The following is a 72,089-nucleotide window of genomic DNA, read 5'->3' on the forward strand; positions in this document are numbered from 1 at the left end:
TAATTTGGAAAAGGATGTAATAATTGACGAGAGCTTATTTCTTTACAAAGGCCCATTCGAATGGATTCAATACATTTAAAACAAAAAAGCATTTGGTACGATTTGGTATAAGACTACAATCTGTGTGAATCCTCCTCCGAAAATATTTGGAATATCATAACTTATACGGGAAAGGATACAAAGTTTGACAAACAATATAAAGATCTTCCAGTGTCAGCACGTATTCTTATGTCGCTAATGAAACCTCTACTGTCAAAAGGTAACTATGTGTCTACAGATAACTTTTATACATCCCCTGAACTAACTAACTAATTGAAAATTTATTAGCAGTTCGCACAAATACGCATGGTACTATCAGAATGCAAAGAAAAGGTCTACCACCAGAATTGAAGAAAAAATTTAAGAAAAATGAAGTTATCGCGATGATTTGTGTGCTGTCAACGCTGCATAATGCCGAAATGGTTACTGAAGAAAGGCTAGGAAAGGAAATAAAAAAACCTAGAATTGTTCAAGACTACAACAATACTATACGTGGCGTGAAACTAGAATAGCGTACAACTAAAGTGTTTGTTGTGTGCATTAAGGCAAAGGATGTATCCGGAAAGAAGTTGAGGCGTGAATCAAGGTACTACTGTCCGGATTGCGATGTGGGAATTTGTTTGACACCCTGCTTCAAGACGTATTATATGTAACTAACTAACTGAGCTCTTCTAAATAAATACTTTTTGATCATCATCCACAGCGTGCATAAAAATTTTTGTTGTCTAGTTTGCTATGAATGGCTTTTAGATGAAAAACGAACATATACTGCTCTAGGCAAGGTAGACAACAAAAACTCCAACCAAAAACCCATTAACGAGATCGCGGGTTAGTTAATATACATATCTTTAACTGTTCAAAAAAAAAAGACACCAAGCAAAAATCAACGTTTTATAACATTTGTGAATTCTGCAAGAAGTGGAGAAGCAAGTGCATTAATAAAAAAAATGGGTTGTTTTGGGACTGTTTTTTGAAAAATAAATGGTTCGTTAAGGGGTTAACTAAGTACATAGTTTTAATTAACCCTGTAGAAATAGATATTCGAATGATACATCGTTACAAAGGCGATTGGGAGACCTTTTAAGTGGGGTGTCCCGTGACCACGGTTAGAATTAAAAAAAAATAGAAAAAAAGAAAATCCGTTTTTCCAATTGAAATTTACAACTATTATCACTCGGCAAATCTGAAAGTAAGACTTAAAATATTTCTCAGTAAATTAATATAATAAAGTATTTGGAGTTCGGTTCTGCATCGATAACTATAATGTTGTACTCAATGTGGGCTCCGAATATTTTTAACATTAACAAAGTTTAATGTAAGTTATAAATTGTGAATCTTAGTGATATATTGGAATAAACTGTAAGTGTACAAACTCTTTACATAATATCCAGTTAAATTAGCATTCAAATCAGCAAATTGCAATTATTTGTTATTGTTGTCAATAAACAAATCCAGTTTTACCAGCAAATAACCGCTTTTAGTAAAGACCGATATACCTGTTTTAGCAGGTGTACAGAGTCGGACTTACTTTTCATAAACGTTTATCGAAATGAATTTAAACATGGAATCACACAACAGTTCTACAATACAAGACCATCAAAAACAAATAAACACATCACAGTCATACTCATCGGCAGCGTCGAGAGTGCAATTTCCTTTAAAGTCCCAAGCAATTATCTTTAGTGCCTTAGAAAACACCAAACTTCAAGACTACCTTCTCCCACTTGGAAATATAATTCAACCGAAGAATATAATCTTCTCTTCTAGATTGTCTAATAATCGCATATGTATGTATTTATCCAATAAACAAATAGTGGACGATTTTATGAATAATCATGGTCAAATAGAAATACAAGGTGAAATTGTCAGAGCAAGAAGGTTAGTTACACCAGCGGAACGACTTGTGCTCTCCGGCGTGTGTCCTTCAATACCGCACGACTTGCTTATCAATGAGTTACAAAAAATCGGCATAGTTCCTGTCTCCCCCATGACCTTTCTCAAAATAAGTGCTTCTATGCCTGAATACAATCACATCCTTAGTTTTCGAAGACAAATCTATATCAGTCCACACAATCTAACACTACCAGAGTCATTTACTCTTGTTTTTGACAACACGACATATAGAATATTCATTTCTCAAGACAGTTTAGTTTGCTTTAGATGCAAGAAGCCAGGACACATCGCTTCACAGTGCTCCGAACCACTAGCTCAACTAAACCCCAACCAAAACAATGAAGCATCGGTATCCAGCGCAACAAATATATCCTTGCAAGTATCCAATGACATAAGCCCTTCTCAGTGTGAACAAATGCCTATTTCTAATATCCCGGAGATACCGAACAAAGTAGATGCATCAAATAAGGACAGTCACATAATTAATCAACCAAAAAGAAACTTTGATGAAATTATTTCACCTGAAGCAGATCCATCTTCAAAAGAATGTAACATTTTTCCACCACCTAAAGTCCAAGCAAAATCTAAAAAAGCTAAAATTAGTTCAGCAAGCACTTCTGAATGCTCATTTTCTCTCTTACTTGACCCTGCTAAAAACTTCATAGAAAATCACCCTCTACCTTTCCCTCTAAACGTTGATCAACTTAACATGCTCCTAATGAATATCACGGGGTCAACAGATCCTATAACTACAATTAAAGAATATACCACAGACCTATCAGCTTTGTCCGATATGCTCAGTCAAGTTTATCCCCATTTAAAGGAAAGATCCATAAAACGTAAATTCACGTCCATAAGGAAAAAAATCTATAATTATCTTAACAGTGAGACATCGGAAGCGGAAAGTGACACATCTCAGTTAAGTCAACATTAAATTCAAGTCTCTACTTCAGTGGAATATTGATGGTTTTTTCCATCGCCTTGCTATGCTCCATCATCTAATTGGTGAACAATCTCCTGATGTAATATGCCTACAGGAAACTAATCTGAATACCCCAAAAAAATATAACTCCAACCAATATGACTGTTTTCGCAAAGACAGGATAACAAATAATAATTTTTCTTCAGGCGGAGTAGCCACATTAGTAAAAAAATCACTATCGGCGAAAGAATTTCCAGTGACTACAAATCTGGAAGTTGTAGTCGTGGAAATACAATCATCAAACAGGTATTTTATTTGCAACGTTTACTTACCCTCCAGTCGCCAAGTAACGTACAACGATTTAAAGGAGTTATTCAATCAAATACCATCCTCTCGCATCATCGTGGGAGATTTTAATAGCCATAATATTATTTGGGGCTCCTCTTATTCAAATGCTAGAGGAAAAATTGTCGAAAATATAATTTCAGATTTTCAATTGAATTTTCTTAATGACGGATCTCCAACCAGATTTAACATTAATACCGGAAATTCTTCAGCAATTGATCTAAGTCTTTGTGACCCTGCACTCACACCTCGATTATTTTGGGAAGTTTTACAATACACTTATGGGAGCGACCACCATCCTATAGTAATAAAAAACTCTATGGCTCTGACCCATGACGTTTTCATACCCAGATGGAAAACTGAAACTGCTGATTGGTTAAAATTCGAAAATTATATCGACAACTCAATGCCGAACTGTAAAATAGCTGAAAGCATTGATGAATCCTTACACAATTTGAATAGCATTATCATAAGTAGTGCTGAGCAATTCGTTGGAAAATCAAAAAAGACAAAGAATAATCAGACTCCTGTACCTTGGTGGAACTCAGAGTGTGGAGCAGCTATTAGAGCAAGTAAAACTGCATTTAATAAATATAAAAGACATAAAACACCTGAAAATAAAACCATGTTCAAATCACTTAAAGCTAAGACACAACTTATTATAAAACAAGCTAAGAAGGCTTCCTGGTCCAAGTATGTTTCAGAAATAAATACCTCAACTCCTGTCAGCGAAGTATGGAAAAAAATAAGAAAAATTTCTGGTCTGAAATACACGCCAATGATTTCTAAATTAAAAGTTGACAATAGGATTTCAACTTCTCCTCAAGAAATAGCTAATACCCTAGCTGAATCTTTTAGAGAAATGTCTTCAAACAGTAACTACAGTGATACATTCCTTGAAAGGAAAATAATAATAGAGAATACTGATCTTTTTGCAAATGACAATTTAAATGATCCATTAGATCTACCTTTCACTTTTGAAGAACTGGAAAATGCTTTATCCGAATTAAAAAATACTAGCCCGGGCCTAGACGATATCCCGGCAATATTTCTAAAACATCTTCCTTACTCAGCAGAATTATTTATTCTTCAACTTTTTAACTTAATTTGGCAAAATAATAAATTTCCATCAATTTGGTCTAAAGCTATTATATTACCTTTTTTAAAACCTCAAAAATCAATCCTAGAACCTGACTCATACAGACCAATCAGCTTAACATGTTCTATGAGCAAATTGATGGAAAAAATGGTAAATCTTAGATTAACGTGGACATTAGAATTATCAAATCGTTTAGTTCCGGAACAAAACGGTTTCAGACAAAATCGTTCGGGCATTGACAATATTCTTGATCTAGAATCTGACATTCATGAAGCGCTAGCAACCAAACAACATTGTATTGCAATATTTTTCGACTTGAAAAGGGCATTTAATACTTGTTGGAAATTCAATATTCTGAAAGAACTACATTCATGGAATATTCGTGGAAATTGCCTGAAATTTATTAAAAACTTTCTACCAAACCGATCTTTTTGCGTAAGAGTACATAATACTTACTCAGAGGAGAAAAGTGAAGAAAATGGAACACCCCAAGGATCAGTCCTAAGCCCTACTTTATTCTTAGTGGCAATAAATAATATTATTAACAACCTTACTAAACCTCTAAAGGCTCGACTTTTCGCAGATGACCTTGTTGTCTATATCAAAGGAAATAACACCGAATCAATGACAAACGCTTTGCAATGTTTTCTAAACCAATTAGAACAATGGTCTCTAACAACCGGATTCAAATTTTCAGTAACAAAAACATCAGGTATACTCTTCTCCAAAAAGGTCTCATCAATGCCCCCTACATTAAAATTATACAACACTACGCTACCATTTAAACCAACGGCAAAGTTCTTAGGTATGTGGTTTGATCAAAAACTTACTTGGCAAGAACATATAAAACAAACAGTTTTAACATGTCATAAAAGACTGAATCTAATGAAAACATTGGCAAACCGAAATTGGGGATCAGATCAGGAAACTCTGTTGAGAATATATAAAACACTAATTACATCTAAATTAGATTATGGATCAATTGCATATGCATCTGCTTCAAAAACACTACTTAAAAAACTTGACAGCATACACAACGCTGGTATTAGAATTGCACTCGGAGCCTTCCGGACAACTCCCTCCGAAAGCATACTGAGCGAAGCCGGCGAACCACCTCTAAATTACCGAAGAATGTACTTAGCTCTAGCGCATGCTACATCTATAGCCTCAAATATAAAAAAACCCCTCTACTGTAATACTTTTAGTAACAAATATATTAATTATTACAATAATAAGCCCCGTGCTCCCAAACCTTATTACGAGAGAATCCGATTATATAGCTCCAGACTGAACATTCAATTCCCAACAGTATTTCAAACGAATACCAATAACTATCTACCTTGGACTATTGATCAGCCCAAAGTCATTACAGCGTTAAGCATATATAATAAACATGAAACTAGTCCTATTATTTTTAAAGTTAAACTAAATTCAATCCTAGATCAACAATACAATGAGTGGATTAAAATTTATACAGATGCATCCAAAGGGGAACTTGGCGTTGGAGTAGCAGTGGTAACCCCAAATGACACTTTTCAATTTAAACTTCCTCTAAATTCAAGCATCTATACTGCAGAACTATTTGGTTTGCTCAAAGCCATCAAGCAAGTAAATATTAAAAACATCCCTTGTTGTCTAGTCCTTTCTGACTCTCTCAGCGCAGTCAAAGCTATGCAAAATGTATACCCTAAACACCCCATTGAGAAAATTATCAGGGCCGAATTAATGAAAGCTCAAGAAAATTTCAGAAGAGTCCACTTCCTATGGATACCATCTCATATAGGCATAGAAGGGAATGAAGAAGCAGATACTAGTGCGCGTAACGCTATCACCAGTGACGTATCAGAAACAGAGTGTCGGAGTATCGCAGGCGATCTAAAAATTTATTTCAAAAATAAGGTGTTAAGTGCGTGGAATCGGGAGTGGAGTGACTCTAGTTCGAAACTCAGAACCATCAAAAGCGATATTTTTTCATGGAAGTGCACAGCCAGAAGTAGAAGATGCCAAACTATTATTACACGTCTACGACTTGGACACTGTAGGTATACTCATGCCTATCTCTTCTCAAATAGTGAACCACCAAAATGCGAAGCATGCAATACAGTAGACAGTATAAAGCACTTCTTGATAGACTGTCCTAAATATGTAAATCAAAGACAGTTTTACAATTTGCCAAATAACCTGAAAGCACTACTCAACAAAAGTTTAGTTCCGGACAATTTATTAGGTTACTTAAAATGTATAAATATGTTACACAAAATTTAACTTAATTAATTGTTACAAATGTTCAATTGTTCACAAATTGTAATTAATTGTTACAATGATTGACTGTTACAAAAGTTAATTTAATATTATTACAAATGTTACAGGAGCGTCGCTAATAACCTTTGGGTGGATGCGACTTTGTTTCTTTAAATAAAAAAAAAAAAAAAAAATAAAGTATTGTCCACTTTTCTTGTAGTAGGTATATCCAAATGTTTAAAAAATTATTTAAAAGTGCTAGTAATGTAGGATCATGTTAATAATGTACTCGTATTTATTACGTCAAAGGTATCATAATGTTTTAAATTGCCTAGGAAATCAACGGTAATAAAGCAATAAGCGATGTAGAAACTACTAAACGAGATAAATTTTTATAATTGCAAATTTATTCAATTCTCTCTATATTTTATCTTAAATTTACATCCATAATTTGATTGCAAGCGACATCAATTAAAAATAAAATATAGCGGTTGAAGATCATAACAGTCATCCTCTTTTGTGAGTTTCAGTCCATATAGGTATAAAAGAAAATTAATTAACAGAAAATTTTAACCCGAGAAACATAATATAATCCAAATGTTAGACAGTGTATAAAAAAGTAATTTTGCTGGGATACTGATAATACATATAGACATTGTTGGTATGTTGAATCAATCTAGTAAAGGAAATACTAACCTCGTTGTTTATTACGACAGATTTTCAGCGTAACTGACATTCAAAGTCACCGATCGGTTCAATCCTTGTTACTGAGAGAACGGTTCATTTTACACAAAAAGGGTTAATAAATGTTTTCGTTTAAAATTACCTTAGCCACATTTTTTATTTGAAATTATTTTTTACAGCGTACTGATTTTTGGTAAATCTGTGCGGTAAATACGATTTTTTCCGTCTTTCCCCCTCTACGAGGGGACGATTTAAGGGGAAGCCAGTGGGTAGAAATGGTTAATTTTTTGCGTTATTTATGCTGTACCAGAATTGACATTCTCAGCAAAATTCAACCGGTTCCGATGATTTTTAGGGGTCAAATCTCTGACGACTGAACTATGATAATTTATCCTTTCTACACATTTTTTATTAATCTATTATTCTGTGGCTTTCTTTATTTTGTTTTTATTAATTTCTCTATATTTTTCTGTATGATTCTGTATAGTCCTAATATTTCTGGTCTCATCGACATTTGTGTTTCTTTATAATCTTGATCAGATATTTTCTTCCCGTTGTTTTTAGTCATTCTTCTTCTTCTTTTTCTCGTGCCTTCTCGACTTTGTTAGCAGCGCGCCTTAAAAGTTCAATCGAACTACACCCGAACCATTCACGTAGATTACGAAGCCACGATATTTTTCTTCTTCCCACACTTCTTTTGCCCTTTATTTTGCCCTGCATGATATTTCTTAAAAGTTCGTACTTTTCACCTCTCACAATGTGCCCCAAGTATTCCATCTTTCTAGTTTTTATCTCATTTAGAATTTCGCATCTTTTGTCTAAAGTTTGGAGTACTTGCGGTTAGTGACGCGGTCCATCCATGATATTCTGAGAATGCGCCTATAGCACCACATCTCGAAATCTTCGATGTTTTTTGTGGTCAAATGTTTTAGTGTCCAAGCCTCTACTCCATACAACAGGGTAGAAAAGACATAACACCGCAGCATTCGTATTCGTAACTTTATATTGATATCACGATTGCAAAAGAGTTTGCGCATTCTATTAAAGACTGATCTAGCGATTTCTATTCTACATCTAATCTCTTTTGTTTGATCAGTATCGTCTGTGATCCAAGCACCTAGATATGTATAACAGGACACACGCTCAATCGTTGTATTGTCTATTACAAGATTAGCTCTGATGTTCTTTGATTTCGTGATTACCATAAATTTAGTTTTTTTTCAAATTAATTTTCAAGCCGTAACTGTTACAGTATATATTGAGACTTTGAACGAGATGTTGTAGTTCTACTAGCGTTCCCGTTAGGAGAACCGTATCGTCAGCATACCTTATATTCTTGATCGTCTCACCATTTATTATCAGACCAAGATCTTCTTCCTCGAGTGCTTGTTCACAAATAGCTTCACTATACAGATTAAATAAAAGTGGCGACAAGATGCATCCCTGCCGGACTCCTCGACGGATTTGAATTTCTTCTGTTAGCCTACCCTCAACCTTCACATTTGCTGTTTGATTCCAATATAGGTTGCATATAATTCGAATATCTCGGCTGTCTATATTTTTCTTTATTAGAATTTGTCTTAGTGGTTCATGTTGTACTTTGTCAAAGGCCTTTTCGAAATCAATAAAGCAGGTGTAAATTTCTTGGTTCATGTCTAAGCATCTCTGTGAGAGAACGTTCATTGCAAACAGAGCCTCCCTTGTACCCAGCCCTTTTCTGAATCCCATCTGAGTGTTACTGATGTCTACGTCTAATTTCCTATAGATCCTATTATGGATTATTTTCAGGAACAGTTTTAGAGCATGACTCGTCAAAGCTATCGTACGATATTCGCTATTTTTAGTCATGTATCTATATAATTAAGCTAGATTGGCGGTGCTTTGAATTAGGGTTTCCTCTTCACTGAGATATCATTTATTTCTTCTTGTACTGTGTGTCGTAGTTGTTTATTTTTAAGCTGGTTCAAATTTATTGATAGCATGGTTAGTTTTGTTATTTTCTTTGGCCAACCTTCTATCATAGAGACTACCGGATTATAATCGGAACTAAATCAGCTCCAGGTTTAATTATAGTATATTTAAGTATCTCTTTTTCACAATGATATATAGTCTGTTTATTTTCTTATTATTATTTTTTTAATATTAAGGCTATGTCCACGTACATAGTCGCTTGGGGGAAATTTGAAAAAGGCGTTTGTTGTAACTAAATCTTTAGTTTGACAAAATTGAAGCAAACGATATCCTCTTTCATTCCTAGTACCTAATCCATATTCGCCAACATGCTCACTAACCCTTTACCCTGTTATACTTTGGCGTTTAAATCTCCCATTATTATTATTTTAATGTGTTCTTTATGTGTTATTCCCATCACTTCTTTCAAGCTGTTATAGAATTGTTCTATTTTATCATCGTATTTGTCGGCTATAGAAGAGTATATTTGTATAATTTTTATTGTGTGTCTTATCCTTCAGTTGTACTAATATCAGACGCTCTGTGAAGAGTAAAGTTAATTACAGCTTTTTCCCATTTGTTTAAGATAATGATTTCAACTCTATATCGATAGGTTGTGTTGTCATTACCAGCATAATAGAATATACTATTAGTGTTTATTGGCTGAATGAGTGTATTGTAAATTGATGGAGACGCCGGAGATCTAACTCGTTTTAGTTTCAGGCAACTATTGAGTTTTCCATGGTACCTGTTATGTTTTTATTCCATGTGTGGTGCACCACGAGGCTCAGGAAATTCCACCCATGTGGTTAGGGTATCTCCCACCAAAACATGAACAAGAAAACATTGATAACGCCAATAAACTAAAATAAGAAACCTTGTGTTAGCGACTACATAAAATTTTAAACATTTCTTTGCCAGAAGTTTAACAATTATACAAAAAAAGCAGATAGCAAGGATTAAACGAATAGAATAATTATTAAATAAATTAGTTCAATTACATTAAAAAAGGTCAGAGGTCAAAAAACTATTCATAAGAAAGGTATAAAAAATTATTATTTACCAATATATGAAAGGTTATCAAAATGTACTCAATCCAGAAGAGATTTAATAATATAAATGTATTTGCGAGAAGAAATTCGCTTTAAATAGATAACAAATGTGCATAAAAACATTCCTTTCCATTGAAGCAAAAACTGACATGACATGCCAACTGACAAACCAGTTTTGTCACTTGGAGTAGGGCCATCATAGACATTTTATAGCGTGTTTTAAATAAATTCTAACAAAACCAAAATACTAGATTTCCGCGGATGTAACGACCTTGTTAATTAAACATTACAATAAGGAAAGACAACGGAACTGATATAAACTTGAGATAAAAAGTACAAGATAATTCAATTCAGGAAAACTTGACGAAAAACGTGAATGAATTAAATTTCATCGCAACAAAATTAATAAATCCCTAATTAAATATACCATTTTTGGTTCACCCAATACTTTTATTCTAACAGTCGCATGTCCCCCCTGTTAAATAAACCGTGCAATTACCTTTGAGTTCACGACATTCCGCGACAAATAAGTTCTTAGAATGAAAGCCCATTCACTTCTTATTCTTATCTAGTCAGCGTAGGTGCAAAGTCAAGAAATGGTACAAACATGGACACCACCCGATCTATCACAACCTTGTGCTGTTCATACTAATTTAACAACCTGTCAACCTTCGACTTTCTTGTTTTTGCAATTAGTGGCGAATTTATTCGGGTATTCACCGGACGCGAAGAATAAATACGGATACGATTATGACTTTAGTTCGGGATTTTCTTCGTGGGATTTTACAAACCCTTATGATAGTGCCAAACCGAAACAAGAGGAGTACGATTTTATCATTGTTGGTGCCGGAAGCGCAGGATGCGTTGTAGCTAACAGACTGACAGAAATCGAGCATTGGAGGGTAAGGATATTTTGACAAAATACTCTTTAATGCCAGAAATATCGCGTATCAAAAATTATTATTAGGTAGTGACTACTCAGTGTCTAATTGAAAACAGAAGCCCGTGGGTTTTTATTGCGATAGGAAATGTTTCTGGAGTTAATAATTAAACTTCATATGTACTTGCTGGATTGTCCGCGCTGTTTTTTTAAATTTTAAGCGGCAATTTTTCATTTTTTTTTATCTTATAAATGACGACATCAGAAATTATCTATTTGGAAATTTTTAGAACAGTTTGATTCTATTAAAACAATATATTTCTTAAGTAAAAAATCATTATTTATTAAATAATACATTTCTTTGTCAAGTAAAAACTTCGACATGGAGATTGACAATCATCATAGCCACTATAGCTTTCGAAAAAACTACTCTAAAAGGTGGTTTTGAGCTGTAGCTACAAATTTTTTAAGGTTGTTTTTAGTGAATATTCGTCATATTCTCATTCCTTTTCACCTCTATTTTGCTTTTAAATGATATAATTGATTTCATTGTATTAGTTTAAATTATTCTATTCCTTTTTAAATTTATTTTCCCTACTTACGAAAGCTTCTCCGTTCGTAACGTAATCTGTCTATGAGATCTTCAGAATACTTCTATACGTTCACATCTCAAATAACAAGTGATCACGATTCCTAGTGCAATGTACCAAGATTTTATCTCCAAATTCCATTATCATGCATCGATTTTCTTGGAATTTTAACAGTAAGTAAGGAAAACCTTGGAAGCAAAATCTACTGTATGCTTAAATGCGCTTGTACCTTAGGGGGTACCTAGGGGGTACCTAGGGTACCTAGGGGGTTGAATCCACCTAACTGGAAGGTAGTAACCTTTATTATGAAAATAATCTCAAAAATCGATAAAATAATATATTCTATCGCAAACATATCCATTATAGTATTTTCGAAACATCAATATTTTAAAAATTATTCGTGATTATACATTTCAATTTTTCTTACGTTTTGAATAAATTTTTCACGAATAACAATTTTATCAAAAAAAAAAAAAACTATTATTGAATAAAGTGCTGCTTACAAAAATAAAAGCGAGTTTTTTATTTTAAAGGTGATAATTTTGTATTTAACGAAAAAATTTTAAAAACTAAACAGAGAATACTGAAAAATTTTACTTGAAAAATTTGAAGATACATAAAATTTGTTGTATAATACTATTTTCTACTTATCCTTACTTTTGTTACATACAAAGTGTCCCCGTTAAGATGGGCAAAATTCCCTCACTCTCAGAATCCAATTTTTTTAATTTTTTTATATTCTATGTGATTAAAAAATAAGGCAATGTGCAATTTTAGTCGGCTACCCCCCACCTTCCACTCCCTATTCCTCCTTAATTCTTCGTTTTTATTATTTTTTTTAGCTTACAAAAAATGAAAGCGAGTTTTTTATTTAAAGGTTAAAATTAATTTTGTATTTAACAAAAAATTTTAAAAACTAAACAGAGAATAATAAAAAATTTTACTTGAAAAATTTGAAGATACGTAAAATTTGGTGTATAACACTATTTTCTAGTAAAAAAATCCTTAGTTTTGCAATCAATTTAAAAATTTCCAAAAATTCAAACGCATAGATGAGGATTTTACAGAATGTTTGTATTTATTATAGACCCATACGTTGAGTGTACATAACCTAAAAAAAGCATTTTTTTTTTCAAAAAAACGGTCCTGCAGCCATTTTCAAAAAAACTTTTTTTGGAGATGGCTGCAGGACTAATTTTTTTTCATTTTGTATATTTGCTTAAAAACTATATCTCTGATTTTTTCAGATTTTTCTGTATGGTGTGCCATCTTCATAAATCCGAAAAATACTGTTTTTTAATAGGTTTTGGGGGACTTTCTCCATTTTATAGACTTCCAAATATCTCAAATCCCCTAAAAACCAGTTTTTTTTTGGATTTTTCGAAATCTAAACAAACGGAAAAATCTAAAAAAAAATCAGATATATAATTTTTGCTTTAATACATAAATTAGAAAAAATTGTCCTGTAGCAATCTTCAAAAAAAAAGTTATACGCTTTTTTCGAAAATAAAATGTTAGGTTGTGTTGATGTCTAAATATATTTAACCCGGGAAAACCCCATGTTTTTAGGGGAGCTTGAAGTTGTTTTTCGCAAATTGTTAAATGTTCTAAAGGCCTTATTTAATTTAGGATACATATAACTCAAATTAAAAAAATTTAGATATATAGCTTTTGATAAAATACACTTAATTTAAAAAAACATTGTACCTGCAGCCAAATCCAAAAACGAGTTATGGGCCTTTTTCGAAAAAAAAAAAATGCATTTTTATGTTAATATACACTCAAACTACGGGTCTATAAAAATAAAAAAATGCACTATGTCTTATTTTTTAATCATATAAAAAGCAAAATTTGAGAAAATTTATTTAGGTTGGGTTAATGTCAAAAAATACATTTAATCCTTCCAAAATCCCTAAAAACTCTGAAAAACATAGGTTATTAGGGTTTTAAAGGAGGTTCGCCCAATTTTTGAACCAATTTAAGGCCTTATTTAATTAAGAATAAACACAAATTATGAAAAACCTTGATTTGATTTATTCTGAAGTCTATGAAATGAAGAAAATCCCCCCAAACCCTTTAAAAAACAGTTTTTTTCAATTTTGAAGATGGCGCATCATACGAAACAATTATAGTTTTTCATCAAATACACAAAATGAAAAAAAAAACTGGACTTGCAGTTACCTTAAAAAAAAAAGTATACGCTTTGATTAAAAAAAATGCATTTTAAGGTTATGTATACTTAACCTAAAAGCTTTTTAAATTGACTGCATCTCTCTTAAAAAAATAAAAAAAAAACAAAAAATTTACGTTCTTGGGAGTGGGGAGTGTCGGACTAAAATTGCGCTGAGTTTTATATTATAATAGCATAGAACGAAAAGAAGTTAAAAAAAAAATTGAATTCTGGGGGTGAGGTCATTTTGCCTATCTTAATGGGAGAGGGGTAACCTTTTTATATATCTTCGATAGTTTTGTACGTCATTTCAAAATAAAATGGTATTTTTAAAACTGTGAAAAGTATTTGTAAAAATTTCAAAAGTAATTTTTTCAATATAACCATTTTTTTCATGTAAAGTGAATTTGAAATAGATAACATTTAATTGGAATCAGGGTAGAAATAGCATGAGTAATATTTTGTTTTTTTCTTACGAAAAAACAAGAATTGACTTCATTTTTATCACACACCTTAGTGCACACGCCGAAAAATTCTACAAAGTCTTATTTTAATGGATTTTTTAAGTACTTAAAAAAATCTACTATAAATTTTTCGAGCAAAATTCATGCGTTATTTTATGTTGAGTTTTAAAATTTTTTTTAATTCAATTATTTTTTTAATAATAATTTTTTTATTTATGTTTAACTTAAAAAAGTTAAACAAAAGAAATATTACATTAAATAAAATCACATAACTTGATGTCTTTTAAATAGGTTAACACTATTGAGATTTTTTTGATGCGAACTGTTTTGAGATCATCATCTGTGATCCCATGGGATCTTCTTTCTTCCATGAATTGCAGATAATAAAAGAAGGATATGTTTAACAGTCAGTGGATCAGAGCAGTGCTACAGCTTCGAGATTAATATTTAATGCAATTGGCTTAGCTTCTGGCTCTGTTCTTACGAAGATAGGTACTCCGCCACTGACCTGATGTACTATTCTGTTTTCTGGGAAATTTTGATAATTTCGAAGATTTATATTGGCTTGTTAAAGAGGAGTTTCTTAAAGACGAAAGATCTTAGGGCATTATTCATTTATTAAAAGTTTTAACTGTTCTAAATTGGTATAAAACCCATTAAAATTCCATCGTGGTTCATCGGTTTATTTTGTGGAAGAGAGATTATTGGGCTTTAGTTTCTTTTTTAACCTAGTGCTATTATTTTTTTAATTAGAATTATGATTATAACAGTAAACAGAATTAAAAAACTTATTTAACTTGGTAGTTTCATTTAAGTAATGTTTTAAAATTATTTTAGGATGTTTGACATATAGTGCGTTTTTCGGAAAGTCACATATTTCATTGTAGTTTAGGCTAAATGGTGGTAGTTTGTTTTCTGTTTTGTTTTTAATTGACTCTAGAGAAAGCAAAAGATCTTCCCGGGAGTTTCTGGTTAACTCATTTTTTACTTTTTCATTAGTTTGCTTACTAGAGGAGAAGTAAAGATCGGCAAATCGGTCTATGGAATATTTTTGATAACGTCTGAAGAAGATAATATGTTCCTTTTTAGTTGATTGGAGACTTGTATAATAATTGGAGATGGTGTTTTTTTCTACCGGAATAGGATCGCTGATGTTATGGGATTTTGATGTTGGGATTTTTATGGACGATATTTCAGTTATATTATTTACAGATCCTGTGATGTTGTCGTCAGTTTCCATAGCTGTTCTGTTTGGTTATTAGATGCATTTACTGTAGTTAATATATTTTAAAAGTTTCTGGGTATGCATTAGAAATGGTTAAATAAGCTTTGTCAAAGAAATCTTGTTCTCTTTGTTTATTATAGGCATTTAGTGTAGTTAATATGTTTTTGGAAGTTTCTGGGTGTGCATTCGAAGTGATTGAATTAGCTTTTTCAAAGCATTCTGCTTCCTGATGACCAATAGTCTTACATTTTGTACGGTTAATATCCTTCTATAGAAAGGTATAATCGGTAAGTGGTATTCTTATGAGAGATAATTTAAGAATTAGGAATAGATATATTTTTTAAAGATGGGAAAATAGTTACATTCTAAAACTCAAGATATGGTTGTATTCGCTTTCAGACATTCCTACTCGTAGAAAAGTCATTTTTTAGACGGCGTTTACACCCATATTATGTAGTTATTGTTTAATAAACGTGTTTGGAACAGTAGGCAAGCATTTGCTATTACAAGTCCCCTGAGCTGGGGTGATGAGTCATCTGGAAGTGTTGGCGATTCTGGAAGCGAAGGACACGTTAGGTAGACCCACTAGTGAACCGACGGCTATGATATACTCATGAACTTTGTTTCCTTCAACACTGGAAAGCACTATAGCTTGATCTTTTGTTGGATCATTAAATGTATTGCCAACACTGGAATATGAGATGTGAGGGGAATTCATAGTATTATTCGAAGTCACGACTTATTAATATCAGAGACGCTGCAAGGTTACCCTGTTACCGTTTCAAAAACTCGTATTGATCCTGACCCAAAACTTATTTTTTTTTATTCCTTCGGTATTTTATAGGTTATATTGTTAACAATATAAATATTTTGAGGTTGCTGTGGAACTCACGTCACGTTTGGTAGGTTCACGCGAAAGTTGCATTATAACTTTTGTTGATCAAATTATTTCTTTAATTGCTCAGACAATCGATAAACACCTTTTTACCGTCGAGGTTTCCCTTCTCACCAATAACCAACTTATTACATATTCAAGAAGAAGGTTAAAAAATATTGGTGCCAATCCGTCGTCTTGTTTAAGTCATTATCATCTTCATAGCCTTGTAGTTTTGTTCTATTTATTGTCTCATAGACTTGATTAAAGTCTTTAAAGGTATAGTAAATGTCGTATAGGTATAGTCATATTCCCATGCTTTGGCTAGTATTTGTTTGACTGTTAAAAGTTGGTCATTAATAGATATATTTTGCCTAAACCATGCTTGATATTCCCCATATTTTTTTTTATTATTTGCAATGATTATGTCTCTTAAAATATGTGTTTATAAAATATGTTATTCTATTTTAAATTTTGTTTTTTCTTTACTAGTCAGTGAGTCAAAATCGCCTTTGTATGACTCTTTTTATAAAGAAAACAAGAAAAAGTTATCGTCAAGATTTTTGAAGACAAGATTTTTTACTAAAAATTTTTAATCTGATTCTAACATACATTTTCTCCTGTGTTAAAGTAAATCTTACTCTTAGTGTCAATCTTATGTTATTACCTGTTTTGGGTCCTTAAAGATGCATATCGCATCATATATTTTCTTGTTAATAGTAGTATAAAAGTATAATAACATGTTACAAAATAATATAAAAAGTACTCTGATAAAAAAACGAAAACTCTTAGTTTATTCGATATTCGATATAAGTTAAGTCTCTTAACTTAACTCTTTGCATACTGCACATGTACGTTCTCTGCACCAAAACTTATTGCATGTAGAGCAGGAAACAATCGTTTTCCGATCCTTTTCACACTCGCAAACGTGGCATCTACCATGTACTTTTCCATTCGTTGGATTGTCGCATGTCGTCTGTGTTAGGAATATTACATATAGCCTTAATACGTAATTTCAGATCTCTGTTTAAACTTTTTACTGTCACTACTGTCACTAGGACTAGAAGATGCTGATCTATAAGAGAAAATGCTAAAAGATCCAAAAATTTTCTACTAAGCCTTTTGCCTCCACCAGGGTTGTTACATGTATGAATCACTAGCGAATTAATGCCTGTGATATTTATTATCGTCTTAAAAATTACCATGGACTAACGTCTTGTTTTTCTCGAAACATAATAGGAGGTGGACAGCTGATCAACGATGTGAACCTTGCCTTTTATATTATTATTAAACGTCAAAATTTAGGCTTTATAATGTTCCACTGTATATTTATCTATTGCGCCGTCATCATGCAGACTTGAAACAAGCAATACAACTTTCTTCTTTTTGGGTATATTTGGCACTAAGGTACATGTATCGCTAAACGCGAACATACTTGATTTTAGGAGATGAGATTATTTAAGTAATTTAGGGGGCAGTTCCCTTTTGTTCTTTCTAATGGTTCCCACAACAGTCAATTTAAATTCTTTTTTAAAACATCGACTAAAGGAATGTTAAGAAACCAATTATCTGAAATAAAGTTGAGACCAGAATTCTTTATTGGCGCACATATTGTTTTTATCGTCATTTGGGGAATTGTCTACAGTAAATGGGCCATCTGGTTCACGACCAACATATAGCTTTTCATTTATGATATAATACTTTTTGGGATCACGTAATCTAAAATTTTAAAGTCCAATACATTGCTTGAAATACATTGTATCTAAAGTCAGTTCCTTAAAAAAAACAGGAAACATTTCATCGCGTGTTACAAATTCCGAAGGGATAAATCTCGATTTATACTTTTCTACGAATTTGTCAAAAAACAATCGGATGGCCGCCTTCTTACCCAGTCTGCTACGTTCTTCACTATTGACCTTATTAGTAAATCTAATGTATCTCAGAAGATACCGAAATCGTGATATTGATATAAAACTAGTCTAAATATTTCGATACCTTCACCATTTGTTTGCCATACAGTGTGTCCGTAAAGTATGGAATAAATTCGATACTTTCTAAATGGAAAGCCTTTTTAAAAAAATCTGAAAATTCTGTCGATTTTTAGGTTTAATGTTCTACATTTTACAACAAAATTTCATTACGAAAGGTGATACACATTAAGGTGATGACGTCATCGGTTTTATTTGAATCTAACACCCTATATTTTATGACATTTTTATATCGATAAAAATGAGCTGATTCCTAAAAAGTATAATATTCGGGTTCTAATGGATATAATTTGAAAGATATGCGTTTAGAAAATAAATTATTTATTATGAATTGCAAAAAAGTAGCCTACTACTAGTTTTTAGTGAAATGTAATTAGTTTTAGTAACGTTCAATAACAATTAAGTAGTACCATAATTATTTATATTATTTTGTGAATGTTCTGTATTATTGCTTAGAATTAATTTCAAGTAGAAATGAATTTGAGTGTAAAGCAAAGAATTTAAATACTCATGATGATTGGGTATGGAGACAAATCGCGAACTCAGATGGAAGTGTGTAATTTATTTAATGATAAATATTCAGAAAGACCCATAACGCAGTCAACAATTAATAAGATTGAAAAGAGATTTTGAAAAATTGGTACCATTGAAAATGCACGCAAATCAGGTCGTCTCTCTGTAAATTATGATACAACATTAGATAGTCTATTTGCTTTTAAAAAAGATGAGCACACTTCTGTTCGTAAGGTTAGTAGTGATCTCGATGTTTGCATCTAGAAGATTTATTCTTTCTGAATATTTATCAACAACGGTACACAAAGTAATAAAACTTGAAAAATTGCAACCCTTTAGATGCACACTTGTACAGGAATTACACGAGAATGATCCAGATAAAAGAATACAATTTTACGGAACAATAATAAATAAATGTAACCGAAACCCTCTCTTGGTTCAAAATATTTTTTCTGATGAGGCTACATTCACGTTAAAAGGAGGGTCAACCGTCAGAATTGTTGATACTGGGCAAAAGAAAACCCAAACTGAATGCGGGAACATCATAGACAATACCCGCAAAAGGTAAAGATGTGGGCTGGCATTGTAAGAAATATAATCATCGGACCCTACTTTTTCGAAGGTAATTTAAACGGGCCACCACACCTTCAGTTTTTAAGGGGTTATCTCGTACCTACTATAGTTAACTTATTCCCCAGTAGAAATCGTGGAGGTTTTTAATGAAAGTTTATGATTTCAACAGGATGGGCGCTCCGCATTATACTGTAGATGTTCAAAGGTTCCTAAACAAAATTTTTCCGAAAAGGTGGTTTGGAAGACGTGGACATATCGAATAGCCAGCGAGGTCGCCGGACCTCATTTCTTTGGATTATTTTATGTGGGGTTATTTGAAAAATGTTGTTTGTAAAACGAAACCTGCAAATATTAAAGACTTAAAAACAAGAATTCGTAAAGAAATAAACAATATTTCTCAAGAAACCATAAACAAGGTTCTACAAGAATTTGTACAACGTTTGGGTTACTGTCAAATACAAAAAAGGGCTACAATTTGAACATTTATATAAAGTCATGTATTAATTACTGGATTACTTTCAAGTTATTTATTATAATTTATTTATAATTTATTAATATTAGAAATCAATAAAAATTACATTTCTAAGCACATATCTTTCAAATTAAATCCATTAGACCCCCAGTATTATACTTTTTTCGAATCAGTTCATTTTGTTAAGTGTATCACCTTGTATAATGAAATTTTATTGTAAAATGTAGAACATTAAACTTAAAAAAAGCGTGTTTTAGATTTTTTTAAAAAGGCTTTTCATTTAGGAAGTATCGAATTTATTCCATACTTTACGGACACACTGTATATCTTATGTATTGAGGTGATGGGCATTATATTTTCCTGCCAAATATAAAAGGCCAATAAGGGCGCGAATTTCTGATGAGTTTGTAAGCGTTGCATTTCTCTTCCTTGAGAAATTGCTTGCTATACTTTCAACATATTTATTAGTGATTTCCACAATTATGGGAATCATGTCCTCATCAATAAAATAACTCCAAATATCGTAATTTTTTTAAGTGTTTTGTAATTCCATTAGGCTCAAGTAAATATTTTATTATATTAGTCTTGCTTATACGTACTCCTGTGTTTCTTCTTGGATGCTTTCTCCACATTGTAACATCTTCTCCCCTAAAAACACTTTCTTCTAGAATTTCATTCAGTAAAACTTTTTCTATTTCCTCTTGATCCTGTTTTGTAGTTAGCTTTCCGAATCTTTAGTCCTCTCATCAATAATTTTCGGATTTACTTCATTCTCGTCATATCGTCGTCATATTCTGTATCAAGCGTTTCTTGTTCTATGAGGGCTTGAAGTCTCCTGTGTTACTTCTCATAGTCCGTTATAAAAATAAAGTGGAACAAATTAAATATAAAAGTTTGCTGCTGCTAAAATTTTGAAAAATAAATCTTTGATTCTCAATAAAACAAAAAGGGAATCATGAAAAATCGTAAGAGTAGTTAGCTGCAAAGTAAGCAAAGGAATTTAAAAGTTAATGACTAGTCACATGCGGAATTTCTGACCTAAGTAAAACAAAAAGGACTATACTCAAAAGGTTACTAAAGAATAGGACAAAAGTATAATAGTATATTTAGAAAACTAACGGTTTATACATATCTCACAGTAACAAAAACACAATAAAACGATTTACATATTTAATTTAAAAACTTTATAGCTGACCAGAACTGCTCGGAATTTATGACCTTTGTGCTGTAACTCCCAATCAACATCTTCCCGCTTCTCTGATTTAGTACTGAGGCTCCACTTATCGAATAAGTAAGCTAGTGAAGACCATGGTTGTCCAATGTAAATTTTTGCCAAAATATTGGTAATTTTTAATACGTGCGGTCTTTTTGACCGCGTAGCAACTAGTTAAATTTCTTTACTATGATTACTTTAATTTCCGATTTAACTTCTTGCAGCACATATATTCTGTCATCTATATTCCTACTTTAATTATTTAGATACGCATTAATAAAAAAATCATTAAAGTGGAAAAATCACCTTGTTAAATATTATCTAAAAGTAAAAGCATTTCGTTGTTTTATGGTGTTTTAAGGATTAATTTTATGGATGATGACCCACTAATAAAATCGTTGATTTGACATTTGTTGTTCAGCCACTGAGAAAAAAAAACAAAACAAGGCTTTTAATTTTATAAAACCACCTTACTTTCGTCAAAATATCTAGTCAATGAACAAATAATTAAAAATCACTGTGGTTTTACGCTTTGAAACAACTCAGTTCAGACTGTTAAGTTTAAAGATGAAAATAATATTGCACTTTTTAACACTTAATTAGTCGATATTTATCCTTAAAAAATTCAGATAATAAAATTAAATTTAATCTTTTAAACTAAAGATTACGTATATTATGTATTTCTTTACATCCTTTATTTATTGTAATCTGTTTCTACTAATAAAAAAACAATAATCAATAAGTTTACCAGTAATTAACTCAAGGGAGATCCGTCCAGTGACAAAAATCCTTTTTTTATATATAAAATTTCTAAGACGAGAAAGAGATAAATATCTAATACATGTAAGTTTTTGAAATATAAATAACACTTTATGAAGACATCTATAAGTAAGTAAGTAAGACATTATAGTCACATATTAAAAAATAGCAACAGTTACAATACACACACAGTTAGGTATAAAATTATAGAGTATACGTTTATGTATTTACGGGTATAGAAAAGTCTAAAGGTGAGTCCACATACGTCACATACGGACGTGGGTCCGTCGCGTACAGCGACGCGATTAACAGAAGTTCGCGACGTCATTGAAAATAAGTTAACGAATCGAACACCGTTCCGTACTCCGTACAAAACATTTTGGCGTTCCATCAGTAATTAAGTTGAATCCGCATCTGCAAGATAGATGTTGTTGAAGCAGCTTACATTCTTATGCATTATTCAGTTAATAAAACAAAAATATAAAAGTAGGGAGAAATATGGTGGCAATCACTTACTTTTGGATTTGAAATTTCAGTCGATCAGTGAATTATATAAAAATTTCACAAGGATGTCACCTTCCGACTCAGTTTTTGATCACATTAGTGGGTCCAAAAATATGTCGAAAAGACACAAAATGGAGAAAATATATCTCTGTTCTCTGTTCAATAACGGTTAGAGTAGAGTAGAGTAGAGTAAATTTTTATTTGCATAAATTTTTAAACATAATTGAGCAAATAACGTCACATTATTCATTACAGGTTAAAAAAAATATATATTTTGACATTACACATTTAAAATATATTAACATTACAAATTAAATATGCTGATCAAGGAGAAGGATAGGCCAGGTACTCCGCCACAGTATAGGGCTCAATGTCAACTAGGTGTTGAAAAACCTTTCTTTTAAAAGCTCTATAGTGCGTTTCCTGTTGAATGTCAGATGGTAGATTATTATAAAATTTAACACACGCATACAAAGGACTTCTCCCTGTTATAGACAATCTGTGAAGTGGCAAATTCAAATTAAGGCTTCTTGTATTATATTCATGATTGGGAAGCAGGTGACAATACAAAGAAAAATTTTTAAAAAGGAACATAATACATTCAAATATATAGATGGCTGAGAAAGTGAGTATATTGAGTGATTTGAATCGGCCTCTACAGGATTCTCCCGCCTTCAATCCTAAGATCACACGGACTGCTTTTTGGACTATAAAGACAGTTGAGCTATCTACTGCAGCACCCCAGAAGATTACCCCATATCGCATAATAGAATAAAAGTTTGCATAATATACTGATAGTAAAATCCCCTGGTCTAGATAGCTCTTTAACACCCTTAATGAGTAGCAGGCTCTATTCAGTTTTTTTGTCGTATTTTGTATTTGTTCCCCCTAATTCAGATTCTGGTCAATATGAATACCAAGAAATTTAACTGATCTAGCAGGTTCCGTGTTTTGTGATAGGAAATTAATTGTATCTGGAAACTGCTCTCGTGACTGGCTGGTTCTAAAGTAGACAAAAACTGTCTTATCAGTATTAAGCAACAACCGATTTCCACTGAACCACTGTTCAGCCTTGCTTAGAATTTGCTCTGCCACTGTGAGGAGTGTTTCTAAAGTTTTTACCCAGAAAAGCACATTTGAGTCATCAGCGAAATTTACAAGGTTTGAGAAACTACTAACCACCGCATTTGGAAGGTCGTTTATGTAGACCAAAAAGAGGAAAGGCCCCAGGACACTCCCCTGTGGTATGCCTAATTTTAAATTGATAAGATCAGAGTAAACCTTACATCCCCTTTTCTCCAGGCATACCTTTTGCGACCTATCTGTGAGAAATGATTTTATCCAGTTTAATGCCGGTCCCTGTATTCCATAAAGATGTAATTTTTGTAATAAAAGAACATGATCTAGGCTATCGAAAGCCTTAGATAGGTCCAAAAAAGCACCTAGTGTTTTCATCTTTGCCTCCAGTTTTTCTAAAATTTTTGATATAAAATCATAGGGAGCTGTCTCAATAGATCTCCTTGCGAGAAAACCATGCTGTGAACTACTAAATAAGTTGTTTGTAGTGAAAAAGTTTTGTAGTCTGAAATATATTGCTTTTTCGAATATTTTTGAGAATGATGGAAGAAGGCTTATTGGTCTATAGTTCTCCATCTTAGTGACATCACCTTTTTTATGTAGTGGCTTCACAATTGCTAGTTTTAAACTTTGAGGAAATTTACCTTGCCTAAAAAAGGCATTAACTATAAAAGAAAGAGGAAGAGAAATCTCTGATGAAACATATTTAATTAAGTTGGTTGATATTTCATCATAACCAGAGCTATGCTTGTTTTTTAAGTTATTTATTATGTGACTTATTTCTTTCTCTGAAACGGGAGTTAAAAACATGCAATGATTAGTTTGTTCGATATTAATTAGAAAATTTTTTACATGCTTTATTTTCTTTACAGCTTCTGGTGTTGCATTTGCCATAAATTGATTTATTTCGTTAGAAAGCACCTGAGGGTCACCCTCTAAACAGAAATTACCTTGATTTTTGGAATTACTCTTAATCTCTTTTACCAATTGCCAAGCCATTTTAGTTTTATTTTCGCTATTTTCAATTCGTTCTTTATAACAATTTTTTCGAGATTGAGTGAGTAAAGAATTGTATTTGCATTTTTCTGTCCTGTAAATATCTTTATAATCAACATTATTGGTAGACAGTGTAAACAAAACATCAAGCCTAGATTTACAATATTTTATATTATCATTTTTAAAGTACTGTTGTGATTTTTTTTTATTTGCTGAATTTATCTCTTTGAGTGGAAAACATTGTAAAAAAATTTTCTGAACTATACTCATAAAAGCATCCCACTGATTATCTACATCTAATGTCTCAAAAACAGATACCCAGTCAATTCTCCTTGCTAAATATTCATTTTTTTATTATATTTGACTCAAATTCATTTAATTCAAATTTTACCTTTTGAGCAGTATGATCAGATGTATGAGGATTGAATACAAGAGAATCAAATATGTCAAGATTTGTAAAAATATTTTCTATACAGGATTTTTTGTTACCTTGTATAGTCTTTGATGGAAGGTTTAATATCAAAGGAACTCAAAAACATTTTTAATGTGTCTGGCCACCTCGCACCCTCAAGCTGTCACGATCCGTTTTTTCTCGACTGGAGATTCTTTCTAGTTTACAATACCTTTTTAAGATCTCGAAACAATCTAAAAGATCTCGATTCAATCAATATTGAATTTTATTTACAATTATGTTCAGTACTGATTTAATTTAAGTCCAAACTGGGCATATATCTATAGAGAATATGGTTGGGAAAATTGTATTGGAATCATTGGCTTGGGACTCTATATATGTTGGAGTGGAATATGGGGTCGTTTGGAAAGATTGCGGTGAAAATTGGGATTCAGATGAGTGAAGTATTGGATTGGTATAGATAGATATAGAAGAATTGTTAGAATGTAGTGAGGGAGTAGGGCTTTGTGTATGTTGTTCAAAGGTTCCTCTGTCTGCTTGAAATAAAACAGCCATTATTTTTTCCTGGACAATTGACGCTGTAGTATTGGAATACGTTTTTAGTTTGGACGCCACTAGCTTCCCAAAGATCGTATATTCACTACAATCTGAATCTTCTTGGGCTTTTGGAACTTTAGTTAGTACTACAAATGCGGCGTCTAACTTTTCATCATCAGCACCTCTTTTCTTTCGGATTCGGGAAGTATGGCCTAGGGTAGCGAATTGATCTGGTCTTCTTTGAACACTTTCCTGAGCATTTACTTCACCTATTGTCTCTATCTAAAAAAAATTTTATAAGTTGCTACACGAATTATCTTTTGCAGATACCGATAAAATCTGAGAAATGGTTGGACGTGGCTAAACTGTATAATGATACTTGGAATTTTCCTCATTACCTAGGGGCCCTGGATGGTAAACATGTGGTATTACAATCAACAATGAATACGGGCAGCGAACACTTTAATTATAAATCAACATTCAGTATAGTCTTGCTTGCATTGGTTGATGCTAATTATAATTTTCTCTATGTTGACGCTGGTGGTCAAGGACGAATTTCTGATGGTGGAATATTGTTCTTTGTACAACAACTTGCAGAATAATTGTTTGAGTTTGTCTGAAGCAGAATCCTTGAATGGAAGACAACGCGAAATTACGTGTTTTTTCGTTGCTGATGAGGCATTTGCTTTAAGCGAAAGGCCAATGAAACTATTTTCTGGCATTCATAATAAAGGGTCGGTTTAGGGAATCTTTAATTATAGGTTATCGCGAGCACGTAGAGTTGTGGAGAATGTATTTGGCAATACTTTAGCAATATTCAGAGTACTTCGAAAGCCTATGTCATTAAGTCCCAAGAAAGCTGCGCTCATAGTAATGGCAATAGCTCATTTACATAATTTCTATGTAAAAGCTCAACCTCCTGCCCGTATACTTTGAAAGGCGAGGCAAACATTTGATACTGAAAAAGATGGAAAAGTTGTGGAAGGAGCATATAGAACGGTAACTAATGATCCTAAGGCAAGAAGGTAGAATTTCATGGCAAGACAATTGCGCGTGAACCATTTAAATGACTTCTGAAAAAAACAAGAAACATAATGAATACTTACAGTGTTCTGAGTATTTCGAACTTTATAATTAATTGGTGTCATCCGTTGCAGTGAGACTTTTAAGAGATTTATTTATGCCTTGATCTTTGTACTTGTGTATTTCGCTTTCAAGCCCTATTCAGTTCAGTTTTGTCCTTAGGAGATCTTGAAGTTTGCCACTATTTTTTTAGTTTTTTCTTTTCGTTGATTAAGATGTTTATATGATATTGACATAGTGCACTGATGAATGATTGATGGACTGCTTCCTCAATATTTTCATTTGTTCTAAGAGGGAGATTTCAATTAATTGTGTTTTAAATATTATATACATGTTCCATCACATCAATAAATATGGAAGAATGGTCCGACAAAAGGTCAAAGAAAGGTTTACTATCCAAAAAGTTATTACTTATTCCTATTATGATAGCAAAATCGATGAGATCGGGTATTTCATTTCTGTCTGTAGGAAAGTAGGATGGTTGTCCACTAGAAATTGAAGTTAAATTATTGTCGTTTAAACTTTTAATAAGTTCTCTTCTGCATGTTGTTACTAATCTTGAACACTATCTTGTAGGTTTTGCATTAAAATCACCTGCTGCAATAAAGTTATGACCAGGACCATTGAAATAACTAGAGAAATGTTCCTCTTTAATTTTGTTTTACTATGGGGACAATACGCAACTGACATCGTTACGTGTCCTTTACTGAGTTTTACAGATACTGAGGTTGCCTGAATGTTGATTTTACATACTTTATTTATTTCGTGATATTTTATGTTACTTCCAATGATTAATTTACCATGACCTTCTACCATTGGGTGTGGTGTGACATAGGTGCAGAAATCTGGCACCATAATGGCTCTTGGTTGTCCTATGAGCTTCAGATACCATCATGATATCAAGATTATTCAACTTTATAAATGCCTTAATCTTCTCACTATGGTTTGATATATGGTAAAATCGATGAGATCGGGTATTTCATTTCTGTCTGTAGGAAAGTAGGTTGGTTGTCCACTAGAAATTGGAGTTAAATTATTGTCGTTTAAACTTTTAATAAGTTCTCTTCTGCATGTTGTTACTAATCTTGAACACCATCTTGTAGGTTTTGCATTAAAATCACCTGCTGCAATGAAGTTATGACCAGGACCATTGAAATAACTAGAGAAATGTTCCTCTTTAATTTTGTTTTACTATGGGGACAATACGCAACTGACATCGTTGCGTGTCCTTTACTGAGTTTTACAGATACTGAGGTTGCCTGAATGTTGATTTTATATACTTTATTTTTTTCGTGATATTTTATGTTACTTCCAATGATTAATTTACCATGACCTTTTACCATTGGGTGTGGTGTGACATAGGTGCAGAAATCTGGCACCATAATGGCTCTTGGTTGTCATATGAGGTTCAGATACCATCATAATATCAAGATTATTCAACTTTATAAATGCCTTAATCTTCTCACTATGGTTTGTGAAGCTGTTTGCGTTCCAATATCCAATTTTAATTTTAGGGTTGAACATTAAGTTTTGATAGCAGATAGTTATGAGAAGGTCGAACATTTTATCCATTCTCTCCATGAGCTTTTGGACCATTAATTCTAAATTAATACTTGTTTCTGTTGCTTTCAGTTTTTCCTATGTTGTATTTGACCTGTCCGATTTTCCTGTCGGATGGCTGAAATTTTGTGGGAACAGTAGAGGAAAAATGTGCCAGAACCAAAAAAATACACAGTGGGAAATCATATCAGAATCGGCCTAATGAAGCAATACCCAAAGTTTAGAGACAGTAGCTATCATTAACTTTTTTGCCGACGGGCACTCTAACCATAAGTTGTTTTCTTGTTGTATTTTTAACATTGTAGATATTTTTAAATTCGATTCAACCACAATTGAAATCAGAATAACATTTTTATTATTTTGTTTTGACTTTTAGAATTTCAATCCGGAAATGTATTTTAAAAACATGCTGAAAATTTTCAGAAATTTTTTGAAATTGATTTCTAGATTGAAAGTATTCAAAGATAATAGAAACTGTAATTTTTATTAAAATTATAGTGTTTTAATTCCATTTAAAAATATCTATGATTACAGTGACCTGCACTTAAAATTATTTAATGATTTCTTTTTTCTTTTTGTCTTTTGGCACATGTTGTTCGGCAGTCTTATAAAAACAATTTAGAATGGTGTTTTCTAACGTGAGGACCACGCCCCACAGGGGTACAATTTGAATTGTTAAAGAGAGTTTAAGCATTCCGGTCCGGGCCATTTAAATGCAATGTTAGGTTTTGGTGCCAAATTTAACGAAAAAAACCAATTCTTTGTTTTGAATAATTTTGATAAATAATTATTAGATATAATTGCGCTATATGAGACCAAAATATCTAGTGGGTGTTTGGAGTCGTCAAGTAAACTTACCTGCAGCAGACTCCGCGGGGAACCCCGGTCGTTTTAACACGTTAATCGAAAATTACACCCGACATTTGGGTTTCTGATCCTGTGGTCGTACACGCCCCGGCATCCATAGGGCAACCTTCACTATTAACGTTAACATCAAAGCCTGTAACCCAACTGCCGTGCTTCGAAACACATTTATCTATATGAAAGTTTTCACAGAGGAGCCTGGCAGGTAATACCAGTGAATGAACTCGGCACTTTTTATGTGTTTACTATCAAAAAAGATTTTTCAAAAAAATTATAAGGATTTAAAAAACATTTTTATGAAAAAACATTTTTATTTTAATCAAACAATACAAACAGTTTTTATTAATCATACAGAATAATGGTAAACATCAAAAAAACAAAACAAACAATAAAATTTGTTACATTCATAACACAAAAATTTTGATTTCGGTCCCTTTTTTTAAACGGTTTTGTTCCTTTTTCAGCGCTTATTTTCGCATAATATATTACACATTTTCGACGATCTTTTGAAGCAACTTCATGTAAAATATGCTTTCTGTTGTGGAGTGGAAGCGTGGATCCTAAATGAGGCGATGCTTAAACACTTCGAGGTCTTTAAGCTGTGGTTATATAGACGTCTACTGCGAATAAGCTGGATCAACAAAGTTAAAAATGAGGAGCTCCTTAAACGCCTGAACCAAACAACACAACTGGTCAATATAATAAAGAGACTCCAGTAGAAATACTTCGGACACATTATGAGACACTCTGAAAAATATAAACTTTTAAATCTGATAATTCAGGGAAAGATCCAATGTGAACGTGTTCCTGGTAGAAAAAAGAACATCATGGCTGAAAAATCTAAGATAATGGTAGGGAAAATCGACTACATGATTATTTAGAGCTGCTGTCAATAAAGTCAAGATAGCGAATATGGTAGCCAACATCATATCCAACGATTGATAACAGTCATGGAACTAGAAGAATAAGGAGATACTTCAAATAATAACTAAAAAGACCTTCATACGTAGAAAAAAAAAACAAAAGGATTAAACTATGAATTTGAATTTGTACGCATAGATAACATTACCGAGGAACAATGGACTGAGCATTTCACGAATCTATATGGAGGAGGAAAAGAAGAGAACAGAGAAATAATCATTAACGAAACTCACGATAAAGTACTAATATCAGAAGAAAATTTACAAGAACGAATAAAAAAATTTAAAAACAGAAAAGCACCTGGTCCTGATAAGATAAATAATGAACTGCTAAAATATGGAGGAACAACACTACGCAAATGGCTCCTAAAATTATTCGTCGATATAATAAATACCGGAGTAGTACCAGCGGAATGGAAGGAAAGTCTCCTGCTACCGATACTTAAAAAGGGAGACTCGAGAAATCCTGAAAATAATAGAGGCATTAATCTGATGAATAGTACATTAAAATTGTTAACGGCAGTCATAAAAGATAAAATCGAGGAAAAAGCGAACATGGCAGACGAACCACAAGGCTTCCGAAAGAACCGCAGCACAAAAGACGCAATTTTTATTATCAGACAAATAATAGAGAAGTCTATTGAATATGGAAAACCAGCATACATGTGCCTTGTAGATTTAAAAAGTGCTTTTGACAGGGTGAAGCGAAATGACATCTTAAATTCATTACAAGCTGAACAAATAGACCATCAGATAATAAGGACAATTAATGAAATTAACAAGAACAACAAGACCAGAGTTATAATGCCAACAGCGGAAACAGAATGCATAGAACTAAAAGGAAGAATCCGCCAAGGAGATAACCTACAAAGGCAGCTCCACACCTTCAATATCACAGCAAACAAACTTAATATGAGAATATCAGTAGAAAAAACTAAATGTATAGTGATCAGTAAAGAGCCGCGTAGATGCAAACTAGAAATAGACAGCAAATTGTAGAACAAGTAATGAAATTCAATTACCTAGGAGTAGAGATCACTAGTGACAGGGATATAAGAACAGAGACCACAAGGCAAGCATCAAAAGCGGCAAGAGTAAGTGGTTGCCTCCGAGAAACCATATGAAGAAACAAATATCTGACCACGGAAAGCAAAATGAAAGTATACAAGACAACAGTAAGACCAATCCTAACATATGCAGCGGAGACAAGGACCGATACAAGAAAGACGAAACAAAGTATAAAGAAAATGAAAGTATTAAGATCAATAGCGGGCATATCATTAAGAGACAGACAAACCAATAGAAGTATACGCGAACAATGCCAAATTCAAAATATTAACAGGTGGATAAAAACAAGAAAAAACACTGGAACGAACATGTAAACCAAATGGGACCAGATAGATTAGCGAACATCTGTAAAAACAACAAGCCGCATAGCAGAAGACACATTGGAAGGCTGCCAAAAAGGTGGAAAGATAATATATAGTCAACAACGACTGAAACAGAATAAGAGGCAGACAGACAGGAGTAATCCTAGTCGCGCGAAGAAGAAGAAGAAGATTAAACTATGGTATAGGACCAACCACTGGGAATTTTGCTTTTTACTTTGTATAAGCATAAGGGCCGATTGTTCGAACGCTAATCAAAACTTGATTGTAATTAAATATTTAATTAAAATCAAATACGTCACATTTTAAGGTTATGTTGACTGATTTATTTTATTCAGTTTTATTATTATGCGTTTTAATTAAAAATAAACCATAATTAAACTATTTCTGATGTAATTTCATGTTTTTATTTACAAATCAATAATAATAATAAGCAATTTTTAATAATTTTGACAGCTGATGTGACGTATTTGATTGTAATTAAATATTTGATTACAATCAGGTTTTGATTAGAGTTCGAACAATCGGCCCTTAGACTCACATGCAAGGTTAAAAATAATTCGCTAAAATTAACCTAAAATAAAAAAAACTCAAATAAATCATCCAGTAATTTATTAGATGGGAAAATAGTCTTATGAAGGGTGATGTAGTAATCTAAATACCTAGAAACCAGTTATATAAGGACAAAACAAATAGATAATTTTGCAAAAATATAGAAGAAACATCAAAATCCCTGCCTTATCGTAATCTACATTATTTAAATTTTAATATAATTTATTTTTATTTAATTTATTAGATTACTTCATTTAGATTAATTAAGGTTATTCCAGTAAATTCGATCAAACCTCTATATCGCGTATCATTTTCAATTGGTGTCAGTGTGAACAGAAAACAATTTGGTTAGGTTTCGTAATCGTGTCCTTACAGTTAAAAGAATTGGTACCGTACTACTTTAAGAAAATGTCTAGCCGTGTAAAAAGTTTCATTCTATAGTATCGAATCGATTTGTATTTTTTTTTTCAATAGTCACGCATGATTAGTTAATGTAAACAATATTAATAATTTGGCAGTCACAAATTAAGGTTAAACTTTAACAATTTCTTTGGTCACGAAAATTTTTTTTACCTCTGCTTTTTTTTTAAATTTAATAATATTTATTTTATTTATGGCTTTTAATAACTAATATACAAGAAATAAAACTAGGTATATATATATATATATATATATATATATATATATATATATATATATATATATATATATATATATATATATATATGCTCCTTTTCGAACTTGGCTGCACCGTACTGAAGACGACCAATAGTCAGAAATACGTATATACGGTTGCCTTCTATCGATATACCTTTTTGGTTTTCTGTTCTGCGAGACATGCCATTGCATTTTATTTATATATATATATATATATATATATATATATATATATATATATATATATATATATATATATATATATATATATATATATATATATAAGAAAAAAGAAGTCCTTGTGATTCGTTTGGAAAAAATATACATATGTGTTTACGATTTTTTTCAAGAGCTAAAAAAATACAAAATATCTTATAAAGTGGAACTAATAATTACAAAAAAATATATTAACTCACTAAATAAAATTAATTTAGTTAATAAACTTATGCTGCTAAACATATTTAAAAAATACTATTTTATAAAAATTAGTTTGTCTAATAAATGTTTCTCTTAAATTTTTTAACATAATTTTGAAAAATTTGTTTAAACAAAAAACAATCAAATTTTGATAATTATTATAAATAAGTTAGAAGAGCGACCAATTACAAATAAGTCTCAATGTCATGAATGCCAACTTACAATTTTTATTTTTGAGGAGTATATAGTCAAAAATTAAAATTTTGTTAAATATTCTTTTTCATTTATTAATAAAAAAGAAGATTTATTTATTATTAATAGATACCTACCTGGAAAAAAGTGACAAGTATATAGAAAATTAAATTAAACATGTGATATTTTATTGGTTTTATAAATAAACGATAGAGAAATAATTTAATTATAAATTTTGCTTAGATTTTGAATTTCTGATCTTTTGTTTAAATTATCATTACTGCTGCTAATACAAACCATTTCTAAAATACTCTTTTTGAATTGATTACCTTCATTACACAAAGATTTAATGTTATCAAAATCCATAATATGGTCTTTGTCGATTACATGATCTGCTAAAGCACAAGATGGTTTTTTTATTCTACAATCACTTTTGTGAGAAATAATACGATTTGAAAGATTTCTTTCGGTCTCACCAACATATACAGCTTCACATTGAGTACAACCGATGCTGTATACTACATTTGTTTTATCTAATTTATCTATGAGATATTTATTTTTAGAATATAAAGATGAAATAGTTTTGATGTTCTTTGTTACTATTTGTATATTGTCAATAACCTTTAGTATTTGTATTAATTTAGGTGTTAATGATGGTATATAAGGTAGTGAATGATAATAGATGTTCTGATTGTTGGATACAATGTTCTGAGATGTAGCAAAAAATGGTGTTATTATATTAAAAAGTTATTTATATTAACAATATTAGAAAAAAGCATCCTATGTAGGATATCTGGAGGATAGAAGTTCTTAATAGTGTTCAGCAATTAAAGATCTTCTTGTAGATAATCTGGATGAGAAAAACACATTCTTTTAATCCTGTTACAAGGTTCATTTTCAACTTTTTTGGATGACGGGTTTTCTGAACCATCTGGTTTTCAACACATTATTTGTTAATAAAAGGCACCATTAAATAAAAAATATTAGAATCAAAAACGTGAAAAATGAAAAGTGTTTTGAAATGTAATAAGTCAATATTAGTATGTTGCGAAATATCATTCCAATGTTTTTCAACATTACTTATGATTAAAACTAAAGGTAAATTGGTAAAAAGAGATGTTACATCAAAACTAACTAAAACAGAGTTTTGTGTTAATTAAAACTTATTGATAAAAGAACTGAAATCAAATGAATCTTTAATGTAAATATTGTTGTTTAAATTTTGCTTATACTCGTAATTGTCATTGGAGGTAACTGCAGATTATCATCGGAGATTCCCTTTTTGTCAATGTTCTCAGCAACAAGTGCAAGTGTCGATTAGGTGTTTTTTAATATGCATTAAGCAATCCCTAATTTATTAAGAGTCATAGTTAAACCAGGTGCTCTATAAATATTTGGGTTGGCATTACTAGGGACTATTTAATTGGCCCACATTTTTTCACACGGACAGCCGTGTGAATATCTGGATTTGTCAAATAATTATTTGCCATTCCTACTTCAAAATGTTTCAGTTAATATTCTACAACTGCATCACACTGCTCGTATTCACAAACATTTAAATAATAAACTAGTAGTAAAATAAGTAAATAACTTTACTGCTAGGTGGATAGGTAAAGGAGGACGCGATCACCGGAATTTTCAGAAATTGATTTTTTAATATGGGGCTACATAAAAAATATGTAGAAAATTGACTTTTCAGTCTAAGCCGCAATTTTATGTAAGGCATCGTTGCTGTTCATATTTCTTTTGAAAAGAGTTTGAAAAACATTGTCAATACTTTGTATTGTATCAATAGATAAATGGATTCATTGGATGAATGAATGTTATCCTCTGGATTTCTGAATTTTAAATTTAAAAATAACACACTTTTATAATAATACTAAACTCACAACGCTCACACAACTTTACATACAATTCACTCGAAGACAAATCCTTAAGTGTTATTTTATCATCGTACAACTCCCTACAAATGAACAAAACAATTAATGATCAATAAGGCCAAGCTGTTCAGTAATAAGTTAACATTTTGATTAGCTAACCTAGGTTAAATTTTAACCAATTTTTTAAAACTCTTAGCGTTTTTCAATGCTTTAAACCAGGTTGGCACAATCTGGGTTAGCTAACTACTTTTTTCTCTAAGCAGCTTGGGTATGTGCAAATGGCTAAATGTTGAATGTCATATAAAATTCTTCTTCTTTAACCCTTTGGGACCCAATTTTTTTTGTGTTGTTACGATCTCGACTTTAATTATTTCTTTGTACTGGTAACCGCAGAAGGTTTTTAAAGTGTACCAAACCAAATTTTTACATAAAAAAAAAACAAAAAAATAGTGGGATATATATGTCCCAATGTTCCGTACGGTATGTTGGGAGATTACGGCCACAAATAAATGAACACTTTATTTCAGAAAGATTTACAAAAATATTCATAAAAAATACTTCCATGTAACTTAATATGTGTGATATAATGTGAAACAATGTTTACACAAACCCAAATCGCACATTGTGCAGATGGTTGTGGTTCTTCCTTCCTTACCCATTCTTGAGCAAACAACACAACGCCGTCTCTTAGCAGTTTCAATCGGCATGTGGTCTCCTACATTTTTATTTCGTGATCTCTTTGAAGTTCTACTTACACTTCTTTTTCTAAGTTTTACTTGTGTAGTGGTTTTACCTTTAGAAATGAGATCTTCTGATAGCTCAAACAAAGTTTCTAAAAGGGGTGTTTTCTTACGTGTTGGATGTAAATCGATATATATTACCCAACTATTTACCACTGACACCATAAGCAATCGGTAGAAAACTTTTTTTCACCATTTACAGGATCGTCTATCCATTTCATACACTCAACTCATTTGGTCAGCCAGGTCCACACCACCCATAATTTCGTTGTATAAAGCAACAGCAGCAGGACAAGGAACGTCCACTTTGGTCCCACTCTTTTTTTTTCATTTGAACTGTTGTACAACTACTCTTATGACAGTTACTCAACAAGGATACTTGTTTGGTATCTTGCCATTTTGTGGCTAGGGTTTGGAACTCATTTGTTAGAAATACAGAGTCTCCCTTGTTTATTTTGCTTTTTATAGAAAACTCCTTAGTCATGTTCCATCTATTTGTAATGGCTGTACCAACTACAGCGAATTTAATAGTGTCCACTAGACGTACAGAGGTAAAAAACCTGTCAAAAGCCACAACAACATTATCAATACGTATCGATTCACATAGCGTTTTTTCTACTCTTTCACCTAGAGTTCCATCAGCTTGTTCAACTTCCTTTCCAGAGTAAACGTTAAAATCATATGTGTATCCTGTCTTAGAATTACACCTGCACCATAGTTTTATACCCCTTTTTACTGGTTTTAGAGGTACGTATTGTTTTAGGGACGACCGACCTTTGAACTTCACCATACTCTCGTCGATTAATTATCTAGTACTGTAGGTTCGATACTTCTGAAATGTGAACTTGAAACAGGAGAGCAGTTCTTCTACATAATATATCTTACTGCAATCTTCGGGTTTCTTTGGGCCATTGAAGTAAAGTTTGGAAAGAATGAATAAGCATCTGTTTTTTGATATTGCAGTTACTTCTTCTATCGTTTTATTCCCGACAGATGGATGCGAAGACCAATAATGTCTCAGTTTAGGCACTCTGTTGTAGCACATTATTAGAGTACAACCAATAGTAATCATTACTTCACCAGCATCAGTAAGCGGTTCAGACTTTCCTTCCTTGCGATTATACATTTTAATTCTCTCGTTTGTACAATCCGCAATAAAAATAAATAAACTTCGAAGGAATACTTTCAAGAAAATTTCTAGACGTGACAAACTACAAGGTATCAACTACACAAGGTATTTCAGGAGGAACAGCAAATCTGGGTTTATGATCAGCTGCGACTGATGTCCATACCATAGAGAGTTCTCTTTTCTTTTTATTGATAATGGCTTTCTTACCTTCAATTAAATCTTTCCCATCTAGCAAGCAAGTATTCTTGCCTTCTTCATTTTCGGGAGAATCAAATGAAGACGTATTTGATCCATCTAATGAGCAAGTGTATTGTTCTTCATTGTCAGGACAATCATCTGATGCCATATACTACTCATCAGAAGAATGATCACTGTCGTGGAATGGGTCTTCTTCGTCGTTTTCTGAAGATATATTAGATTCTGCATCTACTTGCGAACGAACTGAGCCATCCAACGTTGCCAATATCACTTTAGTAGAGAAACATGTGCAGTGTAGTCGATAAACTCCGATATCGAAGAATATAATGTAAAACGGGACTTATTTGGAACATCAGGCAAATTGAAACTGTCGCTGGAATCTATAAGTCCCACTGGGTCCCAAAGGGTTAAGTTCCATCTTCAGTTGGAAATCATCATGGCTATGCGGACCCTGTTGACTGCCGCTCTGAATGGTTCTGCACTGCTGAATTTAAACCATTCCCTCAAGTTCTTAAGCCACTATATTCTTCGTCTTCCCAAATTTCGCTTTTCTCGAATTTTGCCATGCATAATAATCTGCAATAATGAGTATCTTTGCCCTCTCATAATATGATCTAAGTACTCAAGTTTTCTTTTTTTCGATACTCAATATTATTTCAGTTTCATTTTCTATTCTTCTAGTAACTTCTGCGGATGGCATTATTTGAGTCCATGATATTCGAAGGATTCTTCTGTAACACAAAAATTCAACTTATTTAGATGCAAAAACTTGTTTACTTGTTTAGATGCACTTGTTTTAATTTCCATGCTTCCAAGCCATAACGAAGAAAATTCTTAGGCGTAGTTCTAATATCACGATAACAAAGAAACTTTTATTAAAGAATGATACACTTGCTATTTTCAATATGTGTCTTAAACTGACACTCTCAATTACAGTATCCTCAACAATCAATTGGATGTTTGTATCTGCTGATTTAGCCATGATCATGCATTTAGTTTTTTTTTTTCAAATATATCCTTAGTTCGTATTTATGACAGCATCCATTAAGTCGTTGCATTACGTTCTGTAAATCGTCGTTGTTATCATTATTACTGTATTGTCTGCAAAACGCAAGTTATTTAAAATTTCTCCATTGATAGATATACCTTCTATTGAATCTGAGAGCACTTTTTTAAATACCGTTTCATTGTAGACATTAAAGAGTAGTGGTGACAGCACGCAACCCTGGCGGACTCCTCCCTGTATTTTGATATCTCGGGTGTTCTGATTGTCATTTCTTACCTTGGCAGTTTGATTCCAGTATAGATTAGATATAATTTTCATATCACGACTAGCAATAATTTTGCTTTTTAATATTTTTACAAGCTTTTTATGTTGAACCTTATCAAATGCCTTTTCAAAATCTACAAAATATGTCCTGATTCATATCCATGCATCTCTGGGCCAGCACATTCAAGCCGAACAAAGCATGTCTTGTACCCATACCATTACTAAAGCCAAATTGTGTGTCACTAATTTCATATTCAAGTGTTTTAACAATTCTGCTGTGTATTATTTTTAAAAATATTTTAAGTGTGTGACTCATTAAAGCTATTGTTCTGTGATCTGAATAGGATATTGCACTTAACTTTTTGGGTATTGGCACAAAGAACGGCCATTGTCTGGGGATTTTGGCATTCTGATATATTAGATTAAAGAGTTCAACCATTACTTCAATAACATCTTCAATAATGAGTCTTAATAATTCGATGGGCACATCATCTGGTCCGTTAGCTTTGCCCTCTTTTGTGTTATTGATGGCATAGTTGACTTCTTTCCGTAAAATTGGTGGTCCGATATCATCTGTGGTTTCTAATAATAGTTTTTCTCTTTTATCATTAAATAGCTTTGGGATGTAATTGGTCCAGTGTCGCAATTTTTCCTTCATATCAGTAGTAATATCTCCATTATGATTTTTAAGGACGTTCATTCTTCTGCTTTTTCTAGAAGCTGTCATTTCTTTGAAGTAAAACTTACCTGTTTGAATAAAATCTGAAGCACACTGTGATGGTATTGCTTTGCATGGTTAAGTAGGTACTTTAGTTTTTTTATACATTTGTTCACTTCCCCTTTAGAATTTTTGCTGACCGTGGTATAGAAGCAGTAGATTTTTTGTTAAATTTATTAGCAAGCAATCTTCCCATTCACAGGAATTTTGCTTATCACTTCTGTTTCTTTACATTCTAATTATTTTCTATGGTTATTTACCAATTCTACCAATCAAGTAACTTTACTTTCAGTAAAGTTTACATGCCAACGTTCGTTTGTTCGTTCATATTAAATGTAAAAAACACATAATTAAGAAATCAACTTATTTAATATTGAAACATAATAATATGTAGATACTTGTTACAGTTATAATGTATTTAACGAACTAGAATAATTCGCACGATAAAAACAAAATAACCTAACCTCGTTTATGTCAGGCAGTACTCTGAATAATGCATTATGCATTCACTGTATCTATGTGCAAATGTAACTACAAACTTCGGAGTTAATCCATCTAACAAGTAGTGGTTAAAATCTTGGTCAAATTAAATGTGCTTAAGCGCCAACTTAGTACTTAAAAACTAATTTAGCATAAAAATATTTCAGTGACCAAACATTACATAAGTTAAGCCAGCACTGAAAAACCGGCTCTAAAAGGTAGAAAAATTATAAGATTTGTGACAATCCCACAAAAATTAAATATTTACAATGGTTTAATTTTATTACCGTTATTGGAATCACATTTTTAATGAGACACTAAAGATATAAACTTATACTGGGTTTACACATGCAATGATTTGCTGGCAACTGTTTAACGTTAGTTGAACTTTCGTGCTAGCAAATGTTTACACATACCTACAATGAAATTTTGTCTCGCAAGTCTCATTTGTTAAGTGGAACGTGTTGTGGCTATAGGGAGCTCCTTGTTTAAACCATCGAGTTAGAATCTATGGAGAAGCTATGAGCATATTAACGTGTGTATTAAAAACGGCGTAGGTAGGCGTGGCTAACGATGATACCAATATGGCGGTGGGATCATGGCCGGACTCAATAATATTAAAACTACTATAAAAATATGACTAGTTATTCAGAAGATTTAATCATAATCTAAAAAAGTGCAATACTTTTTTAATAAACTATGATTTATTTATCCCGTGGTAAACACTGAAAACACGATATATTATAAATAAAGATAAATTAATACAGTCAAATACTATTAATTTATTCTCCGAAGTACGGGCCATTACTTTGTTTACATATTTGTATACAAACCTGTAGAACGTTAGTCCTGAAGATTTTTTATTAACATTGCTTCTGCTACTGCAACTACGTTGAGAACAAGAAACCATTATTATGCACTATCACAATATATTATTACAGTTTCTATAAAAGTATTATAAAACTAAAAATATTCGAAAAACAACAAACGTAAACAAACATATACGATCTGTCAAAAGTCTCAAAACAATCTTAACAATATGGCTAAAGTGAGGTCGTTTTTGGTCACGTGATGCCCTCTCCATAGATTCTAACTCGATGGTTTAAATGGTGTTTAAATGTCAACTGAACTGGTTCGTAGAAGTTGTCGAGTAGTATGGATTACTCGGAGACAAACGTTAGGTGGTTCCACGAATCTTGTTAGACAACTTTCAATGGAAGATCCTACGTCGTTCAGAAACTTTTTACGTATGACGATGGATAATTTTGATTATTTTTCACAGCTCCTAAAGGTCGCATCATATTGTCATGCACGTATAGTTTCCGGTACGTAGCGTTTCCAGTCCAGTAATCAGACTGCGCGTTCACATTTTCATACATAGAACGTCTCAGTTTGGTGCGGTGAAGATGTGTTCTCGCTTTTCCAAATATTTTTTTTCATTTGCATCATAATAGCATTAATCATTGTATTTATACAAAATTTTTTCACCGCGTACGAGTTCTATTAGTTTTTCGAAATCCGTTTTAACTTGTACTATTAAACTGTAAATATCAAACCAAAGATTATTTTAAAACAAAGAAGGGGTATCGCTTTCGTGCAAAAGTTCTAATTATTTATCACTTTCGTGTTTAATTGTCACAAAGCAATAAAAACACATGCCTAAATGACAAAGTAGCCTCGAAAATTATTTTTTAAATACTCTGTATCAAAGTCAAACAAATACCTAAATACAACGAGGGGAAAGCGACGGACTCCTAATTTAAGTACATTATCCGTATCAACAGGTTTCGACTCGTTTCGTAGCGGTCGGCATCCGTAAAATATTGTTTTCGAATATACTGAACGGAAACGTAAGGTGTCTGATACGATACGTTCCTTACAGTGTGAATTGTTCATGTATAAAACCATTTAAATTATATTTTTCGGTAACTAAACGCTACGGGCTGGAAACGCAACCTTCATGATAATATGCCACGATCTTAACACCATATTGAAAAAACGAATACCGCCATGACACTTTATCTAGGGGGGACTAGGGGACACTTTATCTGCCAGATTTAAATTGCAAGTAATAATAAGATATTTATTAAGGTTCTGAAACTAGTTTCTTGTGGCATGGTTAAGTTAAATATTATGTTTTTTTATAAAATTAAGCCACAATAATTGGTTGTGATTGTGATGAAAATTACATTTTTAATTAAGTATTGTTTGACGTTACGATTTCCACCGCAAGATGCTATCGACCACCGCAAAACAAGGAAATTTCGGTGTGTAAATCTCATCTGTACCGGTTCTTCACTTCTTGATTTTTTAAATTTGTATTAATTCCAATGTGTGTGCATTTTGTATGGAACATGTTTAACTTGCAATGGATTTATATACATCTTCTTGTAAATTCCTTTTTTTATCATGAATTAGAATGTGCGTTCTACAAACAAGGATATTGTTCATAACATTCTAAGAACTAAACAATTTGTGCCAAAGTCCACTTTTTCCTCATTGTAAAAGAACTGGTAAAATAGACACAAATGTAGTCTTGCCACCTGATTACTTGTATGCATGGAACAAATTTACATTTGCATATAATAGTGGCGCCAGCCGAATACTGTCGCATGAATCGTACTGGCGAATGAAAAGTTAGAACGCTCCAACGTTTTGGTCTATGCGTGCTCTGGTACAACTTGCATGCCAGTAAAGATTTATATTTGCATTTTTTTATAGCACAGATGCCCACGACTACTGGCTCAATATTAGTAAACATTGTAAAATTTCATACATTCCTTTAAATATGACTATAATGATAAAATTTACACTGACAAAAAGTGCGTTTTGTAAATATAGTTAATAAATCAACGAAGCATTAAATTTACGTAAAGATTGCTTCGTACTTAATAAATATAATAACTTTCAAATTTGTTTTAATACTGTTTGCATAATTTTACTTTTTGCTATCTTTTATTGTCGAGGTCATGTTTAATAACAGTATTTCAGTATATATTGCAAAAACTATTACGATTTATATACCCTTACATTTATCTATGTGTACTTACGTACCTACTTTTTGTGTTCGGATAGCTTCTTAAAATCATTTACCGTCAATATTTTGCCACTTATGTTACCTTTTCATTATGTTTTTCATTAAATAAAGATGAGTGCATTCTTGCCTCAAGTAATGCTTCTTCTTCTCTCTTTCTCTCTCTCTCTCTTCTTCTTATTCCTCACCTGATTTCAATTTCTGAACTGGGTTGATTATCTATTACAATTTGTGCTCTTTGACTTCAGTAAAGGAGCCATTTTTTTGTTTAGTATTTTAGTATTTTTAGTATTTTTAAGTCATTTGTCTATGTTTTTTCTCTTTAGAATTTGGATTAATTTTTCATGTCTTACTCTGTCAACTGTTTTTTTTTAAATAGATATAACAAACATGCATATCCACATTTATCTCCATGCATTTTTGAGGTACCACAGTAAAAGTAGTGGTTCCTTGTTCCTTTTTGAATTCACACTGACTATCAAAAATACCTATTCCTTCTTCTATTTTTTTATTTATACGACCATGCATTATTTTTAAGAATAATTAATGTAATTAATTTACTAATTAATAATAAGTAATTCTTATGGTTCTGTAATTCACCACAGTCACATCTGTCCTCCTTTAAATACCCCTTTCTTCCTCTTCTAGTGTCGACTTTTCTAACAAAGGTTGGCTATTACCATAGCAAATGCATCTCTATCTTCTGCGTTTCTCAAAAATGTGTATTTAATTCAGTTCAGTTGCTGATGGTTTTCAGCCAAGATATTCGTCATCTGTCAGTACTACGATTTCATTCCAATTTAATTTTCATAATTAACTGGAACAAATATACTGACTTTCTTCTTTAAGTAGTGATCAAAAATGAACTATGTTTTCCCATTCTATGGAACACTATTTCATTCGGAATATAATCTATCTATAATATTGATATAAGGTTGAATGCTCGAATAAATGAACTTTGATAAAATGAAAAGGCAGACATCAGAGCACAGTTTATTAATCAAATCTTACCCAAGTACTTTCGCTTCCTAGAGCATCTTCAGGGGCATCTGAAATAACGTTTTCCAAGAATTGTTTTTTTTTATAACTAAAGAAAATCAATTAACTTCGACAAAAAACTCGAAGTTAAAGGTTGATAAAAGTTTTTATGTGATATAACGTTTTAGAGTCTACGGGAGGCCTAGGTTCAACAATGGACAAATATAGGCTAATTGATGATGATGAACGTTTTAGACTTACTTCGTCAATTTTGGCCTATCCAACAAACTGTTGACAATTTCATAAACATATATTTGTACATTACACTACACTACACAAGAACAAAGAGTTTAAATTTTTAAAAAAAGGCGAAGCTACATTATGGTTGGCATCAGGAGAGAGAATGGCTCCTGGTCTTAACGGAAATGTTAAAGTGACATGTGACATATGACAGCTTGGATGGGCAGTCACAATCATGGTGATGTGATCTGCACATTTTAAAATTCTGTGAAACTAAGCATTGATCAAAGGTCTAACTGACACTACTATAGGAAATCAACTCACACTCAAACATGTCTATAATAATTAGGGTGTTAGTTTGAGGGCAACTGAAGTAGACGTAAAGTATGAATGCAAGAATTAGACTAAATAATCTATTAGACAATGGGTGGTTGACTACAATAAAAGGGTCTACCAAGCGCTATAAATACTGTAGAAAAGAAGAAATTTAACTATGAAATTAAAATACTAAAATTAAAAATCAAAATTGAAATCATGGATTTACTGGAAGATTTGGAGATTACAAGGGAAACAAATAAAAACTCTCACTATCTTAATACTTAAATTAATTTAAATTATACTAAATTTAAACCTGTTTTTAAAAACTTTATTGCAGCTTCACCTTGTGGAGGTCCCAGCTCAGCTGTTTAGACTTTCTGCACTGAGTATATTCATTAAGAATTTATTTATTTCATACTTTGATTAACATTACTATTTTATTCTTCAATAATTTACAAAACTAGCTTGCTCAGGTTCAATTGATCTATAGTTGGCGTTGATATATCTCCATATCTCTGCGTAATTTAAAAATATCATCTCCACAGTTGTATATTTTTTCAACATTTCCCACTGTTGGTCAGTTGATCTTGAGTAATGCGTTGACATTTTAATTTTATTGTTCTCCCATTGATTGTGGGTTTAACTGAACTACTTGGAATATACCCCATTTATACACTTTGCCTTCAATTTTGATTTTTAATTTTAGTATTTTAATTTCGTAGTTAGATTTCTTCTTTTCTGCAGCATTGATAGCGCTTGGTAGACTCTTTTATTGTAGTCAACCACCCATTGTCTAAAAAATTTTTTAGTCTATTTCTTGCATTCATACTTTACGTTCACTTCAGTTGCCCTCAAACTAACACCCTAATTATTAAAGACAGGTTTGAGTGTGAGATCTGGATTATGCAATCTACTTAACATATTCTGTATAATTTCATATTTCATCAGTTGATTGCCTATAGTAGTGTCAGTTGGACCTTTGGTCAATGCTTAGTTTCATAGAATTTTGAAATGTGCAGATCACATCACCATGATTGTGACTGCCTATCCAAGCTGTCATATGTCACATGTCATCTTAACATTTCCGTTAAGAGCAGGAGCCATTCTTTATCCTGATGCAAACCATAATGTAGCTTCGCCTTTTTTTTTAATTTTAAACTATTTGTTTTTATGTAGTGTAGTGTAATGTACAAATACAGTAGACTCCCTCTATAACGAGAACTGAAATGACAGACTAATTACCTCGTTATAAGCCGATCTCGTTATATCAGACAATAATAATACTGTGCATACATATGAATCTGTAGTTTTCTAAACCATTAACTTCCTATAGTGAAGCCATTCGGAGCAATATAAGATGCTAATGAATATTGTTTGAATGGCGTTTTTGAAACAAAGTTATTTACTTTTATTGTCAATGAAATATATTAAAACATAAAAGAGTTGTTTCCTTTTATTATCAATGATATACGTTAAAACAAAAAATCTGTACTAATATTTTTTTCCAACTACATAATGTATAAAGCGTATTTTCAAGGATAAAATAAACTATTGCTTCTGCAATTTTAAGAACTCATTTTTAACTGCTTTAAATGGTCCAGTATCATTCTATCATATTTTCTAAAGATGTGAAACAGTTGTATTTATTCATTGTAAAGAAGTTTATTGCGGGCTGCAGTTAAGTTTATTGAGGGGCTGTTTGAAAAGGTATTTATTTATAGCCACGACCGACCGGACCAAAAACGTAAAAAACACGTTTTTGGATCTTATTTTATCTCGTTATAACCAAATTTGCCTCGCTATAGACAGTTATAGTTCAATAGAAATTTCGCGGGACATCTAATGTATCTCGTTATAAGCGAAATCTCGTAATAACCGTGTTCGTTATAGATGGAGTATACTGTATATGTTTATGACATTCTCAACAGTTTGCCGGATAGGCCAAAATTGACGAAGTAAGTCTAAAACGTTATATCACATAAAAACTTTTATCAACCTTCAACTTCGAGTTTTTTGTCGAATTTAATTAATTTTCTTCAGTTATAAAAAAACGTTTCTTGGCTTATTTCAGATGCCCATGAAGATGATCCAGCAAGCGAAAGTTCTTGGGCAAGATTTGATTAATAAACTGTGCTCGATATCTGCCTTTCCTTTTCATTTGATCAAAGTTTATTTATAACGTTTTTAAAAGTCTTCTAAATGCCACATCTCATAAGCTAGATTTTGTATTTAGTTAGCAATAACTGTCCAAGCGGCGGCCCCATAAAGAAGACCAGAGTGGATACAACATTTTACCACCTGATAAGTAACAAAGCCTGTTGCTTATAAAATTGCTGTTAAAATAGAGATTTTTTTACTTAATTTTTATCATTGTGCTATTAAACTGGTCAATAGTCTTTGGAGTTCTTGAGAAACACAAAGTCAGGTTTGAGGTCTTTAGTACAGTTGGCTGAAATCCCAACCTTTATCCAGTTAATATATTACGATTTATGATGTTCGTTTATGAAGTTTAGGTATTTTGGTCTTATGTCTTATAAATTTAGGCCTTTTGTTACTTTTGAATGTAACAGCTTCAGTCTTGCCCAAAGATATTACAATTATTTGTACTGTTACCTACTGATATGCTACCTCACATTTATGCAACTTTTTGCTAACATACTGATTGTGTAGGTAGTAAACGCACTTATGTTTTTGGAAAAGTTTTTTATTAGCCATTTTAGTGCAGCCAATATTTTGTTCAATGGGACAGTTAATGCCGTACCATCATCATAAATAAAGCTTCTCGTTCCAGGGTGGCTCGGTAAATGATAAATGGCAGCTATTAATACAGTTTTCTGAGGTAGGCCATTATTGCATTCCGTTGTAGACTTTTTTCGATTGTATACCAAGCACATTAATCCCAAATCCTTGGTTTTATATACACATTTACTAACAATCTTTAGTAGTTAACAGTGTCATAAACATTGGTCAAGGTAAACGAAGCCAATCATTACCTTTTTAAAAAACACTTATGATATGATGTACAAAGTTTAAGAAATATTTGAGCTATTTCTAGCTCTTAAATCCAGAATATTTAGCTATCAGCTTTTCATTAATAGTAAAAGACTTTCAGTCATTTGTTTAAAAACTTTAAAAGACACACCAAAGAAACTGGCTGATAGTTTTTGGCTTTGGTATTTGGTATAAGCTTTTTAAGGATAAGTGTATCATGCAAATTGTTTCTTTATCAAAGTTCTTGATCTGTTTTATCCGAATGTCATCCAAGTTGGCTGCTTTACCAGTTTTCATTAAATAAATTGCAACTTTAGTTTTCTTTGCCTTTCCAATGTTTTTAATTTAGTAACATATGTGCAATCTGGTAAGGTGTTATTTTTGTTATGTTTTGTTTTGATTTTGTAGTCATTTTTTAAGTTTTTTAACAGTTCCCATGCACGGCAGCTATTCCTAGCCATGTCTCATTTTTCCAGCAAATTGCTCCATCTTTCGGTTTTGTTAGTTCCAATACAAGGTTCTAATAGCAAGGTTCTTTCTTTTTGGTCCTACTAACAAGCAACACACATGTTCAGTTTAATCATTTCCAAAACTAAAATTTTAGTATTTTCAAAGTAAGCAATAAATTTACTCAGTGGTGGTAAGCCCCATGACGCGAGTAAAGCGACTACTACTACCACTGTTAATTTTACGTGATTGTCCCCGTTTAGTAGTATCCTGGATAGGTCGCAAAGCACCTTGAAGGCTGTTGAAATAAAGCCGGTGTTGCTGAATCATAGGTGAGAGATTCTATCTGGATTTTGTTGTTCTTTCCAAATTTTATGACTGCGTGTATATTTAGGTCCAAGTGTGACAGAACCTGTGTCTCTAGGTACTATTGTTCCTTCAAGTCGTTTTTACGTCTACGACCGACTTTGGCACTAGTTTATTGCACTATAGTTCTGTTATTGGTCATTTATTTGCGCTAACGGTCAGGCCTCATCAGCTTTCGAGGGACAGCTCTATCATGAATAAGCCTGCGTGTGAGATGATACAACTCCAACTCGTCCATTATTAGAAGATACAGAATGACAAATGAGGTGTCGAATAAGAGGATGTAAGCCAAAGATGGTACTAAAGGTGAGAAATTTTTTCTCGGACTTCTGGTTCAGAAGTTATAATCGGAATTAGGGTTTTAAAATCACCGAAATAGTACAAGCGATATATTATTCGACGTACCGTACGTCCAACATATGTACCTCTACGACGTAGTACATATAGTTTTAAGTGGTCTAAAATCATTTAAAAACATGTGTCTTGTTGTGTAGTTTGTAAAATTTTACTCACGATTAACTTAAAAAATATTGAATTCTCGAAAAAACTCTAAAGAACATTTTTTTGTTAAAATTCCAAAAGCCCATATTTTCACAGGGTAGATTTTCATTTCTGAGCTATTTCTTACCTACTGTGAAAATTTCAAGCAAATACATAAATATAAAAAGAATTCTGCGCAGAAAACCGTCATGTCCTGGGCTATATATATAAAACATTTTTTTAAATAAGAAAACGCTTTTAAAACCATTGATCTAAGAATATTAAAAGATAGGTAATTAAACTTTTAATGGTAACTGTTAATTACACAATTACCAACTTTATGGATTTCGTAACCGTTGTTTCTTATACAGAAACAATTAATGCTTAAAATTGATTTCTGTACTTATAAATTCTAAATAAGAAAATTATTATTTATAGAAATTTTATTGTTTTGCCACAATAAATGAAATTTGTAACGGAAAATTTCATCGCATTTTACATTTAAATAAAATAAAACTGTAATATTCAATATTTTAATTATTTATAGCATTAATACAAGCTAGTAAAAGAAACAATCATAAATGAACATATATTACAGACGCAATAGCTGTGTCGCATTGTTACAAGTCAAAACTTGCATCAATCATGTTCTCCTTATTTATTTCTTATAGCAGGCGTTTGCATAATTGGTTTCTTTAAATTCTTGGTGGTTTTCCATAGTATGTATTTAGTACTAGAATCATTTATTAAGTGTATCAGGAATTCGATAATGGATTCATTCTTAAGTTACCTACTCTCTTTTTAGTTGTGAGGCAAGTTGGTTTACTTTTGTTCTGTCTTGTGGTGCTCTGGTTAGTTACCTTTTTTCTTGCTCCTAATTTTTTGAAGACTAATTCCAAGATTTTCTTAATGTAGTTTTTTCCTTTCAATCTTCTTAGTAGTTTAGGAGTATTTTTCCAAGTTGCTTGTTGAATACCGGTATTGAATTTTTCCACCTTAGCGTCCAAGTCTTCTTTAGTTTTCAATGACACTGCTCAATCAATTCTTTCTTTAAGTGTAATTCTAAAGCTGGCCCAGTCCGTTTTATTGTTGACCAACACAAAGTTGTAAGGCTTTTGAAAAATATTTTCACTAATAGTTAATATAATGGGAGTATGTTCCTAGTTGACTTCTAAGTTCTCTTGTATTTGTATATAATTGCTCGATACGTTTTAATGATGTAGAAGTCTATTAAATTAGGAATTTTAATGGGATCTGTGAGAAAAATTTCTTTACTTTTTATGTTCAGTCTGTGGTTTGTTTCGCGACTGTGGTAGATGAAAAGCCGCAACTTTTGTCTTTGTCGGATTTGGTTAATGGCTCCATTTTTTAGAGTGTTTGTTAATAATATTGTAACGAAAATATTTTGCCTACCATAGGGTAAGACTATAAGGGGTAGAAGATTGGGGATAGAACTTACTGGGGGCGAAGATAGGACAAGCAAAACAAATCGAAACTTATGCGGAGGGCACTCAGGGTTTGTTAGGAGAGCTTGGTTCGTGGATAAGTAAATGACAAGTGGTTTGGATTGGGGCAACTACAAAAATATTAAACAATCTCTTGGGGCAAATAAAACAAAACACAGAAAGCAAACAGGAAACACCTCTAGTAATTTAAAAAGGACGCCACTTCGAGGTGCCTAATTATAACTATTACAACAACTAGTTGTAACTAGGGAAATAATTATTAGAAATTCAGAACATATCTTTTTCAAATGAAACTCAAAAAAGGGTTAGTTAATAAAAATAAATAAAATGTTAAAAAAAATTTAACATTTATTGTGTCTTACCACAAACAGTTATAAAAATAATGACACAAATTACTATATAGATTAATAGTTGCAGAGTACAAGAATAACAAAAAAACTTACATGTGTCCTAGCCGTTTACAATTTCTGTTGCTACAAAACTTACAAAATTGCTTGGAGGTTAACCTTCTTTAAAAATAAAATAAACTAAAGTCAAAAAAAAATAATAAAGCGAGCTGTCTTATGTTAACATTAAATTTAAAACAGAAAAATTAAAATGACAGCTAAAGTCAAATACTAAAATTTACAATTTTAAATATTACAATTTTTTAAATTTTATTATAAGCAATATATTTAAAAAAAAATGTCTGTCTTTATTTTAAATTTAAACCCAAAACAGTTGCCTGGACTGCACTGGGGTTTTACAATAAAATTCTGGAACTATAACTGGAACTAAATAAACTACTTCAGGAACAAAACAGGAACAGCGAGATTGAAGAAGCACTTATGCAACTTTAGACTGGACTTCTTAAAAAACAACAGGAAACTGGAACATCAGAATTGCTGCAGGCGACACAAATCTCTTAAATACTTTTTTAACCTCCTCTGTAACTACACATACTTCACACTTTACTTTACACCGCTACAATTTCCATAAAAAGGGGCAAAAACAGACAACTTTACAAATTCGACGAATAAATTTGGATCCAGACCTAAGCCGACTGTTTTTTACAGCGACTCAAGTAAGAATGACGAAATTATCTTTAAAATTCATTCGCACAATCTTGGCATAAACAAAACATATAAACTGGAATATTTATTTGAAACGCAGAATATCCTAAAAGAGGCTTCGATCAAAGAATACCGACAAAATACGCATCTTGCGAAATATAAACAAACTATGAAATGGTTTACATTAACTTTGGCGACGTAAAGATTAATTGGAAGAATTCGGTGTTTTAATACGTACGAATGGGAAATGAAATACACTAAGATTATTCTTTGATACTTTAACAAATACGAAGGGATTTCAATACATATCCAAAGAATTTTCAAATGTTACAATATTTAGATCGCCTTTTAGAATAGCTTGGACTTTTTAATGTCTCTTTATTGTATACCCAAAGTCACTAATATAGTGGGAGTGTCTGAGGTGTAAATGTTGAACAAAAGTGCCGAAAGAACTGACCTTTGGACTAAGCTTTTGAATTTACTGGTTTTCTCAATAACCCTAATTTGAAATAATCTGTTGGGTTTTCTTTTGGAAGCTATTGTCAATAAATAGTGTTAAAAAAAAATTAGTTACTGCCGTCCTTGTACTATCTGATAGTAGTGTCTTTGCCTGGTTTGCATATTACGATGACTTTGATTTATTTGAATAGTTTAAGGAGCTTTTGCGTTGATATTATCTATTTCAAGAAATCTAAGATCTGGTGGCCATATTGCATTTGGTGGATTAAACATATTAACTATTGTGATTTTGTCTATAACGGTTGTCGGTATAAAAAGTTCTTGAGATAAGTAAGAGTGTATGAAGCTACCATTTTTTATGTCTGTTCTACAATAGTTAGCAATCTCATATTGTGATTAAGTAAGGCTACTAATCTATACCATATAATTTTATCTCGCTTGTTTATCTGGAATTCGTTAGCAGTGCAGGAATTTTTGATCACTGATTGCAGCTGAGCTTAAAACACTGCCACCATATAATTATTTAATACTGAATTTAAACGAAAGTATGCTGCGTTTGGTTTCTGCTGACATAACCTCCTAGGAAACCGTAATTTAATATTTATTAGAGAAAGTCAACAAGAACACGTAATATCTTCGGATCAAAAATATGTTTCATTTTTCTGATAGAGCATTCTTCTCGTGCTGGATACTGTTATGACAGAAAAATTTAAAAATTATTTTAATGCCCACTAACTATTGAATATTATTATACCTACATGTGAATCTTTCACTAACAATTACTGTTATTGTACATAATAATACTGCGACTAGTCTTATCCAGTACGAGTGTCTAACAGTAGTTATCTAACATTATGTGCATTTCAAATAGTAATTTCAATCAAGGTATTGAGTGTATATATTTAATATTATAATTATTAGATAATTGTAATAACAATGGTGGACACACCTATATTTTACACCTACATGAAGATTAAACCCTTTTTTGGAAAAACTTATGTCTCCTGGTTAAAAAATTATGTAAAATTTTTCTTAAAAACTATTGGAAATGCATCATCTATTTGGTAATGTGAACTTCATTAAATATACAGTGTAGGTAAAACTTTATGGTCGGTATGTAGCTTACGTGAGATGGAGTGAGAAACACCTATTTAAAAAGAGAGAGGTATATTAGGTCAGCCCATTATATCGACGAAATAGCGTTAGTGGAACTAAGAAAAGGGAGAAGTTCAACATTGCCAAACTTATTGGTTTTATTTGACCTGTTGTCTTTTTAGCATTTTAACAACATTCTAAGATAATCAAATTTGGGCGAATTGATTTAAATGGCAACTTACTATTTTTTATTTTAAATTTGCCACAATTTTTCTTTACAATAAGTTTAATTTAACATTTTGATTTCCACTTCGGAAATTGTTTTATGTAAATAAAATTTATTAATGTTTCGTATTTTAAGTACGATTTCCGAATTGGAAATCTAAACATCAAAATAAGCTTATTTTAAAGTCACATTGTGCCTTATTCGCAATAAAAATAATAAATTGAAATATCAAACCACAATAAAAAACCTTCTTACAAAATTATTTGGCAACCTCGAGCTCTAAAATAAAGACGTTGAACTACGAACACAGTTTGTTTCTAACGAGAAAAACAGTAGAGGTGAGTCGTTGACGTTTTTATCGTTAATGAAACTGAACTGCTTTTCGTAAACAAGTAACAAGTTGAAAAACTAATAATTAAAATATTTAAGCGAATACATAAACAAACATGCTTTCTTGAATCAAAGAAAAATACTGAAATACTTTTAACAGCTTTTCAAATTTTTTTGTAGTTGATTTATAACTAAGTTTTTCTTTGCAAAATTTGCATACAGCCTTCTCACTGTTAATGTCTTTCTCAAAGTGATGCCATATAATACTAACATCATTACGCGCAGACATGTTAAACACACGATTAGTTAGTAAAGTAAATATTTAGTACTCACAGAATAAATTCACATTTACGTTAGACAACACACTAACTCCAAGTAAAAATTTAGTTTGCTGAATTATATAAAACGTGAATCGGGGGCTCCAATGTGTTAATATTTCAAATTAAAAATAATCGATCATTGAAAAATTCAGAACGTCGAGCATAAAAGCTGCATCTTCTACAAATGTGCATTTTTTGAAAATACAATTATTACGCTTGTACTAGGTAAATGATTTTAACTAAGAAAAATACTTCTTAATTGAATATTTAAAATAAATAAATCCTTTAACGAATTATCAATAAAGATTTCAGCTTCAGAACTAGTTGGCTTCCCAGTGAGAAAACGTAGATTCGTTAACGACAAATAAACGGTTAAATAAAACAGTTCGGTGATTCAACGCTCATCTCTACAGAACAGGAGTGATAATATGTCATGCGTAATCACGGTAGTAAGTTGTTCTTTCATAAAGCATAATAGATAAACACAGTCCAGTAGGTCAGTATTAGTAAAGCATTATGAGGGAGCAGGTGTATTGTATTAAATTTAAACTGGACGAAAAATTTACGTCTTTTAATTAAAAATAAGACATTATTTGGTATTTTCCAAATAATATCTTTGAAACTATTTTCGTTAAGATTTTTTGGAGGTATTAAGTATGAAAATAAGAATTAGTTCTATAAAAATGAAACAAAAAAGATAAAATTAGTATAAAATTTATTCTATAAAAATGAAATCAAATAAAAAATAATTCCTACTGTTTAAATTAAAATAACTCCAAACAATTAGAAATTCTATAACAAATTCTTAGGTAATTAAATGTTCAAACAGACCACCAAGTTGTAACAAACAGTAACCAAATCTATTATACAAAGCATTCCTCATGGCGTTGAGTTCATCTGCCGATATGTTTTGGCTAAGTTGGATTATCTTTTCCTTTAGTTCCTCCAAGTTAGTGGCTCGCTCGAACTCATGCCTGTACAATTTTGTTTTTAGCATCCCCCAAAAATAAAAATCTAGAGGAGCTAACTCAGGTGACCGAGGGGGCCATTTTATTGTACCGTCTGTACTAATGACACGTTCAGCAAAAATTAACGATAAATAGTCTTTAACGACTTTTGCATTATGTGCAGGACAGCCGTCTTGTTGAAACCAAATTTCGTTGAAGTTAATTTGAAGACGTTAAAGTGCAGGAATAATTTGATTTTGCAGTAATTGGAGATATTTGACTGCGTTTAAATTGCCTTCAATGAAAAAAGGACCAATAATATGGTCTCCCAAAATTCCAGTCCAAACATTAAACTTTTGTGGATACTGCGTACGCACAGACACACTCAAATGCTTATTCTCCTGAGACCAATAACGTACAGCGGATGAATTATGTTTCTTGTGAATTGTGAAGGAGGACTCATCTGTAAACAAAATATTTTTTAAAAAATTATTATTTGCATTGCATTTTTTCATCATAATTTCACAAAATTGCATCCGTTTAAATTTATCATCAGGAAATATTTCTTGAGTTGTCTGCACTATGCACAAAGTTTTTTCTATAGGTGTTGGCCTATTTTCAAAAGCCATAAAAAATAAATTGATAGTTTCTTGTACTGAATTGCCCCCAAACTACCATTTTATTATTTGTACCCGTTCTTCTGTTGTATAAACAGTCGGCATAATTATTTCTTATCTTCACACTTACAAAGTTACCTCCAAAAAGAAATACATAGCTGTCGACAGGTGGCTTCTCTCGTCTCGACGAATGGCGATGTTGCTAAAAGTATCTTATATTATTCAAAATTGGGTTACAATTTCGTCAAATAAAAATGCGAATCTGTAAATTTTTCATGGATTTTAGAAATTTTGGACCAGTATTTGTGTCAATTAATGTTTCATTTTTAATATCATCATTAAGTTTTGAATGGCAATATAACCGCACCACTGATCGCCAATTTTTTAAATCAATTCAATGTTTTAATTCAAATATGTGATAAGGCAACCCTGTCGCGTATAAGCTAAGCTGGATCGGAAATTCGCAAGACGTTCGTTAATGGGCGTGTCTAAAAAATGGGAAGGGGAGACCAAGGGGTAATATATTTGTTTTCTTTGTCTATTAGCTGAAAATATGATTTTATATCTGTGTTAGATATCCTGTTAAATTCTACCATACCGAACATAAAGTTTTACCTACACTGTATATACAAAAATCAAGTTAAATATCTACAGAGTAGTCTCTTAAATCACCGTTTTGAAGTCTATATTTAAATATAATCCATTATTATTAACAACAAACTACGAACGTTATCATTATAATGAAATTACATAACTCAATAGATCATAATTATATGCAAATTTTTATCATATCTGTTTTAATTTTACAGGTGCTGTTGTTAGAAGCTGGGGATGAAGAACCACTTGTCGCAGATGTTCCTGCATTTGCCCCAATGCTGCAAGGCTCTAGTATTGATTGGATGTATGAGACGCAACCTTCACCAAAAAGTTGTCTTGCTAGGGACGAGGGAAGATGTACATGGGCCAGAGGCAAAGTGATGGGTGGATCTTCAACTATAAACTACATGATTTATATTAGAGGTCACCCAGAAGACTATGATGAGTGGGAATATATGGGCAACCATGGATGGTCGTATAAAGATGTTTTGCCGTATTTTAAAAAATCTGAGGATAATAAGAATCATGATCATAAAAAAATAGATCCTCATTATCATGGAGTAGGGGGCTATCAAACAGTCGAATTTTTTCCTTACCAAGACAAAAATACCCTTGGACTACTTCACTCTTATGAAGAACTAGGTCTACCAAAAGTTGATCAAAATAGCGAACACCTTATCGGTACTATGCTGTTACAACACACCACAAGACATGGTGAACGACTAAGTACAAATGGAGCCTTTATAAGGCCGATTAGAAATAAAAGAAAAAACTTAACTGTTAGAACTAACGCCCATGTTACGCGAATACTAATAGATGAAAAAACTAAGAAAGCGTACGGTGTAGAATATTTTAATAAAGGGAAACTTGTTCAAGTAGTAGCAAAGAAAGAAGTCATTTTGTCAGCAGGAACTATTAACTCACCGATATTATTAATGTTAAGTGGCGTGGGTCCAGCAAGTCATCTGCAGGAAAATGGAATTAAAGTTCTTAAAGACTCAGCTGTAGGTTTCAATTTGCAAGATCACACTACGATAGATGGTGTCGTGTTTGCTTTAACTAATCACACTGCTACACTGGTCGACGAGAACCAAATGAAAGCAGATACATATTATTGGAAAAACAAAAGAGATGGACCATTAGCATCAACAGGTGCATTACAAACAAATGCTTTTATTCAGACAAAATTTGAAAATAGCCATGATAGACCAGACATTCAAATTTCTATTGACTCGGTCAATACAGATAATTTTTTCACTGATCCTATTCTCAGTTATAATACTGCAGTTTTACCATTGGCTTACTACAGTGGGATGATGGCAAGACCGATATTGCTTAATCCAGAATCAAGAGGAAGAATATTGTTAAACCAGTCCGATCCCATTTTCGGTACTCCTCTTATCTACGCAAATACTTTCTTTGAAGAAATAGATTTACTTAGAATTGTTGAGGGAGTAAAACAAAGTCTAAATCTTGAACGGACCAGTTTCTTTAAACACGCCGGAATACAACTTGTACGAACACCTTTACCAGCTTGTCAACATGTACCCTTTGGCACTGACGAATATTGGGCATGCATAGCCATGGCATATACCACTACTATTTTCCATCCTGTTGGAACATGTAAAATGGGACCTCATCATGATGAAAGTGCAGTAGTTGATTCTCACTTAAGAGTCTACGGCATCAACTCGTTACGAGTTATAGATGCCTCTATTATGCCTAAAATTGTAAGGGGGAACACGAATGCACCTACTATTATGATAGCTGAAAAAGGGAGTGATTTTATTAAAAAAACATGGTTAAAAGAAAAACATCATAACGAAAAATCTCACACGGCCAAAAGTAGTAGTAATTCTTTGTTTGATTTTGGAAATTTCTTTGAAGTCAATTTTTAAACCGCGATAGTAATTCTTATGTTATTTAATAGTAATATTTAAATTTCTAATGACTGTTTGAACTCTAAAAGCTGTGGTTGGAAGCTTTCGTATTGTTATTTTTTTTTTTATTTCAAAAACTATATTACATTGTGTACATTTAATATTATCTCGATACATTACAATCATGTCATGTACTACAATCGAAGCTTTTATTGCCATTGTAGTAACATTTCTTACAAATTTATTATTGACATTTTCCAATCAAATTCACTAAAGAGTTTTCAGAAAATAATATTAAAGTTTTAGTACTTGAAACGGAAAGGACAATATAGCGGTAGTTAGAGTCAGAAAACAAACTTGTTAAGTCATCTCGTAGACAAAAGGTGTTACAACAGGACTTCTTTCTATCGCCAACTCTTTTTAAAATTTATCTTAAAATACTGAAAAAGCCAAATGCAGCTCCGTCACATACAGAAAAAAATGAGGTTGGAATTATTTTATAATAATTTTTATTTGGTGATAGAACTTTCTTTGTTTTTCCTTGACTCATATAGTTTCCGAGCTGTTCCAATATGACATTTTCTGATTTTCCTTTCATTTTTCGATTTTTCTTTTCTTCTTAAGTTTTTGAACCTTCCTATTGTTGTCCTAGTTTTTCGTTGTTGCATGGTCCTAAATGCCTCGTTTTCTCATCTGTTACTTTTGCATTTTTGGTCAAACCATTCGTTTCTCTCTTGGTTTCTGGATATTCCCAATGTGCTTTCGGCTGCCAATTTCATAGCCTCCGTGCAGTTGTTCCACATTTTTGTGCTTGACTGAACGACTGTCTAAGTATGTTTTAGGGTTTATTTTATATATAAGTGAAACTATTTCTCTGTGTTATCTTGGTAGCATATCTCTTTTTCTATTTGGGCGTTGATGTTCCCAATGATTATTTTAATATCGCTTTTATCAAGATTTACACGGAGGATACATAAGCGATTATTTTATGGCTTAAAATCAATAACATGATTCCTGATTTTCTGTGATACTAGGAAAGCAGTTCCGAATTTGTGTCCGAATTTCGAAGATATTACGCATAATGCCGGTTCCTGTCCGTAGGAGTTGATCTTGGAGCAACTTTAGTCCCGCTATCCTATATAGCGTTCTTTCATTCCAAGTATTAATTTTTAAGTCATTGTAATTAGTTCGTTCCCTCTCATCATCGTAAACTCAGTCTGGATTTTCTGGCTTAAGATTTTGTAACAATAGGTTTTTACGAGATGAGGGAGTTAGCCTCCAGATTTAAAGCACTGGACACTGGCCTTTACCCATACCTTCGTGGGTAGGCTTTGCTAGTGACAGCTATATGTGTATACTTAATCATTACTTGGCATTTACTGATAGCATCCACTTGGCATGGATATTATCACCAAGAGCTATGACACTAGCCATTCACCCTTCTCCTTTCTCATCCGGGCTTAGTACCGGCAATGGCGGAATTCATTAGAATTAACGACATACCAAATTAGTGCTAACTGTTTCGTAGCAGCCTTGGATGGAAAAATGCATTGTGTAATTTTTATTTACTCTTTATAGATCGTGATTAAATTTTCGCTTAGTTTACTAAGTATTGATTTTTATATTGAATTAGTTAAAGTTAAGAAGTCAATGTTATAGTAAATAAGATATAAAAACAGAACATGGTTAAAGTATTTCGGGGACCTGTTGAACATGCCAAATCATTTGAAAAAAAAAAAGACGTTTAACCAATGTGTGCTTTTAGTCATGACTTACGGCGCCAAAACACTTTCCTTAACCCAGGCTTAAGCAACCAAACTTAGAATAGCCCAAAGACGAACGGAACGCTCACTACTTGGGCTGACTCTCAGAGACAAAATTAGAAATTATGAAATAAGTAGAAGGATAGGTGTCACAGATGTCATAGAGCTTATAGTGTGGCTGAAGTGGAACTGGCTATGTAGATAGAATGAATGAAGGGTGCTGTACCCAAAAAGGTTCAGTATGGAAATCACGGGCTAACAGGAGAAGCAGAGGTAGATCACCCACACGATGGACAGACGACATCAAAAGAATCGCTAGGAATTGGATGCAGGAAGTTTAAGATCGACAAAACGGGAAGAAATTGGGGAGGCCTATGTTTAACTTTGGACGCAGAAGGCTTCATTATGATGATAGCTATTAAAGTAATAGATATAATAAAAGTTGCAAAGCGGAAAAATGTCACAAGATGATTTACATTTTTAAATCAACAAAAATATAAAGACAAATCAACTAGTTTTGTTTAATGATGTAATTTAAATTTAGTGTGAAAACATTGAGTTTTAGTTATTACGGTGAAGATATGGAGACCAAATATTAAGGTGAAAAAAATTGTAGATATAAAATAAAAAATATTTGTGAGGGGAACCTGTGGCTACTGACCTGAAAATGTAAATACATGCCTAAAGTGAAATATGTAAAATCTTCTTCTTCTAATGGCACTACAACTCTTTGTCAGTCTTGGCCTGCTTAACAAACGTCTTCCATTCTACTCTTTACTTTCCTTCGTCACTGCCTGATGTTCATGGTTTTAAGACCTTTTTCTACATCGTCTATCCACATTTTACCACCTCTGTATTACTTTAACAGCTTGATTATCTGGCATTATTTCTAAGTAGCCATGCCAGTTTAGTCTTTGTGACTTTACAAATCTAGCGATATCTGCTCTCGGCATTAGTTCATCCAGCTCACAATGCATTTTTATTCTCCACGAACCATCTCTACAATGGGTTCGCCTAGATATCTTTCATAATATTTTGCGCTCAAATATTCTCAATTTCAATTAATTTTCATTAGTGGTTGAAAGGGTCGACGTTTCATGTGACCACTGGTCTAATTACTATTTTATAGATTTTAAGCTTAGACTCAGGATTCAGTAACTTTCTTTTAATTAAATCTTTATATACATAAAAGCACTTATTACAGCTAAAAATTCGTGCTTGTATTTCTTGGCTGATGTTGTTGCTGTCATTTATTATTGAGTTTAAGTAAGAAAAGGTGGAGGCATATTCGTAGGTATAGTTGTCTACCTGTAGATTCTCATGTCAATTATAATTTGTGCACTGCATATATTTCTTTTCTTTTAATTATTTTTAGACCTAATGCAGCGGCTTCTAGTTTCAAATCTATAGCTTTTTCACTTAACACCTTTCTATTGCGGCTTACTATAGCTATATAATCCGCATTATGTCCATATTTGAGTGGATCTTGCATTAACACAGCCCTTCATATTTAGTTTTCTGATAATAGCTACTCTAAAGTTAGACTACAACGTGTTATTGATAAGGTATTACCTTGTCTAACTTTATTTTCAATATCAAATGCCCCTGTAATATCTACATTCTATTCTCACTATGACTTTGGAGTCCTCCTAACTAACTTTTTCGATACTCCTAGCATGGACAGTTCTTTTAACATTTTTTTGCCTATCTACTCCATCAAATACCTATTTGAAATCAATATACAATTTGTAAATGGGTATGTTATATTTTTTACATTTTTCATGTATACCTCTTAACATATGTATTTGGTCTATACTAGTTTATGGATACGCTTCCATAGCACATGTCCACCATTCTCTATCCATTCTACAGTTATTCTATCTATGCCAGGCGCTTTATTATTTTTTAAATGTTTTATGACGTATATAGTTTCTTTCAAAATTGATTCCTCAATTTTTTTCTTTCTTCTTCATGGTTTTGTTATTTTTTCTTCATGGTTTTGGGTAAAGACCTCTTGAAAATGCTCCTTCTGTCTTTTCATTAGTTCCTCTTTCTCAGTGATACTTACCCCGTGTTTGTTTTGCACACTGTTGTTCTTTTAATGTATCCTTAAACGTATCGCTGGGCTTTCTTTTAAAATTTCCTAGTTTTTTATTCGTTATTATAGTCTGTAATTTTTTGTATTTTCCATTTAACATTTCTCGCTTCTTCTTGCTATATATACTCTTTGCATCCTTTTTTAGTTCTTTATATGCCCTTTTATTCAATCGAGAATTTCTTTGTGGGCATTTCTGCCCAGCTGTATTTTTGCTATTTATTACTTATTGGCAATATTAGTCAAACCATTGCTCGTTATTGCTTAATGTTTTGCCTAATGTTTACCTTGCTGTATTGGTAATTGTCGTGTGGATCATATTCCATTTGTCTTCAATTTTAGTTTCTTTTGCTCTTTCATTTATAATAAGCTTTATTTTTTGCTGGTACTGATTCTTCTACTTATGATTTTAAAGTATATATTCCATTTTTTTATTTGTCACCTTTGTTATTTCTTACTATTGATACTCTTTGTTTTATTCTTGATATCACCAAGAAATAATACGAGTCGCAACTTGCACCTCTATAAGACCGAACATATGTTACAGAGGTTATCCAGTTGGTAATAGAATTAATCGGTAACTAGTTCATCAGCTGTTTCTATTGGGGCATGAATATTAGTAATTGTAATATTATGAAATTTGCCCGTTCGACGTATTTTAAATATTTGATCATTAACTGAAATGAAACCCAATATCGACCTGCGGCATTTATGGTTTACCATAAAATCCATTCCAAAATCCCATTAAAGCGGCTATATCTACTTTGTGTTTATGCAGTTTCTGGGCAATACATTGCATTTTGCCTGTCTACAACATGGTTTGAACGTTTCAGGTTCCCAATAGCAATTTCATCATTAAGTCCTTATTTCGTAGCTTTGGCTACGTTAGCCCGTCCGGTTTGTATGTTGTTCATATAATTTGTGACAGCTGAGGTTAAGGTAAAAAGGTTATCGGCAAATTGCATCCAAGTCCAGTGCCAGGGCTGCTGGCTATAGCTTCTCAACCAGCCTCAGTTTACTCAGGTGATAGTAGCTAGGCATTTCCTTAAGGCCAATGGTGTTATGTTGTTTGTTAGGTTATAGTTATACCGTCCATGGTCGATCTTGGGTAGGGGAATAGGAAGAGTTTAGAACAGCAGGAGTGCTGCTCCATTCAGTCGCCTTTTATAACAAGCAGGAGAAGCTGTGGGGTTATTTTTCTTTGGTGGCCCGTACCCCACACGGAAGTCTTAATGAAGTTACATTTCCTTAATTCCGGGTGTTACAGTGATTCTGCTGATACTTGGTCGTAAGAGCCTCGTTTGTGATAACAGGTTTCACCAACGTGACGGTAAGGTTGACTTTTAAGTCGGAGAGGATATTTGAGACGCATCATTATCCTATTAAAACCCGAAAACATAATATAAAATAGATAACTTAAATTTTTTATAAAAGCTGGTGATATCTATGATGAAAGAAATAGAATAACAATAGATAAAAACTATTAACTAATATTATTAAAGATTTATAAAAAAACAAATTCTACAGAAAGGAAAACGTAACGGAATTTAAGATAGCAGAAAAAGAATATAGCATATATTTGGAACTACAATTAAGTGAAGGCTGGTGACCCTAAGGGTAATAGAATAGATTACAAAGTCCTCGAATGGAGTTATGTCACGATATCAATAAAATTTGAAACGAAGATGCCAGCGATAGCCGAAATAAAAGTTCCTTCATATAATTTCTAATTAAGTTTTCCGCATCCATTCTAGTTTTATTAAATATAATTTCGCAATAAAAAATATCTATCTTAGTGTACCTAAATATGGTTACAAAATCTGTAAAAATATTATTATTATAAATATAAAGTCCTTTCCTTTTCTTAATAACGGTCATATTAAATAACAATAATAGAATGGTTATAAAATTAACGAAATCGACGATTAATTTTAAGAATATTTAAAAATAAAATAATTAAATTCACTGTAATTTATTGTCTGTAGGATACAATTACTATTGTTAAGCAAATATACGAAAAAATGATAAATACATTTTTTTTGTTTTGTTGTGTTGTTTTGTATTATTTAATTATTTATACAAAAATAAAATAAAAGTAAAAAAGAAATATGTAATTTTTTTATAAACACCTTCCAAATATCATCACTCTAGCTTTACAATACTGTGCGAGTCCTAGCCTCCCACATTCCCATATTTTTCATGTCTCCATCGATGTTATCAAGGAACCTTGGTTTGGATCTTCCTCATCTTCTCTGACTAATGAGTCTATCAAGGTATACGCTGCCAGGGATACAAACTGCTTCGATGACGTCGTTTTCTATAATAAGAGGCCCTAGAATTAATGGTTGCTTGCTTATTTTCACGAATTTCGTTTTGTCGGTGTTTATCAGTTGATAAATAATATTAAGCCCATTTTTTAGCCTCTTCTTTCAGTGCTACATATGCAGCAGTTTTCCGTTATGCCAACAAAAATGAAGTCAACATAGGCAAGAATTCCGTTAATTTGTTACAATATTGAACCTATGCTGGTTGTGATTTGTGACATCAGCTTTAATTTTTTCAGGGTCAGATCAAACAGTTAACTGGAGAAAGGATCACCCTAGTATTGCCCGTTATTTGTTTTAAAAGGGCCATACAGTTCCTCTAGCTTCGTACTCTACATTCAACTTTTTCAAGGTTCAGTTTTGTTAAATTTAGCAAGGATATGGTACCCCTAGATCTTTCAATGCTCTAAACATTTCTCTTGTATTTGTAGAGCCGTAGGATACCTTGTACTCTATAAATAGTTGGTGATAGTCTATGCCATATTTTAGTGTTTTTTCTAAAATTTGTCTCCAGGTTTTAAGCTGATGAATTGACGATTTACTCTCTTCTCTTTGTCGATTTACCGTTGAACTCCGTCCAGTATTTTCCATTGTTCGTTCTGTATATAGTGTCATACGGTGGCTTGTATGGTGGAAAATATATAAAACGCTACATTTAGAAGCGTAATTTTTTTATGGTTAGAGTATTCAAAATACCTCCTTTTTTGGTTCCAAATGTTTCAAAGAATTCCAATATTCCAAACACAAGGAAAAATTTCTGTATCGATATTTTTTTGAGACGCTGTAGTGCCATTGCAAGACAGACAAACATTTATAAAAATGAAAACAATGTTTGTTAATCGAGACCTCCCTCTGGAGCTGAGGATAAGAACCTTAAGATGCTACGTATACTCGACTCGTATGGAATGGAAAGCTGGACACTAAAAGTGGATAATATAAAAAAGTTGGAATCATTTAAAAAATGGTGCTATAAAAGGATTTTGAAAATACCATGGGCCCAACGAGTTACAAATGCAGAAGTGTTAAGAAGGCTACAAAAGGATTGCGAGGTCATAAAGCACATCAAAACAAGAAAGCTGAAATATTTAGGCCACATTACCAAAGGTACGAAATATAAGATATTAAGGCTCATAATGCAAGGTAAAATCAAGGGTAAAAGAAAAGATCCATAGGAAGACGAAGAATTACCTGACTAAGAAACCTAAGAAAGTGGTACAGTTGCAGCTCAGTAGATCTTTTCAGAGCAGCCACCAATAAGGTACGGATAGCTGTGATGACAGCCAACCTCCGATCGAAGAAGGAACTACAAGAAGAAGTAGTGCCATTAGGGTAAAGCAGTCACATTCTTTATATATGGACACTTGGTGATTATCTGTTCTGGGCAAGGACTATTATTTCTGGCTAGTTTTTTAACTGCCTTTTTAACTTAAAGAATCGTAGGTGGTTCCTCATTATTCTCATCTGTTTTGCATACCTCATTTCTTTCGCCTTCCAGGTTTTATTTTTCTTTTTATGTACGAAGTTAAAAGTTAAAGTTAAAGAACTTTATCCATCGATTCGATTCATCTTTCCTTGTTGTTAATAGTTCATAACTTTTAGGTTCTGATTCTACTTTATGTTTTGCTGTTCAATAGTTTCCCTTAACCTAATAACCAAGATAATAACCAGGATCGAAATATCACGTAAGGCTTTTATGACCTGGAAACCAGTTTTATGCAACAGAAACCTGTCGATTCATATTCGTAAGAAGGTCCTGAAATGTTATATGTGGCTATTGTATGGTTGTAAGACATGGACTTTAAAAACCACAATGCTAAACAAGTTGGAAGCATTCGAATTGTGGTGCTATAGACGAATCCTAAAGATATCGTGGGTTTCGCACACTTCCAATGAAGATGTTCTTCAAATGATCAATTCAGAACGTCTGCTCATAAACACCATAAAGAGGAGAAAAACAGAATACTTAGGCCATATAATTAGAGGACCTAAATACCATCTACTTCTCCTTATAATACAAGGAAAAGTGGAAGGAAAGAGATGGATTGGTCGAAAGAAACTTTCATGGCTGCGTAACATTAGACAATGGTGTGGTTCCACAGTAGAAGAATTATTTCGCGGAGCAGCCGACCGAAACAAGTTTAAGGAAATTGTAAACATGATGACGGCCAACGTCTGAATATGGACACGGTACCCAAAGAAGAAGAAGTTTCCCTTAATCTGGTCCAGTAGGAATCTATATTTTTCTGGTATTATTTGTTTACATTTTGATTCCTTAGCCTGTTGTTGATGTTTTCCAATTACCGTTCTGCAACTGCTACACCTCTCAGGCTTTGCACGTTCCATTGTTTCCAGCCATATTTTCATTGCTGAAGTTTAAATTTCTAGCCCTCAGTATTAGATCACTATAATCTGAGTCTTTGTATGCGCTTCTACAACTTGTGCAATTCATTACGTTTTTCCATCCAAAGAGGCCTAGGTTACCTTTTAAATATTTTTACTATAAAGTTCAAATAGCATGATCCATCAGTCCAGCTGTTATCGCCAATTCCAAAAAAAAAACTCTAGACGAAAAAGTATTGCACAAAAAAATTAGCCAATTTCAACGTTATGCCACTGAGTTGGTGATATTGCTTTATGCAGACATCTAGTGAATAGTTTAGTAAGGACCTGCTCTAATACTTAGACCCGCCACCTGCCAGGAGACTTATTATTTTTTATTTTTTGCACACACCTTCGAACTTCATTAGCTGTTATGTCTGGTAAACTTTCAGATCCCTGATTAATTATTGTTGGTAATGATCCACTCTGGATATATTGCTGTTCTTTGTACAGTTGTCTATAAAAACACTCTATGGTGTTAATATTTTGATTTCAACACTCAACGATTTGCCCATGTTCATTTTTTAATTTGGAATATTTATTTTTTCTTCCAATGGACATAATATTTTGTATTATTACTTTCAAGCTTTTGCTTTCTTCTATTACTCCAGGTATTTACATCGCCTTGTATCCTCTCAGATCCTTTCTAACCTCATTTTAAATTTCCTTATTTAAGATTTTTAGTTAATTTTTGTTATGATTCTGATTTTCTCTAAGTTTTCTTCTTTCCTGTAAAAGATATTGTGTGCTGTGGCTTAATTTTTTATTTTTGTTTTTAGCATGAGAACAGTATTTCTTTTCAGCTTTCTGTCAATATTTAAATAATATTATTGTTCATTTCGTTGATGTTCATATTCTTTAAGTCATGTGTAGCCTAACTAGTCTTAATGTTTTCTTCATAAAGTGGGTAATATATCTTCTGGGAATATCCAACTTCTACTGTTCTTTTTTAGGGTTATTTTTGTTCTTTTGACTTTAATGTTAAAAGTCGACGACGATCTTCAAATCCAAGGCGATGTTGATTGTTTTCTTTGATATATAATATCTGGTTCATATGAAATTGTTACCGCATAGTAAAACAGTAAATCAATATTATTATTAAGAGGTATTACCAAGGCTCAAAAGAAAAACATAGCAAGAAGTGGCCAGAATTATGGCAAGAGAGTTCCTGGATCCTCCATCATCACAACGAGATGGCTCACAATGTGCACTCTATATAGGACTCTATGGCCCTATTTGCCAGATTTAGCATTCCGTGACTTTCAGCGAAATAACCCAACTGAATTAAAATGGAAATTTCTGATAATATTTGATACATGATTTTGAAAACTATTATTTGTGAAAAATAAGTTATGCCATCTATTAACAACCGACATTTTTAATATTTCAATAATATATAGATAATGGGCAATAGCTCTTGAGAATAGAATTCCGCAAAGCTTCATTTTAAGCCCTACATTTTTCTGATTACAATAAGTAACGTCCTTGACAAACTGGGATTGCCGATTAAATCCAATATAAGACGACTTGATTGTTTATTACAAAAGCAGAAGTTTGGAATGTGAGACTGAAATAAGGCATAAAGTTTTACAAACGTTTGAAAAATGGTCACTTAAAACTTGTTTTAACTTTTCGTTAAAAAAAAAAACAATGTTAAAATGAAAATATTCAGTAGACGAAAATGTCTAAAATATATTAAGAAACATCAAATAGACATACTCTAGAAACTAACGAAATAAATTGTTTGTAGTTAACTCTAGACTGCACTTAAAAATGGACAAGCCATGTAAATACCAAGTAAAAATAATGAAAGCCTGGAAGTTCTTTTTTTCAAAATAATCTCAAACCGTACCTGGGGAGCAGATACAAAAATCCTACTAAATTAATACCAATCACATAAAGAAACCTTCCTCAAAATGACAAAATATGATGCCAAAAAAAACTACGAATATTTACTGGAGAAGTAGGTACTGGCTATTTTAGGGGCACTGAAAATTTTTAGAAGGAGATCTGCACCTCAATACATTATTATATATGTCTCTTATTAGGATATATATCTCTATTAGGTTTTTGTATAGGTATAACAGTGGATTCATGCCATTTTTCAGGAAATTTGTGCCGTAGCCAAATAATATTAAACAGATTTAGAAGTTGTTTGTGAGCGCTATCTGGAAGGTGTTTGATAAAAATACTAGTTTCTTTGAGATTTGATAATGCTTCTGTATACTCTAGTTGAGAAATGGGTAAATTTAACGGTTCATCTGTGTTAGGTATAATGCTCATTTTCTTATTTTCTTCTTGCTGTTTGTAATTAATAAAAGATTTTTTATAATTAGTATTACTGGATCGGTTTTTGTGTGTGTTAGCAAGGATTTTGACAATCTCAATATTACTAGTAACTGCCTTTCCATTTATTTCGAGGCTTTTAATATTCTGATTGCTATATAATCCGGATCTTTAATCCGAAGCTAATACTTCAGTCATGGGAGTGTTTGCATTTAACGTTGATACATATTGAGTCCATGACTGGCGTTTGGCATTTCTAATTGTCTTTTTGGCTATAGCACGTTGCTTTCTGTATTCAATTTTATTCTCAACAGTTTTGTAGCGCTTGTATTGGTTAAAAGTTTTTTGCTTGATTCAACTGCTGTTTTGCATTCGTGATTCCACCGTGGGACAGGGTTGCGTTGTTTTATGCATGTGGTTTTTTCTATTGCTTTTTCTGCTGCTTTTGTGATAATGGTAACAAGGTTCTTTAGTGTCTCTTCTATATTTGGGGTACTTTTAAATGTGGTCATACTGCTTTCGATTAAATTGGAAAAAAGATTCCAGTTAGGGTTTTTTAAATTCCATTTTGGAGTAAATGTCTGTCCACCTTGGTTTTTGTTATTATAAATAAAAAGTGGATAGTGATCACTGTTGTATAAAAAGTCGAGCCTATCCCAGGTGAGCTGTGGGGTCACACCTGGTTCGCATATCGTAAGGTCTATACATGAAGATTCACCGTTCTGTATATTGAATCTAGTGGGCCTGCCGTCGTTTAAGACTGAAAGGTTGGATTGTTCAAATATCTCTTCTAGCAGTCTTCCCCTAGTATTTATAGTAGAAGAGCCCCATAAAAAGTTGTCTGCATTAAAATCGCCCAAAATAAGTCTGGGTTGGGGAATTTGTTGTAACACTTCAGTTAATGCTTCTAAGTCAACTTGCGTTGATGAAGGTAGGTATAAGTTACAAACGTAAATATTTGGACTTGAGTTAAGTTTAATGCAAATTGCTTCTAGATTAGTTTGGAGAGAAATTACAGTGGTTTCAATTGACTTTTTTACAAAGATAGCTACTCCGCCGCTGGCTTTTTCTTGGCTAGTTCGATTTTTGCAGTAACTTTTAAATTGTTATGGGATGACATGGGAGACATGGTTTTAAGGCCCAATTTTTTAATTTCTTGAGTTAGTCAAGCATGCGGAATGGTGAGACAAACATTTGACAGAATTAGTCTTTCTGTTGGAGTGACGAGTTTGCGTGCTTGGACTCGTTGATTATTAATTTCGATAAACCCTCCATAATTATTCATAAAATGTTCAACAATGTTTTTTTTTGCAAGGTACATACACACTCTGTTGTTAGAAAGCAGTGAGGAAAATAGAATATTTTTGGGCTCGATCAACATTCCTAGTTTAGTATTGTTTCAGTTTCAGTTTCAGAGCTTAAAGTTTTAGTATTGTTTTCCTTTTGGGAGCTTCTGTAGTCAGAAATCCCGTCAGTTGGATTTAACATCTTTTCTTTATAATTTAAAATTAATTTAGTCCTGAAATACGGATCTGTTTTACAACAGGCAATTTTATCATGTCGTTATAGATAACGAATAAACTTGTTTAGAGTTTTTATATGAAGCCGACTTATGATAAATACAATAAATTCCTGTGAAATTACCCTGTTTTATATAATTTTAAAGAGTACTTACAGCATGGAAGAGAACACACTCTTATGCACTTATATTGATAAAATAAAAAAAAATTTAGTCAATAACTACTATATAAATAACTGTTTTTGTTTGGAGCTGACAAATTCGCACTAATTAGTATACCTGTCAGGACCGAACTCAGAATTTTTTTTGTTTTTTTAACACTGTATGAAACCCTTGAAGCATTTAAAAAGAAAGTTTAGCATGTACAGAAAAAAATATACCTATACCATACCACTCCATACCATAACATATACCATACCATGGTTTATACCTACCATATTCTGACTGGAAAACAATTGATTTGCACACATATATGTATTTTCTCTATTCTGAATACCTACTTTTATTTTGTTCTATCAGAAATTAAAGCAACCATCCTCGTAAATATTACGAGGAATTACGATATTTAAAATTATATAATTATTTATACTAATATAGCTATATCATTGTTTAAAAACGTAGCTATATCTAGTAATATTACAGCCTTAAGCGACGATATTTTATTTTATTAACAATAAACGTATTTAATTAACGAGATTTCTTTTTAGTTCAATATCTATTAATACCTAACAAAAGAAAAAATATTTTCACCAAAATATGGCGGAAATAAAAACTACGTAAATATTGTTGGCGCCATCTATCCGCGACAGGATATAACACCGAAAGCAATTACAGATTTATACGGGTAGTTCGTTTTAAAATAGGAAGACCATTATGTAAGGCATTGTTATATAGATGGCAGACATTTGAAAATAATAAATTTTTGTGTAAAATAGAAAACCAAAAACCATGGATGTCAACAGCTGATTTGGAAAAAAGGACAACGCCGTATTTAAAAGTAAAATAATTATCGATAAGTAGTTGACAAAATGTGAAGTCCGAAATAGGGTTTGCTCTGGTGCCCCTGGTTGTGAGGAAGTGAACAAATACGTTTCGTGATTTCTTATACCTATTTGTCATTATATAGATACATAGTAACAAGATATTTTTTGCAGAAAATATATATCATGCAGTGGCGGTTGGTGATAATTTTGTTCAAGGGAGCTCTGATTCGAGACTACAAAAAGAAATAGGTAGGCTTATCAAAACTCTACTTCATAAAATGAACATCAATTCTTTTGTTTTTATCGGATATTAATCTTTCCATTACCTTCTCGTTGAAGTTAGAAATTTCTCCAATTAAAGTTTTTTCGACGGACAACATGGCAAGCGTCCTCAGTCTTCCTTAGAACCGTCTTAGAATCTCGCATTGTCATTTCTATCAATTTTATAATTTTATTTAGTATTTTACTCGCTTGTAAATTTTGGATCATTTTTCTTCTATTTGATTTGTCAAAATCTAGGAAAAGTATGTGTTTCTCCGTTTTACTCGTATTTTTTCTCTATCACTTGTTTTGTATGCATAGCATCTATCCTGGATCTTCCTTTTCTGAAACCATACTGGTAATCTCCTATGGTTTGTTCGGTATATATTGTTAATCTGCCTCTAATTACAAGTCATTACTTTGTATGTATCATTCAGTAAATGCATTGGTCGGTAGTTTATACACATTTTGTGGTCTTCTTGTTTTGGGATTAGGGGAAACCGGGGGAATTCTGCGCGCCTAAGGTAAAATACTTACAAAAAGTTTCCTATGTGCAAACAAACTTCCATAATTTTACTACTGAAACTTGTATCTATTGGGAACTTTATTCCATAAAAAATAGGATTAAACTTTAACGGATTTTGAAGAAAAAAATTTACTTTAAAAAACTGACATTGCGCGGTATTCCCTTAAGTACGGGGTAATTCTGCTCAGAATTAAATAAATCTTTATTTGAAAAAAAAAATTTATTATAATAAAGCAAATATTGTAAACAAAACAGATTTCTTAAAGACAAAATTAAAAAAAAAAACATTAAAGAGATAATTTTACTTTCTGACTGTCATTCGTTCGACCTTGGCACACATATCGCATGTATAATTAACTGCTGAGTCCCAACCACTACATTCTGAATGAGCCCAATTCGACCACATTACACAACGGTACCAAATTTCTTTGTCTCATCCGAATTCACCGCACACCAAACACTCCTTATTTTCTAATGTTAGATCTACATCATCTAATTCATCATCATCACAAAGCTTACTCTCATCATAACTTTTAGACTCAGAATCATCAAAATGTAAGTTTCTAACTCTGGCTTTCTTGCGTACAGGT

At 32.3% G+C, this 72,089-nt stretch overlaps 1 protein-coding gene across 1 annotated transcript; it reads left to right on the forward strand.

Moving 5' to 3' along the window:
- Window positions 1-10,813: 10,813 nt before the first annotated feature.
- On the forward strand, window positions 10,814-57,841 carry LOC140434914 (glucose dehydrogenase [FAD, quinone]-like). The gene is made up of 2 exons (XM_072523542.1): window positions 10,814-11,127; window positions 55,696-57,841. Exons 1-2 carry the CDS (start codon window positions 10,822-10,824, stop codon window positions 57,379-57,381), a joined length of 1,992 nt encoding a protein of 663 aa, XP_072379643.1. The 5' UTR covers window positions 10,814-10,821; the 3' UTR covers window positions 57,382-57,841.
- The last annotated feature ends 14,248 nt before the right edge of the window (window positions 57,842-72,089 follow it).

Source organism: Diabrotica undecimpunctata, chromosome 2 (genome assembly GCF_040954645.1).
Source record: "Diabrotica undecimpunctata isolate CICGRU chromosome 2, icDiaUnde3, whole genome shotgun sequence".
Classification (NCBI taxonomy): domain Eukaryota; kingdom Metazoa; phylum Arthropoda; class Insecta; order Coleoptera; family Chrysomelidae; genus Diabrotica; species Diabrotica undecimpunctata.

Bases quoted from the DNA above. Each gene is read 5' to 3' on its own strand.
- LOC140434914 (XM_072523542.1), top strand. From the start codon at position 10,822: ATGGTACAAACATGGACACCACCCGATCTATCACAACCTTGTGCTGTT. The intron at 11,128-55,695 runs GTAAGGATATTT...TTAATTTTACAG, and splicing joins CAGAAATCGAGCATTGGAGG to GTGCTGTTGTTAGAAGCTGG.